This window comes from Ornithorhynchus anatinus, chromosome 8, assembly GCF_004115215.2.
Source record: "Ornithorhynchus anatinus isolate Pmale09 chromosome 8, mOrnAna1.pri.v4, whole genome shotgun sequence".
NCBI lineage: Eukaryota > Metazoa > Chordata > Mammalia > Monotremata > Ornithorhynchidae > Ornithorhynchus > Ornithorhynchus anatinus.
Window position 1 is genome coordinate 68,424,669 of NC_041735.1, and position 69,222 is coordinate 68,493,890.

Below are 69,222 nucleotides of genomic sequence, written 5' to 3' on the forward strand. Positions count from 1 at the left end.
CAGATATTAAAATAAATTAGAGATAAGGGAAAAGGCAGGATATAAGGATTTGTATCCAAGGGCCGTGGGACTTAGGGGGCGGAGGCGCGTTATACCGTCCTCTCCCGAGGGCTCCGTACAGCGCTCCGCACAGAGTAAGCGCTCGATAAATACGATCGAATGGGTACATAACGAAGCGCATCGGCGGCCCAGGAGGTTTATTTTTTAAAAAAAAAAATACATGAAACGAAGCGTTCGGGTCTTGGGTACGGCCGTGTATTTATTTTGCCGCAGTTCTCCACCGCCAAAAGAAAACTGTTCAAAAGGCACTTCAAAGGCGTTCTCTTAAAATCCACAAATTCCCCGCCCCCGGGCTTTCGGTTCGCAGACCTTTCAAACCCCCAGCCTCAAACGTTCGTGGCGAGATCGAACGCGGGGGTCTCCGTCGAGGCGGAAGGCGGCCGAGGACGGGGCGGGACTTGAACGCGGGACCAGCTCGACGGGAGGGACGGGGCCGGGCTCGCGTCCGGCACGGCCCGCCGGTGGCGGGACCGGTTTCTCCGTCGGGAACGAGCCGACCGGCCGGACGGGCGTGGGTCGGGCGAGGCGAGCCTTCGGCGTGCGGGGGGCGGCCCGGGGCGACCGTCTCCGGAATCCGAGCGGACCCCGCCTTCCCCCGGTGGTCCCGAGCTGCGGGGTCTTTGTCGAATCTGCCCTGGGAAGCTAGGAGCAGCTTTGGGGGGCAGCTGGGACCCAGGCAGGAAGACCCCCGCCTCCCCAGTCCCCTTCCAGGAGAGGGCCGCCTGGAAAGGAGGAGGAGGAGGGAGGGGTCTGAAGACCCCTCATCCGGAGCGGAGGCCGCAGAGGCGGTCGGCCTCTCCGGGCCGCGACCCTCGGGTGACCCGGACCGAAGGCCCGCGACGAGCGGGCCCCTTGAGGGCCGGATTCCAGCTGCCCCCCGTTTCCTCTCTGGGTCTCCACCGCGACCCGGGTGAGCGGGCCGCCCGCCGCCGCCTAGATTACTAACCAAGCAGCCCGCCCGGGGCCTCCTCGCCTGCCGAGGACGGTGGGACGCGGGGAGGCTGCCCCGGTGCGGCTGCGGCGGGCCGGACGGGGGGGCGAGGGGCCCGGCCCGAGCGGGAACGTCCCGGTGGATTCCCCCTCGGCCGGCTCCTCTGACAGACCCGAAGCTGACGGGGAATCTGGAAACCCTCAGCGGTCAATCGCTGCGGCCGAGGAGGAAGGGCGACGCAGACATCTCCCTCCGGATCTGACGTGCTCAAGCTGAGCTTCGAATCCCGTCTCAGCGGGCCGGGGGCTCGGTCCGCTCCGCTTACGCTGCCTCCACCCCGGCTCTGAGCACAGAGTCGGGCACGTGGTCAGCACCGAATACACCTCACCCGAGGAAGCGGGGCCGACCCCCTTCACGTCCGTCCGGCCAGGCTATTGCGCCGGAACGGTCGAAGGGCCCGAGCTCCCGAGGTCTGCTAGGGGAGGACCGGCCGACCACCTTCGACGACCGCCACCGGCGTCGCGCGCCTCCCCATCCGAAGCGGCGGGGCTCTGATCGGAGGGTCGGCGCGCCTCTCGCCGGCGGACTGGGCCTCGCGCTCTGTCTCTAAACCGCACGGAGATGGGTTCTCACTCCCGGAAATCACCCGCCCTGCCCAGCGGTTCTCGGACCGGCCGGCCGGTTCCGGTTCGGCCGCCGGCCTGCCGTTCTCCGAAACCCGGGGGGCGGGGGTGACGTCGCCCCACCTCTTCCGCGCGACCCCCGGTGGGTGCCCCGGCCTCGATCCCCACGGAACCCCTCATCAAGTCAACCGACGATCCCCGGCCCAACTCGGGTGGGTAACCACTAGTAAACTCGGGGACACGGATGGAGGAAAAGACCGCCCGCAGGGAGCAATAAAACCCTAACCGAAGACAGAGACCCGGAGCCATCTGGGGATAAGGGATAAAGTGCAGCCGGCTAAAGACGGGGAGAAACGTCTCCACCGCGTGAGGAGTGGTTTACCCCACCTTTAGAGGGAGTGTGCGTGTGTGTCTGAGGGACAGGAGGAGGGGCCTTCTTGTTGGAGCCAAAGGTCAACCCCCTCCTGGGTCGATCCCACGCCCCCTCCCAGTTTGGCAAAAGCAGCGTTGAGGAGAGACCCCCCTCCCCCCCCCCCGAGCCGGCGGCGTCGAGACCGACGGGGTTTCCGTTCCCGGCCGGGGAGAGCGGCAGACGGGAAGGATCGCCTTCCCTTCCCCGGGGCCGCATTCCAGATCCCAACCCAGAGCTGGAGGGGAGGAACGCCGGAGCGCCCTCCGGACGGCGGGTCCGTCTGTTTTGGGACTTCCGATCCTTCTAGAGGGGGCACCCCCTCCGCCCTCCCCCGCCCCCCCCCCCCGAGATCCCAGCCCGATCCCACCGCCCGCCTCGCGGAGCGGGGCTTCGTTCGGAGTCTCTCGGCCTCCGACCCACCCGCCCGCCGCCCCCCGGCTGAGTTTTTCAAATACAGATTCTTCATGTGCGTGTATATATACGTACGAGTATATCTACCTACATATCACCGTCACCTGCACGCACACGCACCCGACACGCACCCGGCACGCGTGCGCTTCACAGTTGAAATCCAAGCTTCCTTCACAGCCGCTCGCGGGAACGGTCGGTCGGGACCGCGTGGGCCGACCTGAGCTCGAGACCGGCCCCCTCCCCTCTCCCCTCTCCCCCGCCCTCCCCGGGGGTCGGTCCCCACGTCCTCGGCGCTGAAGGCACCTCCCCGTCCCTCCGGGGGCCGTCTCGGGGGGGTCGGGGGGCGGGGAGCGGGGGGTCAGGGGCTGCCGACGCTGGTCTTGGAGGCTTCGTTGCCGCCGGCTCGGCCGGTCTGCTTCTCGGGGGGCTCGGGGGGCTCGGGCTGGTATCTGTACCTGTAGCCGTAGGGTCGGAGGTGGTAGGTCAGATACTCCAGCTGGTACATCGTGGTGGGGTCGACGTAGTGGAACGAGATGGCCAGATCCGAACAGCACCCGGGACCCTAGAAGGGGGAAGAAAAAAAAAAAAAAAAAAAAGACCCCGCCCAAACCGGCTTAATCGTCTCTAATTCGGCACATCCCGCCGCGGACGAGGGTCACCGGTGCTTCTCCCTTGCAACCGGGAACCGTCTTTCTGGAAGGGAAAACGCAAAACCACCTACGTCGTCACGTGGTGAAGCGAGGATCTGCTCGTGAGAGATGTCGGGGCCAGGAACCCCATCCGGCGGATTTACCGAGCGCTCTTCGGTCTTAATCAGATTAAGACCGGGAGCCCCATGTGGGACACGGGCTGTGCCCGTCCCGATTACCTGTATCTACCCAGCGTTTAGTACAGCGCCTGGCACAGGATAAGCCCTTTAAATACCGTCACCAAAAAAAATCCCCTTTCGAGACCAATCAACCCTATTTATTGAGCACTTCCTGCGTGCAGAGCACTGGACCCAGAGCTTAATAATAATAATAATGTCGGTATTTGTTAAGCGCTTACTATGTGCCGAGCACTGTTCTAAGCGCTGGGGTGGATACGGGGTCATCGGGTTGTCCCAAGTGAGGCTCACAGTTAATCCCCATTTTACAGATGAGGGAACTGAGGCCCAGAGAAGTGAAGTGACTCGCCCGCAGTCACACAGCTGACAAGTGGCAGAGCTGGAATTCGAACTCATGACCTCTGACTCCCAAGCCCGGGCTCTTTCCACCGAGCCACGCTGCAGTACAATCCAAACAAGTAGGCAGGCAGGATAATAGTAATAATAATATTTCATTATTATTATTACCAATAATGGCATTTAAGCACTTACTACGTGCCAAGCACTGTAATAAGCGCTGGGGGTGAATACAAGCAAATCGGGTTGGACGCAGTCCCTGACCCACGTGGGACTCACGGGCCTGATCCCCATTTTCCAGATGAGGTCACTGAGGCCCAGAGAAGTGAAGTGACTCGTCCGAGGTCACACAGCAGACGAGTGGCAGAGCCGGAATTAGAACCCATGACCTGGTGAATCCCAGGCCCGGGGTCTATCCATTACTTATTTGTAATGCTGCTGCTTATCCGTTTAGCTCTATGTGCCAGGCACTGTTCTAAACACTGGGGTGGACCCCGGCTCTGCCGCTTGTCTGCTGTGTGACCTCGGGCGAGTCACTTCACTTCTCTGGGCCTCGGTTCCCTCATCGGGAAAATGGGGATTGAGACTGTTAGCCCCACCTGGTCCAGGGACTGGGTCCAACCTGATTAGCTTGTTTGCATCTGTATCTATTTTTATTGCCCTATTTATTTTGTTAATGAGAAGTCCATCCCCTCGATTCTATTTATTGCTATTGTTCTTGTCCCTCTGCCTCCCCCATCAAAGCCCATCAAAGGGCAGGGATGGTCTCTATCAGTTGCCCAATTGTCCGTTCTAAGCGCTCAGCACAGTGCTCTGCACATAGTGAGCGCTCAGTAAATACTACTGAATGAATGAATTAGCTTGTGGTGGCTCTGCCACTCGTCTGCTTTGTGACCTCGGGTAGGTCACTTCACTTCTCTCTGCCTCCGTTCCCTCATCTTTAAAAAAAAAAATGGGGATTAAAAAAACGTGAGCCCCACGTGGGACAATCTGATAACCCTGCATCTACCCCAGCGCTTAGAACAGTGCTCTGCACGTAGTAAGCGCTTAAAAGATACCATAATTATTATTACGCACCCCAGTGCTTGGAATAGTGCAAGGCACACAGTAAGCACTCGATACAATTATTGTTATTAATTAAAGGGAACCTGGGGGAGCAGGGTTACCCTTCGCCCCCCTCTCCCGTAGGCTACGACCAGAAGCGGGGGATCCCACACTCCTCTCTGTCCTCTAGACTGTCATTCATTCATTCAGTCGTATCTACTGAGCGCTCGCCACGTGCGGAGCACCGGACTAAGCGATCGGAATGGACAATTCGGTAACAGACAGAGACCGTCCCTGCCCGACGACGGGCTCACAGTCTAAAGGGGGGAGGCAGACAACGGAACGAAACACGACAGCTCACCGCCAGCGGCGAACGGGTCGGTCTATTGTCGAACTGTCCTCTCCCAGGCGCTCGGTACAGTGCTCCCTTACGGTCCATTAGACCGTAAGCCCGTCAATGGGCAGGGGCCGTCTCTATCCGTTGCCGAATCGTCCATTCCAAGCGCTACGTACAGCGGTCCGCACATAGTGAGCGCTCGACGAGTACCACTGAATGAATGCTCCGCACACAGTGAGCGCTCGATAGATACGACCGACCGAGCGAATCCCGGTGCCGCCGTGGCCTCACGCTGCGCTGACGCGTGGCTCTCTGGGCGGTGGCGGGTGGACAGGCCTCCTGGGGGAGGTGGCGGGGAAAGAGGAGGAGGAGGAGGAGGAGGAGGAGGAGGAGGAAGAAGAAGAGAGGGTGTGTTTGCCCGGAGGCCACTGGTTTATCTGAGCGGAACAGGTGACGCAGCTCCTCCCAGGTGGCGGTTAATCTGGGGCCTGGGCCGGGGCCGGCTGGGCCAGTGGCCATTTTAACCGTGTCATCCTCGGGCTCCGGCCTCCGCCTCTCCCTCTCCGGCTTCCGCCTCTTCCCCCTCAGCCTCCACTCCCCCTCCCTCAGCCTCCGCCTCCCCCTCCCTCAATCTCCCCCTCCCCCTCTCCCGCCTCAGTCTTCCCCTCTCCCTTTTCCGTCTCGGCCTCCCCCTCTCCCTCCTCATAATAATAACAACGTCGGTATTTGTTAGGCGCTTACTACGTGCAGAGCGCCGTTCTAAGCGCTGGGGGGGACACGGGGGAATCAGGATGCCCCCCGTGGGGCTCGCAGTCTTAATCGCCATTTTACAGATGCGGTAACTGAGGCACCGAGAAGTGGAGTGACTCGCCCCAAGTCACACGGCCGACAAGTGGCCGGGCCGGGATTCGGACCCATGCCCTCCGACTCCAAAGCCCGTGCTCTTTCCACTGAGCCACGCTGCCTCTCCACTTGCCCCTCCTCGGCCTCCACCTCTCCTTCCTCAGCCTCCGCCTCCCCCTTCCTCGGTCTCCCCCTCTCCCTTTTCCGTCTCGGCCTCCGCCTTCCCCTTCCTCGGCCTCCCCCCTCCCTTTTCCGTCAGCCTCTGCCTCTCCCTCGGCCTCCGTCTCTCCTTCCTCAGTCTCCCCCTCTCCCTTTTCCGTCTCGTCCCCCGCCTCTCCCTCCACATCCTTTGCCTCTCTCTCCTCAGCCTCGGCCTGTCCCGCTTGAGCCTCGCCCTCCGGAACTCTACCCGGGCCTCCGCCCCTGCCCGCCGGCGGCGGGGCCAGGTGGGCCGAGCCCGGGCCCGGGGGTCGGGGCGCCTGGCTTCTAGTCCGGGCTCCTGCTGGGTGACCTCGGGCAAGCCGCTCCACCTCTCTGGGCCTCAGTTCCCACGTCTGTAGAATGGGGAGCAGCGTGGCTCAGTGGAAAGAGCCCGGGCTTTGGAGTCAGAGGTCATGGGTTCGAATCCCGGCTCGGCCACTTGTCGGCTGTGTGACTTTGGGCAAGTCACTTAACTTCTCGGTGCCTCAGTTACCTCATCTGTAAAATGGGAATTAAGACTGTGAGCCCCACGTGGGACAACCTGACTCCCCTGTGTCTACCCCAGCGCTTAGAACAGTGCTCGGCACATAGTAAGCGCTTAACAAATACCAACATTATTATTAAATCCCATTCCCCCCTACTCAGACCGCGGGACAGGGACCGGGTCCTCGACGAGCGAAGTGACTCGTCCGAGGTCACCCGGCAGGCTCGCGGCGGAGCTGGGATGGGAACCCGGGCGCCCTGACTCCCGGGCCCGGGCCTTTTTCCAAGAGACCACGCCGCTTCCCCATGACGATGGCCGACGACTGTTGCCCATCATCATGCCCCGGACCCGCTGAGGGCGGGGAGTCTAAGTTCTTGAACCCGCCGGAGGGAATAGGGTCGGTGGGCTCTCGAACCCAGGGCACGCAGGAGGGGAAGAGGCCCGTCTCCCCTTCTAGGCTCGTTGCGGGCAGGGAACGTGTCCGCTTACGGTTCTACGGTCTTCTCCCGAGCGCTTAGTCCAGTGCTCCGCACACAGTGAGCGCTCAACAGATACGACTGAGCGCGCCAACGAATGAATATTGTTATTATCATCATCATCGTCTACTACCCCAGCGCCGTACGGTGCCTGGCACAGAGTCAGCGCTTAACAGAAACCACAGTGATGAGGAAGCGCCCAACCAATACGACCGAACGAACCGGACGACGACGACGAGGGTGCCGGAACTACCATCATCATCTGCCCCGGCGCTCCGTACGGTGCCCGGCCCGGGGTGGGCGCTTAATAAATACCACCGTGAGGAGCGGCGCTCGACCGACGGGGCCGGACGGAGAAGCGGCGCGGCGTAGCGGACGGGGCCCGGGCCCGGGCGTCGGAAGGCGGTAGGTTAATAATAATAATAATAATAATAATGTTGGTATTTGTTAAGCGCTTACTATGTGCCGAGCACCGTTCTAAGCGCTGGGGTAGACACAGGGGAATGAGGTGGTCCCACGTGGGGCTCACGGTCTTCATCCCCATTTTACAGATGAGGTCACTGAGGCACCGAGAAGTGAAGTGACTTGCCCGAAGTCGCCCAGCCGACAAGTGGCCGAGTCGGGATTCAAACCCATGACCTCTGGCTCCAAAGCCCGTGCTCTTTCCGCTCGGAGCCACACTGCTTCTCTAGGTTCTAATCCCGGCTCCGCCCCCGCCACCCCGTCCGCCGTGGGACCCCGGGCGGGTGGCTTCACTTCTCCGGGCCTCGGTCCCCTCACCCGGAAGACGGGGACGGAGACCGCCAGCCCCCCCGTGGGTGGAGGACCGCGGCCCACCCCGTTCGCTCGCATCCGCCCCGGCGCTGAGCACGCCGCCCGGCGCGCGCGGCTCGGGGGAGGGAGCCCCGGGCTCGGGAGTCGGAGGTCGTGGGTCCGAGGCCCGGCCCCGCCGCCCGTCGGCCGCGTGACGGCCGCCCGACTTGTCTGGGCCCCGGCGACCTCCTCCCGGCGAAGGGGGACGAAGGCGGCGCGCCCCGGGCGGGACCGCCCCGTCGCCCCGTGTCTCCCCCAGCGCCTCCGACGGGGCTCGGCCCCGGGGAAGCGCCCGGCGGTCCTCGCCGTGATCAGAGCTCACCTCGACGGCCGGGTAATAGTTGTAGTTCCAGTACCAGAAGGTCTTGGGCAGGTAGCCTCTGATGAGGTGGTGCTCGGGCACGAAGGGGTGGAAGGTCTCCCTGCCGCTGCCGTCCCGCGAGTCGCCGGCCCGCACGTCCAGGGCCTCCAGGCACTTGCCCAGCGCCAGGTCTTCGATGGAGGAGCTGTGGGTGCACTTGTTGGTGCGGAAGGCGTCCACGAAACGCCTCAGGGCCTCGCGGCTCAGCACGTAGCCGGCGCCCCCGCTCATGTAGCCCTGCTTCACGTAGGGCTTGAAGCGGCGGCCGAAGTAGAGGGGCCGCTCGGGGTCGTGCCGGGCCAGCAGCCGCCGCAGGTTGTCCAGCACCACGTAGGTGTCGTCGTCCGCCTTGAGGAACCAGTCCGCCTGGGCCAGGTGGCGGTCGTGGACGTACTGGAAGGCCCGGATGGTCTTCCAGTACAGCTGGTCGCGGCCCTCTTTGGTCTCCAGGCCCACGGCCGGGAAGTCCGCGTCCGCCTCCGAGCTCATGAACAGCACCCGGTTGCAGCGCCGGGCCCAGGTGGCCTTGACGTGCTTGGCCTTCTTCTCCAGGTTCTGCGGGCCGGTCATCACCCAGCAGAGGACCTTCACCTTCTCGTACAGGTCGGCGGCCACCGCCGTGTCCTCGTCTCGGGGCGGGACGGGGGAGAGACGGGGAGGAGGGGGGAGACGACAGACTCGCCGGTTAGAAGACCCTCTTGCGCCCGCCCCTTCCCCTCGATCCTACTTACGGAGCGCTCACTGCGTGCGGGGCGCCGGAGCCGCGGGCCGCCACGCTCCCCGCCCGCCGCCCTCTCAACGCGGCATCCCCCGGGCGCTCCCTGCCTGCCGGGGAGGCGGGGAGCCGACGGCGTCGGATACGGTCCCCGTCCCCCCGCCGGGGCTCACGGCTTTAATCCCCGTTCCGCGGGTGAGGGAAGCGAGGCCCGGAGAAGTGGTGACGGTTACGGGTCACGGCACCTGCTAAGCTCCTGCTACGCGTCGGGCGCCGCTCTGAGCGCCGGGGTGGGTGCGAGGCGATCGGGTCGGACGCGCGGAGCCCACACGGGGCCCCCAGCTCCTCTGGACTGGGAGCCGGTGGCGGGCAGGGAAGGTCACTCTTTACTCTTGAACTCTACTGTCCCCAGCGCCTAGCACGACGCTCCGCACACGGGAAGTGCTCAATAAATACCATCGAGGAGCTCGCCTCCTCCAGGAGGCCTTCCCAGACTGAGCCCTCCCTTTCCCTCCCCACAGCACTTGGGCATATTTGTATGTATTATTTATTATTCTACTTACTTGATTAACGATGCGACTGTATCTACGATTCTTCCCCTCCCCACAGCACTTGGGCATATTTGTGTGTATTATTTATTATTCTACTTATTTGATTAATGATGTGACTAGATCTACGATTCTATTTATTTTGGTGGAACTGATGCCTGACTACTCGTTTCGTTGTCTGCCTCCCCCTTTTCAGACCGTGGGCCCGTCGTCGGGCAGGGACGGTCTCCGTCTGTTGCCGGACTGTCCATTCCAAGCGCTTAGTCCGGCGCTCCGCACACGGTAAGCGCTCAATAAACGTGACCGACCGACTGAATGAATAATTCCCATTTTCCGGGAGGGAACCGAGGCCCAGAGAAGTAGCGACGATAAAAGTGCGGGTATCTGTTGAGCGCCGACTGGGTGGGAAGCACTGTTCTAAGCCCTGGGTTAGCTGCACGATAATCAGGCTGGACAGGGTCCCTGTCCCACCAGGGGCTCACAGCCTTCACCCCCGTCTTCCAGACAAGGGACCTGAGGCCCAGGGAAGTGAAGCGGCTCGCCCGAGGTCACACGGCAGACAGGGGGCGGAGCCGGGATTAGAACCCACGACCTCCGACTCCCAGAGCGCGTCCTACGTGCCAGGCTCCGCACCGAGCGCCGGGGCAGATACGAGCCGATCGGGTTGGACGCGGTCCCCGTCCCACTGGGGGCTCACGGCCGTCGTCCCCATTTTCCAGATGAGGGAAGCGGGGCCGGCTCTGCCACTTGCTTAATCCCCATTTTACAGCTGAGGGAACTGAAGCACAGAGAAGTTAAGTGACTCGCCCACAGTCACACAGCTGACAAGTGGCAGAGACGGGATTCGAACCCATGACCTCTGACTCCAAAGCCCGTGCTCTCTCCACTGAGCCACGCTGCTTCTCCATGTCTGCTTGCCGTGTGACCTCGGGCAAGTCACTTCACTTCTCTGAGCCTCGGTTCCCTCACCTGTAAAACGGGGATTGAGACGGGAGCCCCGCGTGGGACGGGGACCGCGTCCGACCGGATCATTTCCCTCGAGACTCTACGGTCGCCGTGGGCAGGGGAGGCGTCCGTTTTACCGTCGTGTCGTCCTCTCCCAGGAACCTAGTACGGTGCCCTGCGGACGGTAAGCGCTCGATAAATGCGACTGATTGATGCTTCCTGCTCTATCTGGTCTCTCCAGAAGCCCGTTCGCATTCCAAGAGCCATCCGGAGCACACGCCCCAGCGGCTGAAAACCGGCTCCGACAGGAGCCCGTCTGCTCCCGGGCCGGGCCCGGATCTCGGCCCTCGACCGGCTCCTCGGACGGACCCGGGTCCGGACCCCGACCCGCTCCCGGCCTGGACCGCGACGACGGGGAGGGTCGGACGGGGAGGCCGGGGCCGGGCCGTCGGCGCGGCTCGCCGGGAGGCGCCGGGGGCGCCGCGCTCTGGAGGCGAGGAGGGAAACGGCCCCCGCAGAGCCCCGCCGTGCCGACCGCCAGTGGCCGTCGGCCCCGGGCCTCTGCCTGGCGCTTGGAGGAGAGGGATGGGAGGGGACGGAGAGGGAGACAGAGACGGGAGAGACGGGGGAAGGGGTGGGGGGGGGCAGAGGATGGAGGGAGGGGAGGGACGGGGGAGAAAAAGAGAGACGGGAACGGAGGACGGAGAAAGAGAGACAGGAGAGAGGGGAGAGAAGAGAGAGATGGTGGGGGAGAGGGGAGAGAAAGCGGGAAAGGGGTTCGGTTAGAGAGTCCAGGGTGGGAGCCCCCCTCTAGACTACCGGCTCGCTGTGGGCAGGGAATGTGTCCGTTATCCTGCTGTATTTTACCTTCCCCGGAGCCTAGTCCAGTGTTCTGCACACGGTAAGCGCTCACTCGACAGGACTGACCTGAATATCCGTAACATTCATTTCTATTCCCGTCCGCCTCCCCCTCTAGACCCAGAGCTCCTCGGGGGCAGGGGACGCGTCGGTTCTACTGGTGTATTTTACTTTCCCGCGCGCTTAGCGCAGTGCTCTGCGCGCAGTAAGCGCTCAATCGATACGACGGGGCTGAGTGAACGAATATCTGTAACTTTTTGATTTCTATCAATGTCCGTCTCCCCCCTGTAGACTGTACGTTCGTCGGGGGCAGGGAACGGGTCTGTTACATCGAGACGCTGTCTTCTCCCGGGCGCCCGATCGATACGACTGAACTGAATGATTACCTGTCATTTATCGATTTCCCTCCACGTCTGTCTCCCCCTTTAGACCGTAAACCCGTTGCGGGCAAGGAACGCGTCTGTTAGATTGTGACGCCGTCCTCTCCGAGGCGCCGAGCACGCGGTAAGCGCTCAATCAGCAGGATCGAATCGAACGAATTTCTGTCACTCTCTGATTTCTGGTCACGTCCGTCCCCCCCTCTAGACTGTCCGCTCGTCGTCGGGGGGGACCGCGTCCGTTACCCGTCCTCTCCCGGGCGCCGATCCCGGCGCTCCGCACGCGGCGAGCGCTCCGTCGGGACGACGGAGCGATGGACCGGCCGGGCGAACCGTTGAGGCGGAGGGGCCTACCTTGGTGCTGCGCGGCGTCGGCGTTGAAGTCCATCTGGGCGAGGACGGGGCCGGGGCCGGGCTGGTGGTCGTCGGCGTGGCGGCCGTGGGGGTCGTTGTGCAGGACGTGGGGCCGGCCGTGGAGACGCTCCTCCAGCACGACGCTCAGCAGCAGGGAGCACAGGACGAAGCCCACCGCCGACCCGCACGTGAAGGTCACCAGGCTCAGCACCGACTTGGCGGCCATCGGTCCCTACGGCGGGCGCCGGGCTGCGGAGGGGGAGAGGCCGCCTTAGACTTGAACGTGTCCAAAACACAACTCCTCATCTTCCGGCGCTTAGTACGGAGCCCGGCACGCGGCGAGCGCTTAACCAATACCATAATTACTATCATCGTGCCCACCCAGACCCCGTCCACCCATCCTTCCTGCCTCCCGAGCCCGCGACCTCGGCCTTATCCTCGACTCCTCGCTCCCCGTCAACCCCCGTCGTCTAAATCCCGCCGGTTCCCGCTTCACCACGTGGCTGAAATCCGCCCTCTCCTCTCCCACCCAGATCGCTGCCACGTTAGTCCGGGCACTTATCCGATCCTGCCTTGAGGACCGTGTCGGCCTCCTTGCCGTCCTCCAACCTTCCTTCCTCTCCCCGGTTCACGCTCTACTCTGCTGCCCGGTTCATTTTTCTACAGAAACATTCCGGCCGTGTCTCCCCCCCGCCTCAAGAATCTCCAGTGGCTGCCCGTCCACCTCCACGTCAAACAGAAACTCCTCACCATTGGCTTTACCTTAACCCCCTCCTACCTCACCTCGCCGCTCTCCTACTCCAACCCGGCCCGCGCGCCCCGCTCCTCTAAAGCCGACCTATTCCCTGGACCTCGATCTCGTCCATCTCGCTGCCGACCTCTCGCCCACATCCTCCCTCTGGCCTGAAACGCCCTCCCTCCTCACACCCGACAATCGCTCTCTCCGCGAACCCCAAGGCCTTACCGAAGGCACATCTCCGTAATAATAATAACTGTGGTATTTGTTAAGAGCTTACCACGCGCCAGGCACTGTACCGACAGCCGGGACGGATAGAAGCAAATCGGATCGGACACAGTCCCCGTCCCACGTGGGGCTCACGGTCTTAACCCTCGTTTTACAGGTGAGGGAACTGAGGCGCCGAGAAGTGACTTGCCCGAGGCCGAACGGCAGACGCGTGGCGGAGCCGGGATTAGAACCCAGGGCCTTCTGACTCCCAGGCAGGGAACGAGGAGCAGCCCCAGCTCGGGCTCCCCCAACCGGCCTCGGGGCCGACACGGAGCGAGGGACCGGGGTTTGGGGTGAAGTCTAGCTTTCCCAGCCCCTCCTAACCCCCACCCCCCTTGTACGCAGCCGACCCCTCGCCCCCAGGGGAGGTGACGGGGAGGGGACGGTCAGCCCGCACCTAACCGGCTAATATCTGAGGGCGGACTAGCGGAAAAGACCCGGTGACCTCGCCGCGCCGCGCTCGGCCGAGCGCTCAGACCGTTCCTCTCGGAAGCAGCGGACACACTCCCTGCCCACGTCGGAAAGGTATCGGTCGTCGTCGTCGTCGGATGCCGCCGAGTGGCTACCGATCCACGGCGACTTGACGGACGTCTTCTCCACAGAGTTCTCGCGGCAAAAAATTCGGCTCGTTTTATTCATTCAGTCGTATTTCCCGAGCGCTTACTGCGTCCGGGGCACCGTCCTGAGCGCCTGGAAAGTACGACCCGGCCACAGATAGAGACGATCCCTCCCCAACGACGGGCTCGCTTAAGTCTCTACCTCCGTCTCTGCCGGACGTTTCGATCGCTCGATCACCCGCCTTTCCCGTGCCGCTGCTGCCCGGCACGGGCGAATCGACCTGGCTTCGGCTCAGACCCGTCCCTGCCGGGTAACCCTGACGAGAGGGCGTCTCTCGGGGGCCGAGCTCTAAGCTCCATCGGCGGCGGACGCAAACTCCCCTGCCAGGAGGGACCGTGAGCTCGTTGTGGGCAGGAATGTGCCGGTTTATTGTCCAGTCGGACTCCCCCAAGCGCTTGGCACGCAGTACGTGCTAAAAGACACGACCGAGTGAACGATCGAGCGAACGAAAAGGCGTCGCCTCGCAGGACAGAAAGATGTCGGGGTACACGCGTCCATCAGAGCAGGAAAGGGGCATACGGCGGGCACGCCCCGGGCATCACCGGCCACCTGCAAGCAAGCGCGGGCACCATGCTAGGCGCTGGGGTAGATCCGAACTATTCGGGTTGGGCACGGTCCCGATCCCCCGTGGGGCTCACTCCCCTTTCACGGATGCGGTAACCGAGGCCCAGAGAGGCCAAGCGACTCGCCCAAGGTCACCCGGCGGACCGGCGGAGGAGCTGGGATTAGAACCCAGGTTCTTCTGACCCCCCCCCCCCCCCGGCCCGGGCTCTTCCCACTACAAGAGTGTCTGGAACATAGGTAAGCGCTTAATAATTACTGTAATTATAATGATTAGGCGGTGCTGCCCTCCTTCGGAGGCTCGGCTCGTCCCCTCCCCGCCCCGGGCTCTCCTCCGGGTCACGGACGGGGAGAGGCGGCCCCAGCTCCCTTCCCGCCTCGAGCACCCCCAGGCCACCGCTGCCGGGGCCCCGGGGACCCTACGGAGCCGCGATGCCGTAACGGTGATAACAGTAATACTCCTGATAGAATAATAATAATTACAATGAATGAGGGTGGTATTTGTTAAGCGCCTACTAAGTGCGGAGCACCGATCTAAGCGCCGGGGTAGATACAGGGGCATCGGGGGGTCCCACGTGGGGCTCCCAGTCTTCATCCCCATTCTCCAGATGAGGTGACGGAGGCACAGGGAAGCCGAGTGACTCGCCCAAAGTCACACAGCCGACAAGAACGACTGGAATCTCCTCCTGCCTTCGGGGCTCCTCTACTCGGCCGTCCCTCCGACGGCCTCAAAGTTAACACGTCCACGACGCGATCCCCCGTATTCCCATCCGAACCCGGTCGTCCCCGTGGCTCAGTGGAAAGAGCCCGGGCTTGGGGAGTCCGAGGTCACGGGTTCGAATCCCGGCTCCGCCGCTGGTCCGCTGCGTGACCGTGGGCAAGTCACTTCACTGGGCCTCAGTGAGCTCATCTGCAACACGGGGAGGGAGACCGGGAGCCTCGCGTGGGACGACCTGATGACCCCGGATCTCCGCCAGCGCTTGGAACGGTGCTCGGCCCCCAGTAAGGGCTTAACAGATACCGACGTTATTATCGTTATTTCCCATGACTCTACGCAAGCCGCCGCCGCCACCCTCCGCCTCACGAGCCCGGAACCTCGGCCCTCTCCTCGTCTCTCCCGTTCGATTCCCGGACTCGACCCGTCACCGGGTCGCGTCGGTTCCCCCTTCGCCCCGTCGCTCAGACCCCCCCCCCTTCCGAACCGCGGCCGCGTGAATCGACGCGCCGGCCCCCCCCCCCGCCTCGACGACCGCGCCGGCCTCCTCGCGGGCCTCCCGGCCTCCCGCCTCCCCCTTCCGTACCTCGCCCTGCCGCCCGGATCGTCTCTCTAAAGAACCATTCGGTCGAGGTCTCCCCGCTCCCCAGGAAGCGCCGGAGGTGGCCCGTCCGCCTCCGCGTCGAAGAGAGACTCGATCCCCTCGCCCCCGGCCTCCCGCCCCGCCGCCCGGCCCGCACGCTCCGCCCCTCTGCTGGCCACCTCCTCCCCGCGCCTCCATCTCGTCCGTCTGGCCGCCGACCTCTCCGCCGTGACTCGCCTCTGGCCCGGAACGCCCTCCCTCTTCGAATCCGGCAGGCGTTTACTCTCTCCACCTTTAAAGCCTTATTAAAATCCCATCTCCTCCGAAAGGCTTTCCCTAAGCCCTCGTTTCATCTTCCCCCACTCCCTTCTGCTTCGCCCTACCCCCTTTATCTCGCCCCTCCCTCGGCCCCGCGCCACTTACGTCCACGTCCTTGATCGATTCACTCAACGGTATCTACCGAGCGCTTACCGTGTGCGGAGCGCCGTACCGAGCGCCCGGAAGGCCCGACGCAGCGACCAAGAGAGACGATCCCTGCCCACGGTGGGCTTACGGTCTCGAGGGGGGGGGACGGACGGACATCGACACGAGCTATTTATATTAACGTCTCTCCCCCCTACGCTATAAGCTCTCTTTTCTACTGTACTCTCCCAAGCGCCCTGCACCCAGAAAGGGCTCGATAACTACGCCTGACGTAAAGCTGGAGATGGGAAACGAATCGGGGAAGGCCTCCCGGAGGAGACGGGATTTCGGAAGAGCCGTGAAGACGGGGGAGAGCCGCGGTCCGCAGGTGCGGCGAGAGAGGAGGACTGTACTAGACGCTCGGGAGAATAAAGTCCGGTGGGACGACATAATCCCTGCCCTCGGGCAACTTTCAATCTAGCGAGGAGACAGTCCTGATTTGTAGTAGGAGGACAGAGAGAGCGGATGATTGCGATCTTTGCTCCGGGAGAAGCAGGGTGGCTCAGTGGCAAGGGCCCGGGCTGGGGAGTCAGAGGTCATGGGTTCGAATCCCCGCTCCACCGCCTGTCAGCCGGGTGACTTCGGGCAAATCACTTCTCTGGGCCTCGGTTCCCTCGCCTGTCAAATGGATGAAGACCGTGAGCCCCACGCGGGACAACCCGATCACCTTGCGGCCTCCCCCCCCGCACTCTGCACATAGTGAGCGCTTAACAGATACCGCATTACCTCCGCCAAACTAACTCTCCCCCCCTCTTCAAAGCCGTACTGAGAGCTCACCTCCTCCAGGAGGCCTTCCCACGCCGAGCTTCCCCTTTTCCCTCCGCACCCTCCCCCTCCCGCCCTTCACCTCCCCTCAGCTAAGCCCCCTTTCCCCCCTTTCCCTCTGCTCCTCCCCTCGGAACTCTGTTCGTTTGTATATATTATTTATTACCCTATTTATTTTGTTAACGAGGCGTCCGGCCCCTCGATTCTATTCATCCCGACTGCGCTGTCCCGTTTCCGTCCGTCCGCCTCCCCCGACCAGACCGTGAGCCCGTCACCGGGCAGGGATGGTCTCTCTCCGTTGCCCAGTTGCCCATTCCAAGCGCTTAGTCCGGGGCTCCGCACCTAGTAAGCGCTCGAGAAATGCGGTCGAATGAACGAATTCTTATCGTTACCTCTCTCTGACCCTGGAAGGGGCGGGAGGAACCCGAGGAGGAGGCCGACGGCAAAAGGGGACCGGGCCGGGAGGCGGATTAACCTCTCTCTTCCGTGCGTCTTCCCCTCCCGGAGCCGTGAGGACGGTTGTCTTTTCCGTCCCCTCCTCGGAGCCGGGAGGATTAGCGGGGATGACGGGAACGGGTCTGGGGATCCACGGCGGGCAGGCCTCGGAGACGCCCGGGTCGCCGGTGCCCCCGGCGCCGCCGGCCCCATTCCTTTCGGGGTGTGCTCCGCTCGGCCGTCCGCCCCGCCTCCGCGAAGGACGGGCTCCCGCTCCGTCCTGATAATAACGACGGCATTTGTTAAGCCGGGCGCCGTTCGGAGCGCCGGGGGAGATCCGAGGTCACCCGTGGGGCTCCCGGTCTCCGTCCCCATTTGGCAGATGAGGGAAGCGAGGCCCGGAGGAGCCAGGTGACTCGCCCGAACGGTCACCCGGCTGACAGGTGGCGGGGCCGGGATTCGAACCCCCGACCTCTGACTCCCAAGCGCGGGCTCTTGCCGCTGAGCCCCGGCCCCGCTTCTCTAGAGGTCGGTGGGGTGAGCGCGTCGCCCTCTGTCACCGTGAAGTCATGCGGTAACTGCAGAAAGGCAGGCTTGCCTGCAAAACTGCCAAAGGGATGTTCGGGGCTCCGCGCACAGTGAGCACTCGCGGGCAGGGACCGCGCCCGTTTACCGTTCTATCGCCCTCTCCCCAGCGCTCAGCACAGCGCCCCGCGCACAGTGAGCACTCGCGGGCAGGGAACGCGCCCGTTTACGGTTCTATCGCCCTCTCCCCAGCGCTTAATACGGTGCTCTGCGCACAGCAAGCGCTCAACAAATATGACCGACAGAACGAAGCGCTCGACGAATACGACCGATCGGTCGACTGCTTCTCGTACGGCCCGTTTCTGAAAACGGCCCCGGGAGTCGGGCCGGGGTTCATTCGTTCATTCGATCGTATTTATCGAGCGCTTACTGCGTGCGGAGCGCCGGACTGAGCGCTGGGCGCGGACAGTTCGGCAACAGATGAGGAGACCATCCCCGCCCGACGCCGGGCTCCCGTTAGCATCGCGTCGCTTCACCGTGCCTCGGCTCCCTCCGCTCTAAAACGGGGCCTCCGACGCCGAGCCCCAGGCGGGCCGCGGACCGAGCGCCGAGGCGGTCGGTCAGTCGACCGGTCCTATTTGGCGGCTCGGCGGAAAGAGCCCGGGCTTGGAGGTCGCGGGTTCGAATCCCGGCTCTGCCGCCCGTCGGCCGGGTGACCGTGGGCCCGTCGCTTCTCTTCTCGGTGCCTCGGTTCCCTCATCTGGAAGACGGGGATGAAGACGGCGAGCCTCACGCGGGACAACCTGATGACCCTGTGTCCGCCCCAGTGCTCCGCACACAGTAGGCGCTCAACAAACACCGACGTCGTTATCGTCGGTGAGCGCGTGCTGCGGCGGGGCACCGGGGGAGCACTTGGGAGCCGCCGCTCTAAGAGACGCGGCGTCCGCCCGCGGCGAGCTGACGGTCTAGAGGGGGAGGCGGACGTCGAGAGAGGGAAATAAATGAAGGACGCGGACGCGTGCAGGACGCCAGCGGTGCGGGGCCGGGAAGGGGGAGGGAGGAAGGGAGCGAGACGGGGCGAGGCGGAAGGGAGCGGGAGGAGGAGAAGAAGAAAAGCGGGCGGAGTCGGGGAAGGCCACCTGCAGAATGGGATTTAAGATTGTGACCGTCTAACCTGATTAGCTTGTATCTACCCCGTCTTGGCACGTAGTAAGCGCTGAACCAACACCATTTACCAAAGGAATCCAAAAGTACGGGAGCAGCGGCCTGACTCGGTGGAAAGGGCCCGGGGCCCGGGAGTCAGAGGTCGTGCGTTCGGATCCCGGCTCCGCCCCGCGCCGGCTGTGTTCGTCCATTCGTTCAACGCTATTTACGGACCGCTGACGGTTCAATAGTATTCACTGAGCGCTTACTGTGGGCAGAGCGCTGGACTAAGCGCTTGGAACGGACGGTTAGGCAACAGGTAGAGACAAGCCCTGCCCGCTGACGGGCTTCCAGCCGACGATGGGCGGCGCGCTGCACCGAGGGCTCGGAATGCGACTCGGGGCAAGTCGCTCCACTCGGGGCAAGTCGCTCCGCTCCGCTGGGCCTCGGTTTCCTCATCTGGAACATGGGGATGAAGACGGTGAGCCCCGGGTGGGCCGGGGCCCGGAGCCAACCTGATGACCGCGTGTCTACGCCGGTGCTTCGAACGGCGTTTGGCGCATGGTGAACGCCTATCAAATACCTCGACTCTATCTGTCGCCATCGTTCTCGTCCGTCCGTCTCCCCCGATCGGACCGTAAGCCCGTCAGACGGCAGGGACCGTCTCTATCTGTTGCCGACTTGTTCGTCCCAAGCGCTCAGTACGGTGCTCTGCACATAGTAAGCGCTCAGTAAATACTACTGAAATACCACCGTTATTTATTAATAATAATGTTGGTATCTGTTAAGCGCTTACTATACGCAGAGCACCGTTCTAAGCGCTGGGGGAGATACGGGGTCATCGGGTCGTCCCACGTGAGGCTCACGGTTAATCCCCGTTTGACGGATGAGGTCACCGAGGCACAGAGAAGCGAAGTGACTCGCCCACGGTCACACAGCTGACGAGTGGCAGAGCCGGGAGTCGAACCCACGACCTCCGACTCCCAAGCCCGGGCTCTTTCCACTGAGCCACGCTGCTTCTCTACTATTCCTAGAATGGGGGGAGACAAAAAAATCTAGCTTCTCCTCAAATCTTTTACCCCATCGCATCCTGCTGGGATATTCCAACCGTAAGTATAACTTTTAATGGTATTTTTTAAACGCTTACTACGTGCCCAGCGCTGTACTAAGTGCTGGGGTAGACAGGAGATGATCAGGTCGGACGCGGTCCCTGTCATTCCATCATTTATTCGGTCAATCACGTGTACTATGTGCTCACCAGGTGCAGAGCACTGTGTCAAGCACTTGGGAGAGTACAATAAAACAATAAACAGCGTGGTATAGTGGTTAGGGCACGGGCTTGGGAGTCAGAGGTCATGGGTTCTCATCCCGGCTCCGGTGCTTGTCAGCTGTGTGACTTGGGGCAGGTCACTTCGCTTCGCTGGGCCTCAGTGACCTCATCTGGAAAAATGGGGATGAAGACGGTGAGCCCCACGTGGGACAACCTGACGACCCTGGATCTACTCAGAACGGCGCCGCCTGGCACACAGTGAGCGCTTAACAGACACCATCATCGTGATTATTACGTCTGCTCTGATGATTCTGTCACTCTAAGGGCCGGGACCGTGTCTGCTAATTCTGTCGCAGGTCCTCTCCCGAGGGCTTGACGCCGTGCTCTGCACACAGAAATAGTGGCTAATAAATACCAATCATTCATTCATTCATTCATTCGATCGTATTTATCGAGCGCTTACTGCGTGCGGAACACCGTACTAAGCGCTTGGAATGGACAGGTCGGCAACAGATAGAGACGATCCCCGCCCAACGACGGGCTCACGGTCTAGAAGGGGGAGGCGGACAGCAAAATAAAACAGGTAGTCGGGGATCGATACCATCAAGAGAAATAGAGTCATAGATCTCTCGACATCATTAATAAAATAAACAGAGTAATAAATAATATATACAAATAAGCACAAGTGCTGAGGGGAAGAGCAGAGGGCGGGAGAAGGGGGAAAGGGATCGAGCGATCCATTCATTCGATAGTATTTATTGAGCGCTTCCTAGATGCAGAGCACCGTACTAAGCGCTTGGAATGGACCATTCGGCAACAGATAGAGACCGTCCCTGCCCACCGACGGGCTCACGGTCTAATCGGGCAAGGAGATCTGGCCCAGTGGCCTGGTTTAGCGAAGGCACAATCCCATAATTATCATTACGGCTCCGACGTGAAACGAAGCCAGGGGGATTTGACTGGGGAAAAGGAATGTACCTATCGACGCCTCGCCTTCTGCGCAGGTTGGGTTTCTTTTGCACGCCAGCAGGTCACAAATCTGTCACTGGGGCGTTGTCGTCCTCGACCTCCCGCCTCCTCTCCCTGCTCCCGGGAGCCCCACCGGACGGACGCCCCTAAAAGGCGACGGGGGGGTCCACGGGATGGTCCGTGTGCGTGGGTCTTTCGGGGGGCGACAGCGGGAGAGAAACGGGGGCGAGAGATCAGTACCGGGAACGACGACGATGACGATGCCATTTGCGAAGCGCTTACTACGTGCCCGGCACTGTTCTCGGCGCTGGGGGGGGATGCAAGGCGATCAAGGCGTCCCACGTGGGGCTCACGGTCTTCATCCCCATTTTACAGTCGAGGTGACCGAGAAGTGGGGTGACTTGCCCAAAATCACACGGCTGACAAGCGGCGGAGCCGGGACTGGCACCCACGACCTCTGACTCCCCTGCCCGGGCTCTCGCCACTGGGCCACGCCGCTTCTCTATTCATGTCCGTCCCCCCGTGTGGAGTGTCGGCTCGCTGTTGGCGGGGACCGTGTCTGTTCAGTGTTCTCTGTACTCCCCCAAATGCTTAGACCAGCGTTCCGCACGCGGTTTGGCGCCTGGTACGTACGCTCCAACGCACGAACCTGGAAGTTCCGCTTTGACAGGAGAATTAGAGAGGCAGAAGAGAATCGGAGCCATCGGCCGAGGCTTCAGACCGAAAAGGGAAAGGGAAACCGAGACCGCTCGGCCCCGAATCAGGGTCCCCCCCACCCAGCCCCTTCCCCGCCCCTGTAGCCCCCCTAAACCGGGCTAGCTGGGTTCCCCACTTCTAACGGTTGGGGCTCCGAGTTTGGGGCAGGTGATCGGGTCCCCCAGCGCCCACCTTTGTCCTCGACCTAATAATAATAATAATAATAATGATGGTATTTGTTAAGCGCTTACTATGTGTCCAGCACTGTTCTAAGCGCTGGGGGGAGATACAGGCTAATCAGGTCGTACCACATGGGGCTCACAGTCTTCACCCCCATCTTCCAGATGAGGGCACTGAGGCCCAGGGAAGGGAAGTGACTTGCTCAAAGTCACCCAGCGGACAAGCGGCGGAGCCGGAATTCGAACCCATGACCTCTGACTCCCAAGCCTGGGCTCTTGCCACTGAGCCACGACCTCTGGGCACGTGGCAGGCAATTCCGCAATGTATTATTATATCCGTAATATATTACAGCCGTAACATATTGGTAACATTTTATCTGTCACTTACATTTGTAACTCCTTGTATCTGTAACTTCTTCATAACAATAATGTCGGTATCTGTTAAGCGTGTACCGTGTGCCGAGCACCGTTCTAAGCACTGGGGGAGATACAGGGTCCTCGGGTCGTCCCACGTGGGGCTCACAGTCTTCCTCCCCACTTTCCAGATGAGGTCACCGAGGCACCGAGAAGTGAAGCGACTTGCCCAGAGTCACCCGGCTGACAGGTGGCGGAGCCGGGATTAGAACCCACGACCTCCGACTCCTAAGCCCGGCCCCTTGCTGCTGAGCCAGGCGGCTTCTCTACTGCATCTGTAACTTCTTGTATCTGTATCTTCTTTCGTATCTGTAACGTCTTTGGTATCTTTAACTTCTTTCGTATCTTTAACTTTTGTATCTGTGACATCTTGTATCTGTAGCTTCTTTCGTATCTGTAACTTTTCTATCTGTGACTTCTTGTATCTGTACCTTCTTTTGCATCTCTAACTTTTGTATCTGTGACTCCTTGTATCTGTACCTTCTTCTGTATCTCTAACTTTTGTATCTGTGACTTCTTGTATCTGTAACTTCTTCTGTATCTCTAACTTTTGTACCTGTATCTGTAACTTTTGTATATCTTCTTTTGTATCTGCAACTTCTTGTATCTGTAACTTCTTTTGTATCTGTAATTTTTGTATCTGTAATTTTTGTATCTGTAACTTTTGTACCTAAATCTTCTTTTGTATCTGTAATTTCTTGTATTAGTAATTTCTTATATCTGTAACCTCTTTGGTATCTGAAACTTCTTGTATTTGTAAATTCTTCTGTAGGTAACTTCTTGTATCTGTAACTTCTGTGGTATCTGTAACTTCTTTGGTATCTGTAACTTTTGTACCTCTATCTTCTTTTGTATCTGTAACTTCTTTTGTATCCGTAATTTCTTGTATCTGTAACTTCTTTGGTATCTGTACCTTCTTTTGGTATCTGTAACTTTTGTACCTCGATCGTCTTTTGTATCTGTAACTTCTCGTATCTGTAACTTCTTGTATCTGTGACGTCTTTGGTATCTGGATCTCCTTTTGTATCTGGATCTCCTTCTGTACCTGTAACTTTTGTATCTGTATCTTGTATCTGTAACTTCTTTTGTATCTGTAACTTCTGTATCGGGATCTCCTTTTGTATCTGTAACTTCTTATATCTGTCACTTCTTTTGTATCTGTAATTGCTTTTGAATCTGTCACTTCCATCTGTCCCTTCTATCTGGGATATTTATTTCTTTATATTGTCCCGTCTCTCCTTCTAGACTGTAAGCTCATTGCGGGCAGGGTTGTCCCGCTGTCCTCTCCCAAGCACTTGATACAGTGCTCTGCACACAGCAAGTGCCCGATAAATACAAATGACTGACTGATTTTCACTATTTCTGAAATCATGTGCTTTGAAAAATGAGTGTCATGTTTGAATGGGGGGTGGGAGGGGAAAGGGGTTCCAAAGGCGACCCGATTTGGAAGCCGCTCTGGGGCCCGGAGAAGAAAAAGAAAAAGGAGGAGGAGGAGGAGGAGAAGGAGAAGAAAAAGAAGGAGGAAGAGGAGAAGGAGGAGGAGAAGGAGGAGGAGGTAGAGAAGGTCGAGAAATAGGAGGAGGAGGAGGAGGAGAAGGAGAAGGAGGAGGAGAAGGAGGAGGAGGTAGAGAAGGAGGAGGAGGAGGAGAAGAAAAGAAGAAGGAGGAGGAGGTGAAGGAGGAGGAGAGAAAAAAGAAGAAGAAGGAGGTGGAGGAGGAGGAGGTGAAGAAGGAGAAGGAGGAGGAGAAGGAGGAGAAGGAGGAGGAGGAGGTGGAGAAGAAGGAGAAGGAGGAGGAGAAGGAGGAGGTGGAGAAAAAGGAGAAGGAGGAGGAGGAGGAGGAGGAGGAGGAGGAGAAGAAGAAAAGGAGGAGGAGGAGGTGGAGAAGAAGGAGAAGGAGAAGAAGAAAAGGAGGAGGAGGAGGTGGAGAAGAAGGAGAAGGAGAAGAAGAAAAGGAGGAGGAGGAGGTGGAGAAGAAGGAGAAGGAGAAGAAGGAGGTGGAGAAGGAGGAGGAGGAGGAGGAGGAGGGGGAAGGGAGGAGGAGGAAGAGAAAGCCGAGGGTGGGCGAGGCAGCTGGCATCTGCCCGGCGGCGACCTCGCCCGCCCGCGGAAGCGGGCCGGCCCATCGGGCAGGAGGCCGGGGACTCGGGGCCCCCTCCCCCCACCCCGGATCCGGCCCCGCCGACACCCCAACGGCCACCGGCCCTCGGGCGCGAACCGCAGCCAAGCAGATGGCGGCTGTGGGCGGCGAGCCAAGCTCCCCGGGCCGGGCCGGACGCCTCACGCTCCCAAACCCGCGCGGGCACACGCTGGCACACACGGGCACACACCTACGCGAGTGCCAGGGATCGCTCAAGCCCAGAGGGCCGGCAGGCAGGCAGGCAGGCGGGCAGGCAGGCCGAGCCCACACCTGGATTAAGCCTCCTCCCTCACTCCCTGTCGAGACCTACTAGCCGACGGCACGACCGTGGCGCACCAGAGACGAGCTGCCGGGTTGGAAGCGGGGAGGCGGTACGGCCCGGTGGGCAGAACCCGGGCCCGGCCGGCGGAAGGGCCCGGGTTCCAATGCCGACTCCGCCACGCGTCCGCGGCGCGACCGTGGGCGAGTCGCTTCACTGGGCCTCGGTCCCCTCATCCGGCAAATGCGGGTTAAGACCGCGAGCCCCCCGCGGGACGACCTCATCACCTCGTACCCGCCCCGGCGCTCGGGACGGTGCCCGGCACGTAGCGGGCGCTTCACAGGTACCGTCGTCATCATCCTCCTCCGGGCCTCGGGGACCTCATCTGGAAAATGGGGATGAAGACTGGGAGCCCCACGTGGGACAACCTCATTGCCTTGCACTCATTCATTCGATCGCATTAACCGGGCGCTTACTAGACGCAGAGCCCCGTACCGAGCGCTCGGAACGGACAACGCGCCGACGGAGAGAGACCGTCCCTTCCCGACGACGGGCTCCCGGTCTAAACGGGGGAGACAGACGACAGAACAAGCAGCCTGGCGCCAACGTCATCAGCTGAGGCACCGAGAGGCGAAGCGACCTGGCCCCAGTCGCCCAGCTGCCAAGCGGCGGGGCCTGAATTCGAACCCGTGACCTCCGCCTCCCAGGCCCGGGCTCTTCCCACTGAGCCCCGCGGCTCCTCTCGAGGTTCGGACGGAGACGGGGGCCAAGACGCGGAGACGTGATGACCGTCGTCGTAAGGGCGGGACCTGTCGAGCGCCCACTACGCGCCCGGCGCCGCTCTGAGCGCCGGGGTAGAGGCGAGGTCGGCGGGTGGCCCCGCGTGGGGCTCACGCCCTTCATCCCCACTTGACAGGTGAGGGGACCGAGGCGCGGAGAAGTGAGGCGGCTTGCCCGAGATCGGAACTCAGAACCTTCCGAGTTCGAGGGCCGGGCTCCGGCCACCTAGGCGTGCGGCAGCCCTGTACTAACGAGGACGGTATTTAAGCGCTTACTACGTGCCCGGCGCCGTTCTAAGCGCTCCATCCACCGGGCCGGACGCGTCCGCCGAGAGCTCCCCGCCGACGGGCTGCGACCTCTCTCCTGGGAATTCCCAAAATGCCGACGCGCGACAGGAAGAAGGCTCCGAAGCCAAACCCGGCCCAGACCGAAGGAATCGCCGCCCGTCCCTGAAACGGGGTGATCTGGGGCTCAGCGGGAATCACCTTTACGGAGCTCGCCGGGGCGGGAGGTGGGGAGATTTCTATTACCCTATTTATTTCATTACCACCTTTTTAATTTTATTACCCTATTTATTTTGTTATTACCTTATTTATTTTGTTAACGAGATGTCCATCCCCTCGATTCTCTTCATTTCTATTGTTTTAATGAGATGTCCATCCCCCCGGTTCTCTTTATTGCTCTCGTCCTCGTCCGTCCGTCTCCCCCGATTAGACTTTAAGCCCGTCGGAGGGCAGGGACCGTCTCTCCCCGTCGCCGATTTGTCCATTCCGAGCGCTCAGTCCGGTGCTCGGCACCTAGGGAGCGCTCGATAAATACTATCGAACGAACGAATGATTTCGCGCTGGGCTTAACTCGACGGACGCCCTCTTCCCAAAAACCCGTCCCGTAAGCGGGATTCTGTAGGCGCCCCTCCCTGCAGAAATGAGGTTAGCCGCTCTAATTATATTACCGAGGCACCGACGCCACCCTCCTCCGCCTTCCTCCGCGCGCGGTAAGCGCCGAATAAACACGTCCGGAGGGACGGATCGGGGTCGGTCGATCGATCGGGGGTTTGGGGGCTGAGGCCTGACGGTGTGCCGAGCACCTCGGAGAATAAGCCCGGGGCCGTGGGCTCGTTTCGGGCAGGGGAGGTGTCCGGTCATTGTTCTGCTGGACTCGCCCACGCGCTTAGTCCAGTGCCCTGCACACGGTAAGTGCTCAATAAACAGAACTGAATGAGTAGGCTCGCCGTGGGCAGGGAACGTGCCTGGTCATTGTTCAGCTGGACTCGCCCCAGCGTTCGGTACGCTGCTCTGAGCACGGTAAGCGCTCAGTAAATACAGCTGAATGAATGAACACGCTCACTGTGAGCAGGGAATGCGTCTGGTTACTGAGGGCCCGGGCTTGGGAGTCAGAGGTCGTGGGTTCGAATCCCGGCTCCGCCGCCCGTCGACTGCGTGACCGCGGGCCGGTCACTCCGCTTCTCTGGGCCTCAGTTCCCTCATCCGTAAAATGGGGATCAACTGTGAGCCTCAAACGGGGTCTCTATCTGTTGCCAGACCGTCTCTGGCTCTGCACATAGTAGGCGCTCAGTAAATACTACTGAATGAATGACAACCTGATGACCCCGTATCTCCCCCGGTGCTTAGAACAGCGCTCGGCACATAGTAAGCGCTTAATAATAGTAATGATGGTGGTGTCTGTTAAGCGCTTACTATGTGCCGAGCGCTGTTTCTAAGCGCTGGGGGGATACAAGGTGATCAGGTCGTCCCACGTGGGGCTCACAGTCTTCATCCCCATTTTCCAGATGAGGTCACTGAGGCCCAGAGAAGTGAAGTGACTCGCCCACGGTCACACGGCTGGCAAGCGGCGGGGCGGGGATTCGAGCCCACGACCATCATCATCGTCATAGAGAAGCAGCGTGGCTCAGTGGAAAGAGCGTGGGCTTTGGAGTCAGAGGTCATGAGTTCGAATCCCAGATCTGCCACCTGTCGGCTGTGTGACTGTGGGCGAGTCACTTCACTTCTCTGTGCCTCAGTTCCCTCATCTGTCAAATGGGGATGAAGACTGTGAGCCCCACGTGGGACGACCCGATTCCCCCGTGTCTCCCCCGGCGCTTAGAACAGTGCTCTGCACATAGTAAGCGCTTAACAGATACCAACATTATTTATTATTATCATCATCATCATCGTCATCAACAAATACCATTAACAAATACCATCGTCATCATCATTATTATTATTATAAAGGGGGCCAACGTCCATTCACTCATTCCATCGCATTTATGGAGCCCTCCCCGGGGGGGTCGGGGAACCGTACTAAGCGCTCGGGAGAGCGGGGGCCACTCTGGGCTCTCGGGCAGGTGGCCGTGACCCGCTCCGCTCTTTGTGGCCGGAGCTTCGTAACCGTCTTTCCGTTCTCTCCTTGCGCCCGCCTCCCCGGCTAGATGGTAGATCCTCGCGGTCGGGGATCGTGCCCGCTTCGCCCTATTCTTTACCCTATCCTTTAAGTGCGGTGCTTTAAGTATTAAGCGCTTTAGGTATAGGGCTTTAATAATAATAATAATAATAATAATTGGGGTATTTATTAAGGGCTTACTCTGTGCCAGGCCCTGTACTAAGCGCTCGGGAGAGGACAACAGACGCACACCCTCCTGCCCACAAGGAGCTCACAGTCTGGGGTGGGGGGAGACAGGGACGAACAGAAATAAACAAATACATAAATTGACAGATCTCTTCTCCAACCGGAGAAAAACCTTTTTAAATGGGTTTTTACACTGGAAGGTTGCACCGAAACGTACCAGCTTACTGAAGCTTCGTTGAACTGAAAGCTTAATTTAGGGGGTTCATTCTTTCGGTGCTACCTATTGAGCGTTTAGCGTGTGCAGAGCACTGGACTAAGCGCTTGGGGGAGGACGACACTATAATAAACAGACACCTTCCCCGCCACGCAACGAGCCGGTTCTCCTTGGCTGTCTCCATTCCTCTCCAGATAAAGGATCGGGAGTGTTTCCGGGGCGAAAATCGACCTCTGAATAATAATAACGATGGCTTACCGTGTGCCAGGCACCGTTCTGAGCGCCGGGGGGGGGATACGAGGGGATCGGGTTGTCCCACGTGGGGCTCACGGCCTTCATCCCCATTTGACAGACGGGGTCACTGAGGTCCAGAGGAGTGAAGTGACCTCGCCCACCGTCACCCGGCTGCCAAGTGGCGGAGACGGCATTCGAACCCATGACCCGTGACTCCCACGCCCGGCCTCTTTCCACTGAGCCACGCGCACGCTCTCCAGAAGCACTCCGTGCGCCCTGCTTTCTATGAGAAATAACCAGGAATGGCACGCACTCTCCGGGCCCGGATTTTTCTTTCCCGTCGGTTGTAATTCAGCTGTGTCGCAACGATGGAGTCGCGCTCCCTCCTGCTTCCAGCCATCTGACGCGCAAAATCAAAAAAACCAATCAGTCGAGCTATATCGACTCCAAGGGCTGGAATTCAATCACGCTAAAACCACGTCTCCGCTGCCGAAATAAAGGGGACCTCGGAAAGGAACGGCTCTGCCGCAGAAGGCGGCTCGTTCTGGCCTCCGAAACGCCCACTTTTAATAATAGCCAGAGGGTGCGGGTTCTAATCCCGGCTCCGCCACTCGGCGGGGGTGTGTGTGACCCCGGGCAATCGCTTCTCTGGGCCTCGGCGACCTCATCCGCAAAACGGGGACGACGCCCGTGAGCCCCACCTGGGACGACCTGAAGACCTCGTATCCCCGCCCGGCGCTTAGAACGGTGCTTGGCGCAGGGTAAGCGCTTCCCAAATCCCATCGTCGTCATTATTATTATTAGACGGAGAGCTCGTTCCGGGCAGGGAGCGTGTCGTCTGATCCTCCTGTGGTGGACTCTCCCAAGCGCTTAGCACGGCGTCCGGCACACAGCGAGCGCCTAACAGATGCCGCGATTATCCTGAGACACGCTCCCCGCCTCCCCGAGGACCCTGGGTCTCCCCCAGCGCCTAGAAGAGCGCTCGGCCCACAGTAAGCGCTTAACGGACGCCAACGTTATTATTATTGTACAAGCAAATCGGGCAGGACCCCGTCCCCGTCCCACGTGGGGCTCACGGGGAAGGCAGAGACCTCCGGCCGTCAGCAGCGGCAAAAATCAACCGTTGCATTACCGCGCGGCAATCCCTAATTAACCCCATTTTCGGCCGCAGAGGGTCGACGACTGAAACCCAGATCGGCGGACCGGAGGCAAGCCTGGAGAAGGCCGGTAATAATAATAATACTAATGGTAATAACGTTGGCATTTGTTGAGCGCTTCCTGTGCGCCGAGCAGCGTTCTAAGCGCTGGGGGAGATCCAGGGTCATCGGGTCGTCCCACGCGGGGCTCACGGTCTTCATCCCCATTTGACAGAGGAGGTCACGGAGGCTCAGCGAAGTGAAGTGACTTGCCCACGGTCACCCGGCTGACAGGTGGCGGGGCCGGGATTCGAACCCAGCCAGGTCCTCCGACTCCCAAGCCCGGGCTCTTTCCGCCGAGCCACGCCGCTTCCCGCTGAGCTCGGCCCACGGCACCTGACGGGGAGGCTCTGTTAGATCGTATCGCTTTGACGGGTTCCGATGCCGCCGATCGGTCCGTCGGTGGACTTTACCGAGCGCTTAAAGTTTTGAGCCTCCGGGAGAACGCAGCCCTGCCGACAGGGAGCTTATCGGCTACAGGGGGAGACAGGCGGGCACGTCAATTGTAGAAGAATTCTAGATAAAGGGAAGGAGTAGAGTATAACGACCTGAGTGCTGGCCGGGCGGGGGGGACGGGCTCATTCAATCGTATTCACCGAGCGCTCACTGTAATAATAATAAGAAGAATGTTGGTATTTGTTAAGCGCTCACTATGTGCCGAGCACTGTTCTGAGCGCTGGGGCAGACACAGGGGAATCGGGTCGTCCCACGTGGGGCTCGCGCTCTTCATCCCCATTTGACACACGAGGTCACTGAGGCACAGAGAGGTTAAGTGACTCGCCCACAGTCACACAGCTCACAGCCCTGTACTGAGCGCTTGGGAGGGGGCAGGGTAACAAGAGACGGGCACGTTCCTGCCCACGACGAGCTCACGGTCTAGAAGGGGAGGGACAGACAGAGATATAAATAAGTAGAGGGCTAAATGAATTAGTTGAATAGAATTTAATAATTTTAATTTTCATATAATTTAAATAATATAAAGTGCTGTGGGGAATGGGAGGGGGGATGAATGAAAGAGCAAGCCAGGGCGACGCCTGTTTACTTGTTTGGATGCCCGTCTCCCCCCCCCCCCCGCTCCCCGGCCCTTCTACACTGTGAGCCCGTTGTGGGCAGGGATCGTTCCGCAAGCGCTCAGTCCAGTGCTCCGCACACAGTAAGCGCTCAGTAAACACGACCGAACGAACGAATGGTCTCTCTTCGTTGCCCAGTTGTGCTTTCCCAGCGCTCAGTCCAGTGCTCCGCACACAGTAAGCGCTCAGTAAACACGACTGAACGAACGAAGGGTCTCTCTTCGTTGCCCAGTTGTGCTTTCCCAGCGCTCAGTCCAGTGCTCCGCACACAGTAAGCGCTCAGTAAATACGACTGAACGAATGGTCTCTCTCTGTTGCCGAATTGTACTTTCCAAGCGCTCAGTCCACTGCTCCGCACACAGTAAGCGCTCAATAAACACGACTGAACGGTCTCCCTTCGTAGCCGAATGGTGCTTTCCAAGCGCTCAGTCCAGTGCTCTGCACACAGTAAGTGCTCAATGAGTAGGACTGACTGACTGAATGCCGCGGGGGGGGGGGGGGGAGAAGAGGAGAGGTTAATCAGGGAAGGCTTCTCGGAGGAGACGGGCCTCCAAAAAGGCTTTGAAGCCGGGGGAGAGCGATGATCTGTCTGCCACGAGGAGGGAACGAGATTAGTCTAGAGCACTGCGTTGTATTCATTCAGTCCCTCATCATATTTGAGCGCTCACCGTGTGCGGAGCACTGGACCGAATCCTTGGGAGAGGACCGCGGGACACTCCCACGACGAGCTTGCAGTCCGTTCATTCAATCGTATTTCTTGAGCGCTTACTATGTGCAGCGCACTGGACTAAGCGCTTGGAATGGACAATTGGGCAACAGATAGAGACCGCCCCTGCCCGACGACGGGCTCGCGGTCTAATCGGGGGAGACAGACGGCAGAGCAAAAGAGGACGAAACAAAAACAAGACAACGTCGTCGAGAGAAACAGAATGGAGGGGACGGACACCTCATTAACCACATAAACAGGGTAGTAAATAATATATACAAATGAGCATTATTATTATGACACGGTCATAATAATAATAATAATAATGCTGGTATTTGTTAAGCACTGACTACGTGCCAAGCACCGTTCTAAGCGCTGGGATAAATCCAAGGCGATCGGGTTGTCCCACGTGGGGCTCCCAGTCTTCACCCCCATTTTCCAGATGAGGGAACCGAGGCCCAGAGAAGGGAAGCGACTCGCCCAGAGTCACCCAGCTGGCAAGCGGCGGAGCCGGGATTAGAACCCACGACCTCTGACTCCCAAGGCCGGGCTCTTTTCCGCCGAGCCACGGTCATCCAGGCGGGAGAGGAGAAGCGCCCTGGCCTAACGTGACGCCAGTGGACGGAGCGCGGAAGGACGGATTCCGGGGACGCCGTGAAGGAAGGAGGGACGGCGTTCCCGGGACGGGGGAAGGAGAGGGAGGGGAACGCCAGGCCTCCCGGCGCGTGAGGCAGGGAGGGCGGCGGTGCCGTCTACAGTGATGGGAAGGGCGGGGTTTGGCAGGGAAGACGAGGAATTCCGGGCGGGTTTCGTTTAGGTGTTGGCGGGACGTCCCGGGAAGGATGTCCCGAAGGCAAGAGGAAAGGTGAGCCCGCGGAGGAGGAGAGACATCAGGGCCGGAGAGGGAGACGGGAGGGGCCTTGCGATCGCCAAACCTCCCAGATCACTTTCGCCAACTTTCTCATCCCTGGCTCCCATCGGCATATTTTCAAATTCCGGAGTGGAATGGGGGGAATTTTCTTGTCTCTTAAATCCCACGCAGGCCAATCAAACCATCGGGAGTCGGGCCCACAAAATTAAGACACCCCCCCCCCCCCCCCGCCGGCGGGGCTTTTCCGTTTTTCCGTGACGAACCGCCGACGGGGACGGCAGGCGGAAGCGGGGGTGGGGGCGGGGAGGCAAGAAGTCACTCCGTCCGCAGGGGGGAAACGTTCGCTTCACGAGCCGGGAAGGTTTGCGTCCTTCACGCCGTGTCACGTCGGCCGACGGACCGAGCCGGGCGATCGATCAGTCGGACTGCTTGAGCGCTTACTACGTGCGGGGCACCGTACTAAGCACCGGAGGAGCGGCGTGGCTCGGCGGCGAGAGGCCGGGCTCGGGAGTCGGAGGTCGTGGGTTCTAATCCCCGCTCTGCCGCGTGTCAGCTGGGTGACCTCGGGCCAGTCACTTCACTTCTCTGGGCCTCAGTTCCCTCATCTGTCAAATGGGGATGAAGACCGGGAGGCCCGGGGGGGGACGCCCCGATTAGCTTGTATCTCCCCCAGCGCTCAGAACAGCGCTTGGCACGTAGTAAGCGCTTAACACACACCGACATTATTATTACTAAGACCTCGGGAGAATTAGCAGACACGTTCCCTGCCCGCGACGAACCTGCGGCCTAGAGGGGGTGACAGCCACTAAGATGAATAGATAACCGACCTATTTCAAAGCTATGTGCATAAGCGCCGTCGGGGCGTTTATCAAACGTCCAAAGGTCACGGATCCGAGCGCGCGGACGACGCGGAAGGGAGAGGGAGCCGGGGGGGGGGGGAGAGGGCTTCATCGGGGCAGGCCTCTTGGGGGAGGTGCCCGAGCAGCGTGGCCTGGTGGAAAGAATATGGGCCTGGGAGTCAGAAGGTCATGGGTTCTAGTCCCGGCTCCGCCGCTGGTCAGCGGGGTGACTCTGGGCGACGCACTTCCCTTCTCTGGGCCGCCGTGACCTCCTCTGGAAAATGGGGATGAAGACCGTGAGCCCCACGCGGGACAACGGGATCACCTTGTATCCCCCAGCGCTCAGAACGGTGCTCTGCACACTGTAAGCGCTTAACAGATACCACCATTTATCTACTGATCGATTTTAAGCTTCGACGGGGGAGGAAGGGCTTTCCTTCCGATTAAGGTCCAGGCCGCGGGAGCTGAAGCGGGGTCACGCCCCGTCCTAACACAGCACAGCCCTTCCCTCTTCGCCTCTCCCGGGGCTCGCCCCCGCGGGGGATCCCGACGGCCGGGACGGGATTGGTTTTTTTCCGGGCTCCCGCATCCCAGCCGCCACTCGCGACCCCCTTTAGGGGGACGGGCCCGGGGGAGCGGAGGCCTTCGGGACGTTCCTTCTGAGATTAATTCTCCACCAAGTGCCCGCTGTCCAGTCTGGGAAATCCGCAGCAGCGGGAGAGACCTCGGAAACTGGACCGTTAAAGGAAGCGGGACGACGAGGGAGAGATGAGGGAAGCGGCGAGGACTAGAAGAGGAAGGGGCCCGGGGGTCCCGGGACCCGGGTTCCGATTCCGGCTCCGCCACACGTCTGTCGTGCGACCTTGGCCAGGCTCCCTCTTTTGAAATTTTATTCTTATAGCATGTGTTAAGCGCTTACTACGTGTCAGGCACTGTCCTGTGCGCAAGGTGCAAGCTACCTGGAGAAGCGGCGTGGCCTAGGGGCTACAGCCCCGGCCCGGAGCCACGTCATCACGGGTTCCGATCCCGGCTCTGCCCTCTGTCCGCTGCGTGACCTCGGGCCAGTCGCTTCGCTTCTCTGGGCCTCGGGGACCCCATCTGGAAAATGGGGTTGGAGACCGTGAGCCCCACGTGGGAGGGGGACTGGATCCTACCCCATTTCATTCATTCAATCTTATTTATCGAGCGCTTACTATGTGCAGAGCACTGGGCTAAGCACTTGGAGTGTACAACTGGGCAACGGACAGAGACAATCCCTGGCCAACGCCGGGCTCACAGTCTAGAAGGGGGAGACAAGACAACAAAACAAGCAGTCAGGCATCCACACCATCGGGATAAATAGAATCATAGATAGATACACCCCACGCGCGTGAATCTACCCCAGCATTCAGTACGGTGCCCGGCACGCGGTAAGCGTTTAACAAACACCGTAATCACCATTATTATCATTAAATAGGGAGGGGAAATGCGGGTTCAGTCGGGGTGGTCTGATTTCCATAAGATGACCCCGAAACCTTGAGAAAATCGGATGCCCTTCCACCCCCCGAGGCGGACCTGAGACGCCGCCAAGATGGCTGCGTTGCGTTAGCCGCGGGGCGCTCACTCTGCGCCAAGCCCCGCACCGAGCCCTAGGGGAGACGCGACCCAGTCGGCTCGGGGACAGTCCCCGCCCTCCGCCACCGGCCAAAATCTTCCCCGTTTTACACGTGACGACCTCCTCTGCCATAAGCGGGGGGGGGAGAAGGGGCACATCCCGCTCGCTGCTCGTCAAGGGGGGTGACCGCAGACGAACAGCAAGACGGAGAAACCCGTGGGGCCGCTCCCCGGGTAGCCCTAGCGGCCCTCTGCCCCCGGAACCGCTAGGAAAATCCCAGCTCCCTCGCCCCGCAAGGAAACAGAATTCCCAGGAACTAACATTTTCCCTCCCCTGGGAGGGGAAATATCCAGCGCACCCCTTGAAGCCTCTCAGGCTTCCCCGGAAACCCCGCCGATTTAAAAGGATATTTTCTTGTTTCCCCCTCTTTACGGAGATCCTTTAAGTCGCCCCACCCTGGGCCCCGGCCGCCCTTTCGGCATCCGTCTCGATGGCTCCGGCCCCCTCCGGGCCGCGGCCTCGCTCTTCTTTACCACGGTGTCGGTTCGCCGCTCACTACGCGTCGGACGCCGCTCTGGACGCCGGAGGAGAGCCGAGTGGACGCGGTCGGACGCGGTCCCCGTCCCGCGTGGGGCTCAAGGTCCAAACAGGAGGGCGAACGGAAGAGCGGAGAGGCGGGAAGGGCCGCCCGGGCGGCGCCCGGGCCTGGGAGTCTCCCGCCCCGGCTCCGCCACCTGTCTGCTGGGTGACCTCGGAAGAGTCGCTTCACTTCTCCGAGCCTCAGGGACCTCATCTGGAAAACGGGGACCGGGACCGAGAGCCCCACGCGGGGCAGGGACTCCGTCCAACACCATCTGCTCGTATCCGCCCCGGCGCTCAGTACGGTGCCCGGCGCGTAGCAAGCACTTAAATACCACAGTCATAATCATAATCACTGATTTGCCTAAGGTCACCCAGAAAGCATTCGGCAGAGCCGGGATTAGAACCCAGGTCCTCTGACTCTCGGGCCCGGACTCTCTCCCCTTTTTTCCTCCGCTCCCTCTACCCACGCCCCCCTTCACCTCTCCGCAGCTAAACCCTCTTCTCCCCGCTTTCCCTCCGCTCCTCCCCCTCTCCCTTCCCCTCCCTTCGGCGCCGTACTCGTCCGCTCGACCCTACGTAACTTCATCACCCTCTTTATCTTGTTTAATGAGATGTCCATCGCCCTGATTCTATTTATTTGCCATCGGTTTTTACGAGACGTTCTTCCCCTCGACTCTATTTATCGCCATCGTTCTCGTCCGCCCGTCTCCCCCCGTCAGACCGGAAGCCCGTCACCGGTCAGGGACCGTCTCTATCTGTTGCCGACTTGTTCATTCCGAGCGCTCAGTCCAGTGCTCTGCACAGAGTAAGCGCTCAATAAATACTATCCGTCGAATGAATGGAGAAGCGGCGCGGCTCAGGGGAAAGAGCCCGGGCTGAGGACTCAGAGGTCATGGGTTCTAATCCCGGCTCCGCCACCGGTCAGGTGGGTGACTTCGGGCAGGTCACTTCACTTCCCGGTGCCTCGGTGACCTCATCTGTAAAATGGGGATTAAGACCGTGAACCTCAAGTGGGACAACCTGATGACCCTCTATCTACCCCGGCGCTTAGAACAGCGCTCGGCACATAGTGACGGATACCAACATTATCAGTATTATTATTATTAGGCTTCCCTCTCCCCCCGGACTGGAACCTCGTGGGCAGGGAATGCGTCTGTTCCCGTTGTCCTTTCCTCTCCCGAGCGCTTAGTACAGGACCCTACACACGGTAAGCGCTCCCTCAGTACGACGGTATGAACGAACGACTCGGCCGTGCCGCTTCTCCAGGCTCGCTGGGGTCCGGGACCGTGTCTACCAGCTCTGCGGCAGGGTAGCCGTCTCCGCAGCGCTTAGCGGAGTGCCCTGCACGCAGTAGGTGATCAACCACTGATGTTTTTAAACCACAAACCCCCTCGGGGCCTGAGCTCCGCAAAGTGGGGTGCTCTGCTGACTCTAGAAACCGCCCCCCAACCCCGGCCTGGGGTCCAGCTGCCTTGAATGAATGAAAGTGGGGTGCCCTCCCGTCCCTCCCCGACCCCCCGAGACCCCCTGCCCTCCCCCGGGGCTGCAATTCCCAGACCCGAGTGCAGCCCGGGGGTCTGGGGGTGCTGGAGGGCGAAGAGGGGGCACAGGAGGGTGGCTCTGGGTCCAACCCCTATCTGTGGGGGCCACCGATAATAATCACTGAGGTATTTGAGGTGCTTGCTGTGCTAAGCTCCCGGTGGATACCAGATAAGCAGGTTGAACCCAGGCCCCGTCCCCCGTGAGGCTCACAGTCTCCATCCCCATCTTCCAGATGAGGGAACCGAGGCCCAGAGAAGGGAAGCGACCTGCCCAGGGTCACCTGGGCGGAGGTGGGCCGGGCAGGCAGGTCCCTGGGGCCGGCAGGCCCGGCCTCTCTCAGGACGCTCTACTGAGGGCCAAGACGCGGCGGGCTCAAAGACCACCGACGTGGCGGCCCCCCGGGCCGCAGCCGACCACCACCGACCCCGGCCCACGGAGCGGGATCACCACGGCCACCGCAATCCCCGCACCACGAGCCGCGCACGGAGGGAGCCACAGACCGGTGGCCACGAACGGGGCGACCGTGGGCGCGGGGGAGGACCCCGGGCAACGGACCCCGGGCCACGGACGGGGAGGAGCACGCGTGGGGAGGACCACGGGCACGGCGGACCACGGGCAGGGCAGGCGTGGGCAGGGAGGATCGTGGGCGGGAAAAGCCACAGGCGGGGAAGACCAGGGGCAGGGCAGACCACGGGCAGGGCGGGTCACGGGCAGGGCGGACCACGGGCGGAAAATACCACAGGCAGGGCAGACGATGGGCAGGGCAGATCAGGGGCAGGAAGAACCATAGGCAGGGCAGACGGACCCTGGGCAGGACAGACAGGGCACGGGCAGGGAGGATGAGGACGGGAAGGCCCACGGGCAGAGAAGAGAGCGGGCAGGAAGGACCCCGGGCGAGGGATGGGGAGGAGCGCGGGCAGGGAGGACCACGGGTAGGGAGGACCCCGGGCAGTGGATGGGGAGGGGCACGGGCAGAGAGGAGAGTGGGCAGGGAGGACCAAGGGCAAGGGACGGGGAGGAGCGCGGGCAGGGAGGCCCATGGGCGGGTGGGACCACTGGGCGGGGAGGATCACGGGCGGGGAGGACGATGGACAGGGAGGACCACGACCAAGAAGGACCGAGGGTAGGGAGGATCAGGGAGGCCCCCAGGCGGGGAGGATGACGGGCAGGGAGGATCGCCGCCAGGGAGGACCACGGGTGGAGAGGATGACGTTTAGGGAGCACCACGGGTAGGGTGGACCATTGGCAGGGAGGCTGACGGGCAGGGTGGACCGAGGGCAGGGAGGCCCACGGGTGGAGAGGACGACGGGCAGGGAGGCCCACGCAAGGGGAGGCCCACGGTGGAGAGGATCACGGGGAGGGAGGACCACTGGCAGGGAGGCCCACGACTGGAGAGGACGATAGGTGGAGAGGATGATGGGCAGGGAGGCCCATTGGCAGGGAGAACCACAGGCAGAGAGGGCTCTGGGTAGGGAGGCCAACGGGCGGGGAGGACTCTGGGTAGGGAGGCCAACGGGCAGAGAGGACTCTGGGTAGGGGGGGGCCAACGGGCAGAGAGGACTCTGGGTAGGGAGGCCAACGGGCGGGGAGGACTCTGGGTAGGGAGGCCAACGGGCGGGGAGGACTGTGGGTAGGGAGGCCAACGGGCAGAGAGGACTCTGGGTAGGGAGACCAACGCTGAGGTCGGGGAGGGCCCGGGGCCCCTCCTCCTGGCCTACCTGTGCCCGGCTCCGTGGTGCTGTAGCAGGGGAGGCCTCCCCGGAGGCGGCGGAGCCCGGCGGAGCCCTCCGCACGGGAGCCGCGCCGGCCAGCGGGGGGCGGGGCCTCGGCCGGGGGGAGGGGCGGGCTCCCAGTCTGCCCCGCCCCCTCCCCCGGGCCTACTGCGCAGCCGCAGCCCAACGGCCGGGCCGCGCGCCCCCCCCTCCCTACCGCGCAGCCGCCGTCGGCGCCGGGGGAGGGGGCGGGGCCGCGCCCGGGGGCCGCCATCGCTGATTGGCCGCCGCCCCCGGCCGGGCCACGCCCCCCGGGGAGGGAGGAGGGGAGGAGGGCGCCCCCCGGCGGCGGGCGGAGGGGCCCCCGGGCCCTCCTTCGGGGCGAAATAATAACGATGTTGGTATCTGTTAAGCGCTTCCTAGGTGCCGAGCACCGTTCTAAGCGCTGGGGGAGAGACAGGGTCGTCAGGTGGTCCCACGTGAGGCTCCCCGTCTTCATCCCCCTTTTCCAGATGAGGCAACTGAGGCCCAGAGAAGTGAAGTGACCTGCCCACAGTCACAGAGCTGACAGGTGGCAGAGCCGGGATTCGAACCCATGACCTCCGACTCCCCAGCCCGGGCTCTTTCCCGGCTAAGCGCTTCCTAGAATAGTGCTGGTATTTGTTAAGCTCTTCCTAGGTGCCAGGCCCTGGTCGAAACGCTGGGGGACACGCAAGGGGATCGGGTTGTCCCGGGGAGGGCTCGCGGTCTTCATCCCCATTTGACAGATGAGGTCACTGAGGCACAGGGCAGTCAGGCGACTTGCCCAAGGTCACAGGCTGACAAGTGGCGGAGCAGGGTTTAGAACCCACGACCTCTGACTCCCCAGCCCGGGCTCTTGCCACCGAGCCACGCTGCTTCCCACAATAATAATAATAATAATAATAAAACTACAGAATTCATCAGGTGCTTACTAGGTGCCAGGCACCGTCCTAAGCGCTGAGCAAGCCAACTGGGTCAGACCCAGTGGGGCTCCCTGTCGCCCCAGCTCCGCCACCCGTCAGCTGGGTGACCGTGGGCGAGTCGCTTACCTTCTCTGTGCCTCAGTGACCTCATCTGTAAAATGGGGATGAAGACCGTGAGCCCCTCGTGGGACAACCTGATACCCCTGGGTCTACCCCAGCGCTTAGAACGGTGCTCGGCACGTAGTAAGCGCTTCACCAATACCAACATTGTTATTCCCTGGGCCTCAGTGACCTCATCTGTAAAACGGGGATGAAGACCGGGAGCCTCGCGTGGGACGACCTGATGACCCTGTATCTCCCCCCAGCGCTTAGAACAGCGCACGTAGCGAGCGCTTAACAAATGCCAACATTAGTATCATTCTTCCCAATTTTCAGCTGAGGCCCAGAGAAGTGAAGTGACTTGCGCAAGGTCACCCAGAAGAACGGATCTCCAGTGGTTGCCCATCCACCTCCCCATCAAACTAAAGACTGGGAGCCCCCGTGGGACAACCTGAGAGCCGTGGATCCACCCCAGCTCTTAGAACAGCGCTCAGCACGTAGTAAACGTTGAACAAATACCACCCAAAAAAACCCCAAACCTCATCACCGTCGGCTTTAAAGCCGTCCATCCCCTGCCCCCTTCCTACCTCGCCTCGCTTCTCTCCTTCTCCTGATTTATTTATATCGCTGTCCGTCTCCTCCCCCGCTAGACCGTGAGCCCGTCGTGGGCGGGGAATGTCACTGTTTGTTTCCCGAGCATTTAGTACGGTGTTCTGCACAGTAAACACTCAATAAATACGATTGAATGAATGAACGAATGAGTGATCGGATACTCCCTTTGCTCTTTCCCCCTCCCGGCCCCCCCCGCCCCCCCAGCCCTTCTGACCTGATCTGTCGTTTATCGATTTCTACTGTTGTCGGTTTGTCTGTGTTAATAAGGATGGCGTTTGTTCAGCACTTTCTAGGTGCCAGGCACTGTACTAAGCGCCGGGGTAGGCGCAAGCTAACCGGGTTGGACACGGTCCCCGTCCCACGTGAGGCTCCCGGTCTTCATCCCCGTTTTACAGATGAGGGAACCGAGGCCCAGAGAAGTGAAGTGACTCGTCCAAGGTCGCACAGCGGACAAGTGGCGGAGCCGGGATTAGAACCCGGGACCTTCCGACTCCCAGGCCCAGGCTCTAACCGCTAAGCCACGCTGGTGTCTGTCTCCTCCCCCCCCCCCCCCCCTAGACTATCGGTCGCCCAGTTGTCCACTCCAAGCGCTTAGTCCAGTGCTCTGCACCTAGTAAGCGCTGAATAGACGCCATCGGATGAATGAATGAATTGGCAGAGCCAGGACTAGAACCCAGGTCCTGCCTCCCAGGCTGGGGCTCTCCCCACTAACCCCTGCTGCTCTAAACTGTCAGCTCGTCGTGGGCAGGGGAACGTGTCTCTTTATTGTTCAGTTGTCCTCTCCCAGGCGCTTAGCCCAGTGCTCTGCACACGGTCAGCGCTCACTAGAGAAGCAGCGTGGCTCAGTGGCAAGAGCCCGGGCTTGGGAGTCGGAGGTCGTGGGTTCGAATCCCCGCTCCGCCGCTTATCGTTCATTCGATCGTATTTACTGAGCGCTTACTAGGTGCGCAGCACTGGACCAAGCGCTGGGAACGGACGGTCGGGCAACGGATAGACACCGGCCCGGCCCGGCCACGGGCTCGCGGCCTAAACGGTCGCGTGACTCCTCCGGGCCTCAGTGACCTCATCTGGAAAACGGGGATGAAGCCGGCGAGCCCCCACGTGGGACAACCCGATGACCTTGTATCTCCCCCAGCGCTCAGAGCGGCGCAGGGCACACAGTAAGCGCTCAACAGATATCGACATTATCGTGATCGTGAATAAATAAGATTGACAGAGTGTTGCTGAGCCCAGGTGGAATCCCTGCCCCGAGGGAGGCCCGGGTCTGAGCCGGGCGGAGAGCCGAGCCGGGTGCCGGCTCTCCGATCCCGCGGAGCCCGTCCGTCATCGCCCGACGGGCAGGCGTCGCCCCGGCCGCCCGACGGCCCTCCCGGGGACCAGGAAAGGAGTTGGCCCGGAGAGGCGGCCTGCCCTACATCCCGGCAGTCGGAGGGACCCGGGTTCTAATGGCGCCTCCGCCCCCCGTCCGCCGCGTAGGCTGGGGCAAGTCGCTTCACTTCCCTGGGCCTCGGTTTCCTCATCTGTACACCGAAGATTAAGAGCGCGAGCCCCGCGCGGGACGGGGACTGGGTCCGACCTGCTTAACTGGAATCCACCCCAGCGTCTTGGTACAGTGCTTGGGACACAGTAAGCGGTCGACAAGGGCAGGGATTGTCTCTAGCTGTTGCCGAGTTGTACGTTCCCAGCGCTTAGGACAGGGCTCTGCACGTAGTAAGCGCTCAGTAAATACGATCGAATGAATCATTATCAACTGGAGAAGCAGCGGGGACCAATGGATAGGGTCCCTGGGAGTCGAAGGACGCGGGTTCGAATCCCAGCCCCGCCACTTGTCCGCTGTGTGACCTCGGCTAAGTCCCTTGACTTCTCCGGGCCTCGGTGACCTCACCTGTGAAATGGGGATGGAGACCGTGAGCCCCACGGGGGACGGGGACCGTGTCCACCCCGATTGGCTTCTATCCACCCCGGCGCTTAGTAGAGTGCCTGACACGTAGTAAGCGCTTAACAACTGCCAGAATTATTATTATTCAGCCATTCGACCGTATTTATTGAGCGCTCACTGTGTGCAGAGCGCTGTACCAAGCGCTGGGGCGAGTACGATACGACAGTAAAGAGACACCCTCCCCGCCCACAGCGAGCTTACAGTCTAGAGAAGCAGCGTGGCTCAGTGGCGAGAGCCCGGGCTTGGGAGTCAGAGGTTGTAGGTTCTAATCCCGCCTCCGCCGCTTGTCCGCTGCGTGAGCCGGGGCAAGTCACCTAACTTCTCTGTGCCTCAGTGACCTCATCTGTAAAATGGGGATCGAGACTGTGAGCCTCACGTGGGACCACCTGGTCACCTTATATCTGCCCCAGCGCTTAGAACAGGGCCTGGCCCGTAGTAAACGCTTAACCGATACCATCGTTATTATTATATTAAGCGCTCAATAAGTGCCGTCGATCGGTCGATGGGTAATAATACAGTCTCTAGACTGCAAGCCCGTTGTGGGCAGGGGTGAGGTCGGCTAAGTCTGCCGTACTGTTGTCTCCCAAGCACTTAGGGCAGTGCTCCGCTCACAGTAAGCGCGCAATAAGTACCATCGGTTGGATGAACGCAGAGCACTGTATTAAGCGCTCCGAAGAGCCCGACCCATCAGAGGCGATAGACACACTCCAGAAGCAGCGAGGCTCAGCGGAAAGAGCCCGGGCTTCGGAGTCAGAGGTCGCGGGTTCGACTCCCGGCTCTGCCGCTCGTCAGCTGGGTGACCGTGGGCGAGTCACTTCACTTCTCTCTGCCTCGGTTCCCTCATCTGGAAAATGGGGATGAAGACCGTGAGCCTCACGTGGGACGACCCGATGACCCTGGATCTCCCCCAGCGCTTAGAACGGTGCTCTGCACATAGTAAGCGCTTAAACAGATACCAACATCATCATCATTATCATTATTAACCATCCCCTTGAATTCCTCGGTTGTTTAAGCGACAGCTCTGAGGGTGACTTTAGATGCAGAGAGTCAAATACCGCCTCGCGCTGAGCAAACACAACGTGTACCAGGATAAACCGCCGCACCCTGAAGGGAACAGGATGAGAATCCCCCACCGCCCCTTACATCCTGGGACACACCCGCTCCGGTACCCGCTCCGGATTCGGAGCCGGGCTCCGGCTCCGTTCGTTCACTCAGTGGTATTTATTGAGCGCTTATTACGGGCAGAGCACTGTACTGAGCGCTTGGAATGGACAACTGGGCCTCAGAGAGAGACCATCCCTGCCCCGCGACGGGCTCACGGTCTCTGAAGGAGCGTGTCGGGATCCAGAAAGGCCAAAGGGGGGGGAGGGGGGGGAGAGGATGGGGAGGGTGGGAATCGGGGGGGCAATGCAGTAATTCTCATCCCGGCTCCGCCGCTTGTCTGCTGTGTGACCTTGGGGAAGTCACTTCCCTTCCCTGGGCCTCAGTTCCCTCATCTGCAAAAAGAGGGAATCAATCCCTCTTCTCCCTCCTACGCAATTTTATTCATTCGCTCACTCACGTTTATTGAGTGGCTACTGGGTGAAAAGCACTGTACGAAGCACTCGGGGGAGCACAGTCTAAAACTCAATTCATTGGTTAATTCAAATCATATTTATTGAGGGCTTACTGTGTGCAGATCACGGTACTAAGAGCCTGGGACGGTAAGCAGACACATTAGAAGACACAAGAGAAGCAGCGGGGCTAAAGAGAAGCAGCGGGGCTCAGTGGAAAGAGCCCGGGCCCTGGAGTCAGGGGTCATGAGTTCGAATCCCGGCTCTGCCCCTTGTCAGCTGGGTGACCGTGGGCGAGTCACTTCACTTCTCGGTGCCTCAGTGACCTCATCCGGAAAATGGGGATGAAGACTGTGAGCCCCACGTGGGACGACCCGATTCCCCTGTGTCTACCCCGGCGCTTAGAACAGTGCTCGGCACATAGTGAGCGCTTAACAGATACCAACATTATTATTATTGTTATTATTCCCTGCCCGCGACGAGCTCACGGTCTAGGGACCGCGAGCCCCCTGTGGGACCTGTTCATCTTCTTCTTCTTATTATACTATTATAATGATAATGCAATAATAATAGTACCTGTTAAGTGCTTACTCTGGGCCAAGCACTGTTCTAAGCACTGGAGGAGATGCAAGCTAATCAGGCTGGACACAATCCACGTCCCACGTGGGGCTCACCTTCTAAATCCCCATTTTACAGATGGGGGAACCGAGACCCACAGAAGTGAAGTGACTTGCCCGAGGTCACCCAGCAGACATGTGGCGGAGCCGGGATTAGAACCCAGGTCCTACTGACTCCCAGACCCAGGGCCTGTCCACTAAGCCACGCTTGTAACTAACCCAGCGCTTAGCACAGTGCTCGGTAGAGAAAAACACTTAACAAATACCACGAGTACTGTGATTATTATTATTATTCATTCAATCGGATTTATTGAGCGCTTACTATGTGCAGAGCACTGGACTAAGCACTTGGAATGCACAATTGGGCAACAGATAGAGAAAATCCCTACCCATTAAGGGGCTCCCAGTCTAAACGGGGGAGACAGACAAAAACAATAGCAATAAATAGAATCGAGCGGATTCATTCGGTAGTATTTCTTGAGCGCCTACTAGGTGCAGAGCACTGGACTAAGCGCTTGGAACGGGCAAGTCGGTAGACAGAGACGGTCCCCGCCCTTCGACGGGCTCACGGTCTCATCGGGGGAGACGGACGGACGAGGACGATGGCGACGGATAGAATCGAGGGGATGAACGTCTCATTAAAACGATAGCAGATGAATAGAATCGAGGCGACGTTCATCTCATTAACAAAATAAATAGGGTAATGAAAATATATACAGTTGAGGGGACGAGTACAGGGCTGAGGGAAGGGGAAGGGATTAGTAATGATAATACTAAAAATGGTATTTGTTAAGCACTTACTACGCGCGAGCACTGGAGGAGATACAAGGTGATCAAGTTGTCCCACGTGGGGCTCCCAGTCTTCATCCCCATTTTACAGACGAGGGAACTGAGGCACAGAGAAGATAAGTGACCTGCCCAAAGTCACACAGCTGACAAGCCCCGAAGCCGGGATTAGAACCCACGACCTCTGACTTCCGGACCCGGGCTCTTGCCACTGAGCCACACCGCTGCCCTAGTCCAGGAGGTGTAAATTTTAGTTTATTCGGCTCGGGGAAATTTATGAGCGCTTAACGGAAATGCATAATTGCGACTGGCTGTGCTTTCTTTTCGTGAATTAATTTGTACTTGGCAGGTGAATCCCTGCCCCTCTCCTCCGCAATCCTGGCGGTTATAGTCACTTAGTAATAGACATTAATTAAACCCATCATCTGGGGCTAAAAGTAACGGTATGTTCCAGAGCAAAACTTTCTTCATCAGTAGGGGGAAGAAAAGGCTCAAAAGAACCTTTTTTTCCACGGGAGTAGCATGGTCTAGTGGAAAGAGCCTGGGCTCGGGAGTCAGAGGTCGTGGGTTCTAATCCCGCTCTGCCACTTGTCTGCTGCGTGACCCTGGGCAAGTCGCTTCGCTTCTCTGGGCCTCAGTTACCTCATCTGTCAGATGGGGATGGAGACGGCGAGCCGCACGTGGGACGGGGACCGTGGCCAACCTGATTAACTCGTATCTACCCCAGCGCTTCGTACAGTGCCTGGCACGTAGTGAGCACTTAACGGATAGCAGAATTGTCATTCATTCAGTAAGCGCTTAACAAGCAGCATCATTATCATCCACTCAGCTCACTCATTCGATGGTATTTATCGAGCGCTTACGGGGTGCAAAACGCTGTACTAAGGGCTTGGAATGTACAGTGTGGCACTCACGTCCCTCTCCACGACTTATTTATTTTTATTAATGTCTCCATCCCCCTCTACGCTGCAAGCTCATCAATCGGTCAGTCAGTAATCGTGTTTATTGAGCGCTTAATAATAATAATAATAATAATAATAATAATGTTGGTATTTGTTAAGCGCTTCCTATGTGCAGAGCACCGTTCTAAGCGCTGGGGGAGATACAGGGTCATCGGGTGGTCCCACGTGAGGCTCACAGTCTTAATCCCCATTTTCCAGATGAGGTCACTGAGGCACAGAGAAATGAAGTGACTTGCCCACAGTCACACAGCTGACTGGGGTGCAGAACACTGTACTAAGTGCTTGGGAGAGGACAATAAACAGACGCATTCCCTGCCCACAGTGAGCTGATGAGAAGCAGCGTGGTGCAGTGGAAAGAGCTCGGGCCTGGGAGTCAGAGGTCATGGGTTCGAATCCCGGGCCCGCCACTTGTCAGCTGCGTGACCGTGGGCAAGTCCCTTCGCCTCTCTGGGCCTCAGTTCCCTCATCTGGAAAATGGGGATGAAGACCGGGAGCCTCACGTGGGACGACCCGATGACCCTTTATCTCTCCCGGCGCTGAGAACGGTGCTCGGCACATAGTAAGCGCTTAACAAACACCAACACTAGTCTAGAGGGGGGAGATGGAAATGAGGAGAAATAAATAAATGACAGATATGGACTTGAGGGCTGCGGGAGGGGGGATGAAGAAAGGGAGCAAGGCAGGGCGACGCAGAAGGGAGTGGGAAAAGAGGCAAAGAGAGCTTAGTCAATCATGTTTATTGAGAGCTTATTGTGTGCAGAGCACTGCACTAAGCGCTTGGGAGAGGACAGCACAACAGTGTAGCGGACTTATTCCCTGCCCACAGTGAGCTTACAGTCTAGAGGGGTCAGGGAAGGTCTCTTGCGGGAAGAGGAATTGTCTGTCGGATATGGGGAGGGAGGGCGTTCCGGGCCAGGGGCGGGACTTGGGTGAGAGGTCGGCAGTGAGATAGACTAGACAATTATAATAACGATGACGGTATCTGTTAAGCGCTTCCCAGGTGCCAAGCACCTGGATGCTAAGTGCTGGATGGAGGCCCAGTGACTCAGTGGGCGTTGGAGGAGTCATGTAGTGAAGGTAAGCATCTGAAGAGAAGGCGATTACCGACTCTGTTATATTAATAATGCTAATACTAATGATGGCATTTGTTAAGCGCTTACTATAGGCGAAGCACTCTTCTAAGCGCTGGGGGGGGCGGGGGGATGCAAGGTGATCAGGTCGTCCCACGTGGGGCTCACGGTCTTCATCCCCATTTGACAGACGAGGGAACGGAGGCACCGAGAAGCGAAGTGACTCGCCCACAGTCACGCGGCTGACAGGCGGCGGAGCGGGGATTAGAACCCATGACCCCTGACTCCCAGGTCCGGGCTCTTTCCACTGAGAGACGTTGTCCTCTCCCAAGCGTTTAGGGCCGAAGCGCAGTGAGTGCTCAATAAATACCATCGAATGGCCGCTAGCCAAACTCTGGGGTAATAATGCTGGTATTTGTTAAGCGCTTACTATGTGCAGAGCACTGTTCTAAGCGCTGGGGGAGATACAGGGTCATCGGGTTGTCCCCTGTGAGGCTCACAGTCTTCATCTCCATTTTACAGATGAAGTAACTGAGGCCCGGAGAAGTGAAGTGACTTGCCCGCGGTCACACAGCTGCCAAGTGGCAGAGCCGGGATTCGAACCCCTGACCTTCGACTCCCAAGCCCGGCTCTTTCCACTGAGCCACGCTGCTTCCCACAGAAGAGACGGAAACAGGAACAGATCGTCAGGTCGGACCCAATCCCCGTCCCGCGGGGGCTCACGGTCCGAAGAGGAGAGAGACCGGGCGGCTTTAGAGAAGCGGCGCCGACTTGCAGATCGGACCCGGGCCCGGAAGGCAGGAGGATCTGGGTTCTAAGCCCAACGCTGTCCCCGCTCTACTGGGTCACCCTGGACAAGACATTTCACTTCTCCGGGCCTCAGTGACCACATCTGTAAAACGGGGATTCATTCGGTCGTTTTTACTGGGTACCAAGAGCTGGGAAAAATACAGTATAACAACAAACGGACACATTCCCTGCCCACAGTGAGCTCGCATTCTGGAGGGGGAGACTGACACGAATAGGCAATGATTATAATAATTCATTCTAATCCCCCCGGATGAAGACTCTGAGCCCCACGCGGGTCCAACCCGATTATCCCGTATCTACCCCAGTGCTTAGAAACGGTCTCTGGCACAGAGTGAGCGCTTAATAGGTACCATTACCAAAAAAAGATGATTTTTTTTCCCCACCGGTTCACCCCCTTTCCGCCCCTCCCTCCTTTGGAGACGGGAGGTGGAGGGTCAAAGACGCATCTGTCACTTTAGTGGGGTTCCTTGGGGAAAGAAAAAAATGGCCTCTCGATCCAGAGGCCGGGCCCTGAGAAAGCTGATCGTCCCGATCGTCCTCCTCCGTATCCATCGGGGAGGAGATTTCTGTCACCGATTCCAAGTTCCTGGTCGGGACGGGCAGGCCGCCCTTCCGGCCGGCCGGATCCCTCCGACTCGGTCCAGGAGGTGAATTTCCACAGTCAGAGGCAGAAAGAGAAAGAGACACTGAGGGACGCGGAGAGAGACGGGGATAGGCAGAAGACAGAGAGAGGGAGACAGAGAGACAGAGATGAAGGGGGACACAGAGACAGATGGACAGAGACAGAGGGATGGAGACAGGCAGAGACAGAGAGACAGAAACACAGGGAAGCGGAAAGAGAGACGTAAGTAGAGACAGGAAACACAGATAACGATGACGCGGCAGGCACCGTTCTAAGCGCCGGGACGGATACCAGTTATTCGGGTTGGGCACGGTCCCTGTCCCACGTGGGGCTCACCGTCTTCACCCCCATTTTACAGGTGAGGGAACTGAGGCCCGGAGAAGCGAAGTGACCTGCCCAAGGTCACCCGGCAGACAGGCGGCGGAGCTGGGGTTGGAACCCACCACCCTCTGACTTCCAGGCCCAAGGTCTGTTTATTTTTTTAATGGTACTTGTTAAGCGCTTACTAGGTACCAAGCACTGTTCTTGATATCAGGATATCAGGTTGTCCCACGTGGGTCTCGGTCTTCATCCCCTTTCTTTACAGATGAGGGAACCGAGGCCCAGGGAAGTGAAGTGACTTACCCGAGGTCGCACAGCAGACAAGAGGCGGAGCCGGGATCGGAACCCACCACCTTCTGACTTCCAGGCCCGGGCTCCATTTATTTTTTAAATGGCATTTGTTAAATGCTTACTGTGTGCCAGGCACTGTTCTTGATACAAGGTCATCGGGTTGTCCCACGTGGGGCTCACAGTCTTCATTCCCCATTTTACAGACGAGGTCACCGAGGTGAAGTGACTCACCCAAGGTCACACAGCAGACACGCGGCGGAGCAGGGATTGGAACCCACCACCTTCTGACTTTCATTCATTCATTCATTCATTCAATAGTATTTATTGAGCGCTTACTATGTGCAGAGCACTGTACTAAGCGCTTGGAATGTACAATTCCGGGCCCGTGCTCTATTGTTTTTAATGGTATTTGTTAAGCGCTTACTGTGTGCCTTCTTGATACAAGGTCATCAGGTTGTCCCCCGTGGGGCTCACAGTCCTCGTCCCCATTTCACCGATGAGGTCCCTGAGGCCCAGAGAAGTCAAGTGACTTCCCCAAGGTCACCCAGCAGACGAGCGACGGAGCCGGGATTAGAACCCACGTCCTCTGACTCCCAAGCCTGGGCTCTTGCCACTGGGCCACGCTGCTTCTGTGTGCACTACGCCACGCTGATTCTACACACCTGTGGACTTGCATATAGAGAAAGGGACAGAGAAACAGAGAGAGACAGAGGGAGGGACAGAGACAGGCAGAGAGACAGAAACAGAGAAGCAGAAACACAGGGAGACATAAATAGACGGGAAACAGAGAAAGACGCACCTCCGTAGACTCCTGTTTATGGAAAGAAACCGAGACAACAAGATAATATGCAGAAGGAAATCAATCGGTCGCATTTATCCTCAGTCCTCAGCACTGCGCTCGTCTGCTACTTGTATCTTTTTTTATTACCCTATTTATTTTGTCGATGCGGTGTCCATCCCCTTGATTCTATTTATTGCTGTCGTTTTTGTCCGTCCGTCTCCCCCGACTAATAATAATAATAATAATAATGTTGGTATCTGTTAAGCGCTCACTACGTGCCGAGCACCGTTCTAAGCGCTGGGGGAGATACGGGGTCATCGGGTTGTCCCACGTGAGGCTCACAGTTAATCCCCATTTTACAGATGAGGGAACTGAGGCCCAGAGAAGTGAAGTGACTTGCCCACAGTCACACAGCTGACAGGTGGCGGAGCCGGGATTCGAACTCGTGATCTCTGACTCCCAAGCCTGTGCTCTTTCCGCTGAGCCACGCTGCTTCTCCTGTGATTAGACTGTGAGCCCGTCAGTGGGCAGGGATTGTCTCTATCTGTTGCCCGATTGTACCTTCCAAGCGCTTAGTACAGTGCCCAGCACATAGTAAGCGCTCAATAAATACTATTGAATGAATTTATTGTGAGCTCACTGTGGGCAGCAGTTTGTCTGTTGCTACATTATTCTCTCCCAAGGGCTTAGTAGAGTGTAAGCGCTGAATAAAGTGTCAGTAAATGCGCTTGAATGAATGAATTGAGCACTTACTGCCTGCAGAGCACTGTGCTGAGTGCTTTGAGAGAAACAGAATAGCAAAGGTGGCGGACATGTCTGTTCCCCGCCCACAAAGAGCTTACAGTCCAGAGGGGGGTTCATTCATTCCGTCGTATTTATTGAGCGCTTACCGTGCGCAGGGGAGTTTACAGGAGAAATGTCCAGAGGGACATGGTGAAAGCCGGGGTGTCACATATACGAGAAGCGGCGTGGCTCAGTGGAAAGAGCCTGGACTGGGGAGTCAGAGGTCGTGGGTTCGAATCCCAGCTCCGCCACCTGCCAGCTCTGTGACTGTGGGCAAGTCACTTCACTTCCCTGGGCCTCAGTTCCCTCATCTGGAAAATGGGGATGAAAACTGCGAGCCTCACGTGGGACGACCCGATGACCCTGTATCTCCCCCAGCGCTTAGAACGGTGCTCTGCACGTAGTAAGCGCTTAACAGATACCAGCATTATTACGGTTATTAGATATAGCCTCTAGATTAAAAGCTCGTTTTGGGCCGGGAAGGTGGTTTTTGCTTTTTTTTTGAACGGTATTTGTTAAGCGATTACTCTGTGCCAAGCACTGTATTCATTCATCCATCCATTTGTATTTATTGAGTGCTTACTCTGTGCAGAATACTGTAGTAAGCGCTTGGGAGAGGACAGTAGAACAATAAACAGTCTCATTCCCTGCCCACAAGAAGCTTCCTGTTAAGCTCGGGGAGACAGACGGTAATAGAAATATATGAATAAGTAAGTAAATAAATTGCACGGTACCAAGCACTGGGGAAGGTCTAAGCTAATCAGACTGGACGGGGTCCCTGTCCCCCGCGGGGCTCACAGTCCTATTCCCATTTTCCAGATGAGGGAACTGAGGCCCAGAGAAGTGAAGCGACTTGCCCAAGGTCACCCAGCGGACAATAATAATGGACCTTCTCTCAGTTCCCGCATCTGTGAAATGGGGATTAAGACCGTGAGCCCCACGCGGGACAACCCGATGACCCTGTATCTACCCCAGTGCTTAGAACGGTGCTCGGCACGTAGTAAACGCTCAACAGATACCGTCATCATCATTACGATGATAACAACGATTGTGATATTTGTTAAGGCTTGCCATGTGGTAGGCACCGTACTAAGCGCAGGGGTAGATACAAGATGATCAGGTCCCACACGGGGCTCACGGTCTAAGCGGGAGAGAGGACAGGGATTGAATCCCCATTTTTCCGATGAGGAAACTGAGGCACAGAGAAGTGACTCGCAGAGAAGTCACACAGCAGAGAGGTGAAGGAGCGGGAATTAAAACACCCCTGACCTCCTGACTCTCAGGCCCGGGCTCTATCCGCTACAGATGACTTGCCCAAGGTCCCACGGCAGACAAGTGGCGGGGCCGGGATTAGAACCCGTGACCTTCCGACTCCCGGGCCCGGGCTCGGCCCACTGGGCCGTGCCGCTTCTCGGGACCTCAGTTCCCTCATCCGGAAAGCGGGGACGAAAGCCGGGAGCCCCACGTGGGACACGGGCTGCCTCCAACCTGCTTAGCCTCTATCCACCCCAGCGGATGCCTGGCGCATAATAAGAACTTAATAGATACCGGGTTTTTTTCTAAAAAAGTTGGGTGGCTTGGGCCCGTCCCCAGCCCGCGTCTGGGCCAGGTGATGCTGCCGGATGGGGAAGCGAAATTCCCAGCCCGGGCTTGTGCCAGCCTCATCCGAATGCCCGAGCAGGAATGCCCGGGGAAGAAGATGCCAGGCGAGAGCCGTAATAATGAAATGACAGCAGTTTGCCTGAACAGGTAACGTTTGCACTCAAACACGCAGACACACACTCCTCTTCCTCCCCCAAGGACCCTCAAGACCCCCGGGCTTTCCCTCCCTCTTTGTCCTCATCGGTTCGTCCCTCCCCCGCCCTCCCCAAAAGTTGGTATTTGTTGAGCGTTTACTATGTGCAGAGCACTGTACTAAGCGCTGGGGGAGATACAGGGTCATCGGGTCGTCCCAGGTGAGGCTCACAGTCTTCATCCCCATGTTCCAGAGGAGGTCACTGAGGCACAGAGAAGTTAGGAGATTTGCCCACAGTCCCCCAGCTGACAGGTGGCAGAGCCGGCATTCGAACCCATGCCCTCTGACTCCCAAGCCCGGGCTCTTTCCGCTGAGCCACGCTGCTCCTCCGCAGGTAATCACCATCCCCACTGTTCAAGGGGGAAACTGAGGCACCCAGTGTCAATAACCCCGGGCGGAATTGGAAACAGAGTGGCTTAGTGGCTCGAGCCCGGGCCTGGGAGGCGGGAGGTCCCGGGTCCTAATCCCGGTTCCGCCGCTTGTCTGCCTCTTGGCCTTGGGCGACTCACTTCTGGGCCTCGGTTGCCTCATCTGGAAAAAGGGGATGAAGAATAAATAAAATAAATAAATGTTGGTATTTGTTGAGCGCTCACTATGTGCCGAGCACTGTTCTAAGCGCCGGGGTAGACGCAGGGGAATCGGGTCGTCCCACGTGGGGCTCGCCGTCTTCATCCCCGTTTTCCGGGTGAGGTCACCGAGGCCCAGAGAAGTGAAGTGCCTCGCCCCCGGTCACACAGCCGACAAGCGGCCGAGCCGGGATTCGAAGAGTGTGAGCCCCTTGTGGGACAGGGACTGTGTTCCCCCCTCTTTGCCTGTAGCCAGCCCGGCGCTTCGTACAAAGTAAGCGCTCAGCAAATACAATTATTATCATCATCGCCTCTGGCGTCTCCCCCCCAGTTGCGGGTGTTTGAACATTTCCTGAGAAACAGCTGGGGCCCTGAAAGGGCTTTCTGGGAACTGATTTGCAACCGGCAGCTGAGCCCAAGGCCTTTCGGTCCCACTTCCGGAGAGCATGATAAGCGTGACAAGAATATCGAGGCTACGGACCCGCGCTTACTCCCTTTCTTTAATGCCAGTCCTTAAGTGCTCGCTATGCGCCGGGCACTAGACGAAGCGCCGGGGACCGAGCGCTTTAAAGCCAGGGCTAGGAGTTTGCGTTTGAAGCGGAGGCGGAGGTTCTAGAGGAGTGGGGGAAATCTGTCCTCAACGTTGTTGTGGAAAAACGATCCGGGCAGCGGAGTGAAGTGTGGACTGGAGTGGGGAGAGGCGGGAGGTCGGCGAGGGGGCCGACGATAATAATGTCGGTATTTGTCAAGCGCTCACTGTGTGCGGAGCGCCCTTCTAAGCGCCGGGGGAGACGCAGGGGAATCGGGTCGTCCCACGTGGGGCTCGCCGTCTTCATCCCCGTTTTCCAGGTGAGGTCACCGAGGCCCAGAGAAGTGAAGTGCCTCGCCCACGGTCACACAGCTGAGAAGCGGCAGAGCCGGGATTCGAACTCACGACCTCGGACTCCAAAGCCCGTGCTCTTTCCACTGAGCCACGCCGCTTCTCACATAGAGGCCGACGCGGTCATCCGGGTGGGGTGGGGACACTGTGAGGTGGGGGGCTCCTCTACGACAGCTTCGCCCTCCGCGGAGCCCCCGGCGTCTTCGCCCTGGGCTCCCCTTCCTCTTCTCCCGACCCCGCCGCCGACCCCCCGGCCCGCGTCCCCCCCCTGGCCCGGGACGCCCTCCCTCCTCAGGTCCCACAGACGATGACTCTCCCCCCCTTCAAAGCCTTCCCGAGAGCCCATCTCCTCCAGGAGGCCTCCCCCGACTGCGCCCTCCTTTCCTCTTCTCCCGCCCCCTTCCGCGTCGCCCTGCCTCGCTCCCTTCCTTCAGCCCCCTCCCAGCCCCACGCCGCTCATGTCCACATCCGTCCTCTGATTTATTTATATTGATGTCTGCCTCCCCCTCTTCTGGACCGTGAGCTGGTCACGGGCAGGGATCGTCACCGTTTATCGTTGGATGGTACTTTCCCAAGCGCTTAGTACACCGCTCTGCACACGGTAAAACGCTCAATGAATACGACCGAACGAACGAACGAAACGAATTCTCCCGCTCCCTTCTGCGTCGCCCTGACTCGCTCCCTGCCTTCATCCCCCTTCCCAACCCCACACCGCTTACTTCCATATCTTTCACTTATTGATTTCTATTCACGTCTGTCTCCCCCTCTCGACTGGGAGCTCCCTGTGGGCCGGGACTGTGTCCGCCTACCGTCGTCGTGCCCTCGCCCAAGCGTTCAGTCCGGGGCTCTGCACACAGCAGGCGCTGGATAAATACGCCCGGGCGAGCGAATGAATCCTGATGTGAAATCGACGGCCGGGGGGCTGGAGGGGCGCCGGGAGATCCCGGCCCCCCACCACTGCACACCGGGACCACGACAGCCGTTTCCAGGGTCTTTATTGGGGAGGGCGGGCCGGGGTCGCGGGGTGCGGGGATGGGGATCCGGGGGGCTCAGGCCTTGAAGTGGGGCCAGTGGCGGATGACGTCGTAGAGGGCCTGACCCGGACAGGAGGTGGCCACGACGTCGCGGTGCCCCTTGAGCACGTAGTCGCTCCCGAGCGAGCCCCGCTGCACGGCGCAGGACAGGAGGCTCTTCAGGGCGGCCTGGGCCTTGGCGTTGGGGACCCGGGCTGAGGGGAAAGGGGGCGGGGTGGGTGCCGGACGGGGCCCACCGGGGCCCGGCGTCGAGGGGAGGGGAGTCCGCGCCGCCCTGCCATCCCTCAGCCCACTGGGCCCCCCGTAACTCCTTTGGGTCTTAGGGATCGGACGCCCCTCGTCTCGCCGGGGGAGGGACGGGATGGGAAGTTGGGGGGGGATGGGATGGAGCGGCACGCCGAGGGAGGGGGGCAGACGGGGAGGGGGTTGGGACCCCGAGGCTGGACGCTGGGGCATGGACGGGTCGGGGTTGGGGGGGTCGGGCCGGACGCCGGGGGATGGAAAGCCGGGCTAACCGGGATGACTGGGTGGACGCCGGGTGGAGATGGGCAGGGGGAGGGGGGCCGGGCCGGAGCCGGACACCGTCGGGTGGACAGGGAGGGGGGACGGGGCTCTCAGCCGGAGCGCCGTGGGGTGGCCGGGGCCGGGGAGGGAGTCCTGAGGCCGGACGCTGGAGGGCGGACAGGTAGGAGACGGGGATGGACGGGCGGGTGACGGGGCCCTTTGGCCGGACGCCGCGCGGGGCTGGAAGGGGAGGGGATTGGGACACTGGGGCTGGACACCGGGGGGGAGCTGGGCTGGAGCCGGACACCGGGGGATGGACGGGCCGGACACCTGAGGTGTGGAAGAGGGAGGGGAGCCGGGCCGGGGCGTCGGGGCTCGGAGCGGGGTGCGGGGAGCCGTCACTCACACTTGAAGGATCCCAGGAAGGCGATGCCGAGGGAGCGCCCGTTCCATCCGGGTCCCGCGTGGGCTCCTACGGTCCTCCAGCCGCGGCCCTCGTACACCTGTCCGTCTTCTCCGATCAGGAAGCTTCCCGCCGGACGGAGAGAGACAACGGAGACAGAGACGGAGAGAGAGCCACGTCGAGGCACCCGAGGGCCAGGCCCAGGCCCCGAGAAATAATAACGACGATAACAATCATAAACGGTAATGGTGGCATCTGTTGAGCGCTGACTATCTGCCGGGCGCCGGACTGATCGCCGGGGTGGATACGGGCGTTCATTCGTCCGTATTTATCGAGCGCTTACCGTGCGCGAAGCAAATCCAGTCGAACTCGGTCCCTGCCCCACGTGGGGCTCACAGTCTCGACCCCCCATTTTACAGCTGAGGGGACCGGGGCCCAGAGAGGCCGAAATGACCTGCCCGGGGCCACACAGCCGACAGGCGGCAGAGCCGGGATTAGCAGGGCGAGTGGCGGAGCTGGGATCAGAACCCACGACCCGCGACTCCCGGGCCGGGGCCCTAACCTTTAAGCCGCGCCACCTGCACCTGTCCCCTCTCCCCGCCCCCGCGCTCCTCACTTGTAGCCGATGTCACACCACTTCTTACTGGGGCCCTGGTGGAAGTCCTGGATGACCTTCACCTGGCGCCGGCAGCTGACGGAGGAGGTACAGGCGGCGCTCTCCGTGTGGTGGACGACGGCCGTGTCCACCGGCTTCCGTAACGTCTTCAGGCACCCCGATCTGGACGCCTTCCATTGGACGCGGGAGACGATTTGGGGACACCCTGGGCGGAAGGGGAGCTCTCCGTCCTCTGGAGCTCCGGGCCCCTCTCCGGGTGCCCACCCTTTCCTCTTCTTCTCCCCCTAATCTCATCCTTCCCCTTTCTTCTCCCCCGGTGCCCACTCTTTGCCCCTTTTCCTCCCCCAGTGCCCATCCTCTCCCCCTCTTCTCCTCCCCGGCGCCCACCCTTTCTCCCTCTCCTCCCTCGCCGCCCCCCTCTCCCCTTCCCCCTCCCCGGCTGCGTGGCCGGCCCCGACCTCCTGCCCCCGACCCCGTGCCCCGCGAGGTCCCCTTGGGTTGGTTCCCGCCTCACCGAGGCTCCCGACGCAGAGCGCACCCAGCAGGGTAACCCAGTGCCACAGCATGCTGCCGGTCGAGCGAGAGGAACCCCAGCCGGTCCACCCTCCGACCACGGGGTGACGGGCCGAGCCGGAGGCCGGCGCTTTATGTGAGAGGAGAGGGGTGGGAGGGGCGTGAAGCAAAATGGAGGGGGAGGGAGGAGGCCGGGAGCGGGACTCGGTTGGGCCCGCGAGGCCCGCCGCCCTGAGAGGGAGCCCGAGGGGAACCCCGGGGTAGGGGCGAATCCCCGAGCGGGAACCAGGGTGAGGATGGGTGGGTGAGGCGGGTAAGCGGGGATGGGGAGCGGGTGGGCGCGCGGCAGGGGCTGAGACGGGTGGCGCATCGTGGGCGGGGAACGCGTCCGTTTACTGTGGCAGGGGCCTCTCCCAAGTGGTCTCCGCACACAGTGAGCGCTCAGTAAACACGATTGTCTTCCAGCTGGGGGAGCCGGGGCCGGGTTGAGGGACCGACGACCCCTTCCCCGGGCTCGGCGGAGGGCCGGGCGGCCCCGTCGTCGGGCCGGGCCGAGAGACGGGCGGCCCCTCCTCGGGACGGGCCGGGGGACGAGTGGGCCCCTTCCCCAGGCTCGGCCGAGAGAGGGGCACGTCCTCCTCCCCCGGGGTCGGCTGAGGTACCGGCGGCCTCTCCTCGGGCTTGGCCGAGGCTCAGTAGGCCCCGAGGGCCCGGCTGAGGGATCGGGTCCGACCCGTCCGGCGGGTTCCCGGACCACCCCGACTGTTTGCCCCGCGGCCCTAAGGCGGGAGGACGGACGGACGGAACGGGGCCGGGCGGAGCGGGAGAGAGCCACGTTTCCCCCCCCCCCCCCCCCCGGCCTGTCCGTCCCTACCTAGTTTTTTGCCTCTGTTGCTGTTACCGTCATCATATCATTATCGTGGTTTACGTTAAACGCTTAATCCGGTTGGACGCGGTCCCCGTCCCACGTGCGGCTCACGGTCTTGACCTCCGTTTTCCAGATGAGGGAACTGAGGCCCAGAGAAGTGGAGTGACTTGCCCAGAGTCACAGGGCAGGCAAATGGCGGAGCCAGGATTCGAACCCTGGTCATCCATTCATTCGATTCTATTGGTTAAGCGCTTACAGGGTGCAGAGCACTCCGCTAAACTCTTGGGAAACTCCGACACGGCAATAGAGGGTGGCAATCCCTGCCCAGAGGTAACCGAGGCGAAGAGAAGTGAAATCACTCGGCCGAGGTCCCAGACCAGACGAGAGATTCAGGATCGGAACCCAGGTCCTTCTGACTCTCAGTCCCAGGCTCTTTCCGCTGGGCCACGCCGCTCCTCTAAGAGAACAGTGAAATCAATAAACGAGGCAACAACCCAGCGGGAGCCATACGTCCGCTCCGGCTCGTCGGACCACCGAAGGGATGGTGCGAGCAGGGAGGAGATCTGGAAGGCTCCCTGGCGGAGGTGCCCCCGTGACAAGGGCCAGGTGGATCGGGAGGGAGCCCCTTCCGCTCAATGAGCAGCAGTGCGGCCCAGTGGACAGAGCCCGGGCCCGGGAGTCGGAAGGACCTGGCTTTAAAGCCGTCCGTCCCCTCGCCCCCTCCGGCCTCGCCTCGCCGCTCTCCCGCTCCAAGCCGGCGCGCACGCTCCGCTCCTCTCACGCCCACCTTCTCCCTCGGCCTCCATCTCGCCCGTCTCGTGGCTCAGTGGCAAGAGCCCGGGCTTCGGAGGCAGAGGTCATGGGTTCGACTCCCGGCTCTGCCGCTCGTCAGCCGGGTGACCGTGGGCGAGTCGCTTCGCTTCTCTGGGCCTCGGTTCCCTCATCCGGAAAATGGGGATTAACCGTGAGCCTCACGTGGGACGACCCGATGACCCTGTCTCTCCCCCAGGGCCTAGAACAGTGCTCCGCACGTAGTGAGCGCTTAACAAATACCAACATTATTATTATCTCGCCGCCGACCCCGGCCCGCGTCCCGCCTCTGTCCCGGACGCCCTCCCTCCTCAGATCCCTCAGGCCATGACTCTCCCTCGCTTGAGAGCCTTCCCGACGGCCCACCTCCTCCTCCAAGAAGCCTTCCCCGACCGCGCCCTCCTTTCCTCTTCTCCCGCTCCCTTCTGCGTCGCCCGGACTCGGTCCCTTTCTTCCTTCCCCCTCCCGGCCGCGCACCGCTCGTGTCCACATCCCTCATTTCTTGATTTATATATTCATTCAGTCATATTTATCGAACGCATCCTGTGTGCAGAGCACCGTCCTAAGCGCTTGTCTCTGCCCCCTCTAGACTGTCTGTTTATTGTTGTATTGTCCTCTCCCAAGCGCTTAGGACAGTGCTCTGCACACAGTGAGTGCTCAAGAAATAGGATTGAATGAATTTATTCACCCCCCCCCCACCCCCCCAGCACTTACATCCACGTCTGCAATTTATTTATTTCTCTATATTAATCGAGAATCTGATTAATTAGAACCCACGACCTCTGACTCCCAAGCCCGGGCTCTTTCCACTGAGCCACGCTGCCTCTCTATAGCTTGGCACATAGTAAGTGCTTAACAAGTACGAGAATTATTAATCGAGAAGCAGCGTGGCTCAGTGGAAAGAGCCCGGGCTTGGGAGTCAGAGGTCGTGGGTTCTAATTCCGGCCCTGCCGCTTGTCAGCTGTGTGACCTCGGGCAAGTCACTTTACTTCTCTTTGCCTCAGTGATCTCATCTGCAAAACGGGGACGAAGACTGTGAGCCCCGCGTGGGACAACCCGACGACCTCGTATCCCCCCCCCCAGCGCTCAGAACAGTGCTTGGCACATAGTAAGCGCTTAACGAATATCAGCATCATCATCATTATTAGTCCGAGGGCTCTGCACCCAGTAAGCGCTCAATAAAGAGAAGCGACAGACCGACTCTCCCCAGCTGGGCGGGACCCACGGACGCCAAGACCTCCTGCCCTCTTTGTCCTCAACGTTTCTCCCCGGGCCGGGAGGGGCCGGGAATCACCGATCCCCACTTTACGAGGCCGGGAAACCGAGGCGCGGTGAGGTGAAGCGAGTCATCCAAGGGCAGCGTTGAAAGGCCCGGGCGGAACTGGAACCCAAGTCCCCGCCCTCTGGCTCGGCCCGGCTCTGAATTCCATCCTTTGCCCCCGGGGTAGCGAGACCAAGGGCTTCCTCGTCTCCGTGGATTTCGCTTCCTTCTCACCAAGTTTATTTCTCTTCTGGCTCCATCCTCCGGGACTAATGATAATAATTATGGCACTCATTAAACATCTACTATGTGCCCAGCACTCTTCTAATCGCCGGGGTAGATACGAGGTCATCCAGTTGGACCCAGTCCCCGTCCCACGTGGGGCTCACGGTCTCCATCCCCATTTTACAGACGAGGTCACTGAGCTACGGAGAAGTGAAGTGACTTATCCGAGGTCACACGGCAGGCGTGTGGCGGAGCCGCGATTAGAACCCGAGTCCTTCCGATTCGCAGGCCCGGACTCTTGAGAGTGTGAGCCGGTACCGTGTCCAACCTGATTATCTGGTATCTCCCCCAGTGCTTAGAACAGTGCTTGGCACATAGTGAGCGCTTAACAATTAGAAGCAGCGTGGCTCAGTGGAAAGAGCCCGGGCTTGGGAGTCAGAGGTCATGAGTCCGAATCCCGGCTCTGCCGCTTGTCAGCTGTGTGACCGTGGGCGAGTCACTTCGCTTCTCTGGGCCTCAGTTACCCCATCTGTAAAATGGGGATTAAGACCGTGAGCCCCACGTGGGACGACCCGATTCCCCCGCGTCTCCCCCAGCGCTTAGAACAGTGCTCTGCACATAGTAAGCGCTGAACAAATACCAACATTATTATTATTATTATTAAATACCATCATCATCATCATTCTTCTTCTTCTTCTTATTGCCTGACTACTTTTGTTTGGCTGTCGGTCTCTCCCTTTTAGACTACGAGCCCGTCGTCGGGCAGGGACGGTCTCTATCTGTTGCCGAATTGTCCATTCCGAGCGCTTAGTACAGTGCTCTGCACACCATAAGCGCTCAATAAATACGACTGAATGATTTTTATCATTACCCGCGCCACCCACGCCACGTCCGCCGAGCAGGAGCACAGCCTAGGGGATAGAGCCCTGGCCCGGGCGTCAGTCAGTCGGTCACTCGGATTTATTGAGTATTTATTTATTTAGCGTATTTATTGAGGTCCGACTGTGTACAAGGCACCGTACTAAGCGCTTAGAAGAGTAAGTGCTGAGAAGCAGCGTGGCTCCGCGGAAAGAGCCCGGGTTTGGGAGTCAGAGGTCACGGGTTCTAATCCCGGCTCTGCCACTCGTCAGCTGTTTGACCGTGGGCCAGTCACTGAGAAGCAGCGTGGCCCAGTGGAAAGAACCCGGGCTTGGGAGTCAGAAGTCACGGGTTCTAATCCCACCTCTGCCACCTGTGTGCTGTGTGACCTTGGGCAAATCGCCTCACTTCTCTGAGCCTCAGTTGCTTCATCTGTAAAATGGGGATTAACTGTGAGCCCCCCCGTGGGACAACCTAATTACCTTGTATCTACCCCAGCGCTTAGAATAGTGTTCGGCACATAGTAAGTGCTTAACAGATACCAAGGTTATTATTATTATTATTGTTCTCTGGGCCCCAGTCGTCTCATCTGTAAAATGGGGATGAAGACCGTGAGCCCCACGTGGGAACACACCTGATGTCCTTGGCTCTCCCCAGCACTCAGAACAGTGCTTGGCACATAGTAAGAGAAGCAGCGTGGCTCAGTGGAAAAAGCCCGGGCTTGGGAGTCAGAAGTCATGGGTTCAAATCCCAACTCTGCCACTTGTCTGCTGTGTGACTGTGGGCGAGTCACTTCACTTCTCTGGGCCTCAGTTCCCTCATCTGTAAAATGGGGACGAAGACCGTGAGCCTCACGTGGGACGACCCGATTCCCCTGTATCTACCCCAGCGCTTAGAACGGTGCTCGGCACATAGTAAGCGCTTAACAGATACCAAAATTATTATTAAGTGCTTAACAGATACCATCATCATCATTATTATTAGTATTAAGAATGAAACACAATAGTAAACAGACACATTCCCTGCCCACACTGAGTTTACAGCTAGAGGGGGAGATTAAGCACTTATTCCGTACCAAGAACCACGCAAAACCTCCCGGTTCTCAGCCCGGCTCCGCCACTTGTCTGCTGTGTGACCTCGGATAGGTCACTTCACTTCTCTGGGCCTCAGTTCCCTCATCTGCAAAATGGGGATTTCAGACGGTGAGCCCCGTGCGGGACGGGGACCGGGTCCAACCTGGTTATCTTGCATCTACCCCGCTGCTTAGTACAGTGCCCGGCACCTAGAAAGTGCTGAACAAATGCCTCAATACAAATAAACAGACAACGATAGAAATAAATAAATGACAGATCTGGTCAGACGTGCCGGGGGGTCGGGACGGGGGGAAGAGAAAAGGGAGTACCTGATCATTCGTTCAATCGTAGTTCATTCATTCCGTACATTCCCAAGTGTCTAGTACAGTGCTCTGCACCTGGTAAGCGCTCAATAAATACTACCGAATGAATGAATCATGGTTCATTCGTTCAATCATAGTTCATTCAGTCAGTCATAGTTCATTCATTCAATCATAGCAGCCGCCTGGCTTAGCGGAAAGTGAACTGACTTGGGACTCAGAGGCCGTGGGTTCTAAACCCGGCTCCGCCACGTCTGCTGTGTGACCTTGGGCGAGTCGCTTCGCTTCTCTGGGCCTCAGTGACCTCATCTGGAAAAGGGGGATTAATAATAATAATGTTGGTATCTGTTAAGCGCTCACTATGTGCCGAGCACCGTTCTAAGCGCTGGGGGAGACACAGGGGAATCGGGTCGTCCCACGTGGGGCTCACGGTCTTCATCCCCATTTTACAGATGAGGGAACTGAGGCCCAGAGAAGTGAAGCGACTCGCCCACGGTCACCCAGCTGACAAGTGGCGGAGCCGGGATTCGAACTCATGACCTCTGACCCCAAAGCCCGTGCTCTTTCCACTGAGCCACGCTTAAGATTGGGAGCCCCACAGGGGACAACCTAACTGCCTGTATCTACCCTCGTATCTAGGGAGCACTTAATACAATTATTAGTAGTAGTAGTAGTACTACAGTGCCTGGGACATAGTAAGCGCTTCACAGATGTCATAACTATTATTATGGGACAAAGTGAGCGCTTGTTCAGCCGTGTGACTGTGGGCAAGTCACTTCACTCCTCTGTGCCTCAGTGACCTCATCTGGAAAATGGGGATGAAGCCCGTGAGCCTCACGTAGGACAACCTGATGACCCTGTATCTCCCCCGGCGCTTAGAACAGTGCTCTGCCCATAGTAAGCGCTTAACAGATACCAACATTAATCATTAACAAATACCATAATGATTATTACTGAGTGCAGAACACTGTACTAAACGCTTGGGAGAGGACAAGAGAACTATGAAAAGACACATTCCTGCCCACGACTATAATAACGGCATTTGAACAAGCGGCTTACTTTGTGCCAGGCACTGGTTCTAAGCGCTGGGGGAGATAGAGGCAAATGGGGTCGGACCCAATCCCCGTCCCAGGCGAGGCTCCCGGTCTCCATCCCCATTTTCCAGATGAGGGAACTGAGGCCCGCAGAGGTAGAGTGACTTTCCCGCCACGACCTTACAGTCTAGAGGGACAGATATTGAATAGAAATAAATGAAACGAGAGATGCGGACATAGGGGAGTAAGCCCGTCAAACGGCAGGGATCGTCTCTGTTGCCGACTCGTTCGTTCCAAGCGCTTAGTCCAGGGCTCTGCACATAGTAAGCGCTCAATCGATACGATTGAACGAACGAAAGGGGAGTGGGGCCGGGAGGGGGGATGAAGAAAGGGAGCGAGCCGGGGGCGACGCGGAAGGGAGCGGGAGAAGAGGAAAGGAGGGCGCGGTCGGGGGAGGCCTCTGGGAGGAGACGGGCCTTCGGGAAGGCTTTGAAGAAGGGGGAGAATCACTATAATAATGTTGGTGTTTGCTAAGCGCTTACTCCGTGCCGAGCACCGTTCTAAGCGCTGGGGGTGATACGGGGTCATCGGGTCGTCCACGGGGGGGGGGGGCTCACAGTCTTCATCCCCATTTTCCAGAGGAGGGAACCGAGGCCCAGAGACGGGAAGTGACTCGCCCACAGTCACACAGCTAAGTGGCAGATCGGGATTCGAACCCATGACCTCGGACTCCCAAGGCCGGGCTCTTTCCACTGAGCCTTATTATTATCACTGTTATTATTATCGTCACTGCCTCCGGGCTGTCTGGCCGGTTTCCCCCCCCGGTTTCTGCCCTTTTTAGCATTTCCTGAGAAACAGCTGAGGTTCCGAAAGGGCTTTCTGGAGAGCGATCTTTCAGATGAGGACAGCTGAGCCCCTGACCTTTCCGTCCCACTTCCGGGGAGAAGAAGAAGGAGGCGATTGTCTCTGCCCTCATTCCCTTTTTTAAATATTTCTCAAGCGGCCACTCGATGCCAGTCACCGTTATTAAGCGCCGGAGTAGATTCAAGCTAACGGGTTGGACCGAGTCCCTCCGTCCCTCGGGGCTCTCGGCCTTAATCCTCGTTGCTCGGCTGAGGTCGCCGAGGCCCGGAGAAGGGAAGTGGCTCGCCCGGGGTCAGCCGGCAGACGGGTGGCGGAGCCGGGATTAGAACCCAGGTCCTTCCCGACTCCCCGGCCTGCGCTCTGCCCGCTGGGCCGCACGGGTTCTCATCCCCCGTGCCCCGCCGAGTGAGGTCCGTCTCCCCGCTCCTAGGCCGCCAGCCCGTCGTCGGGCAGGGATCGTCTCCCTCCGTTGCCGACTCGTACTTTCCAAGCGCTTGGTACGGTGCTCTGCACGTAGTGAGCGCTCGATCGATACCACCGAATGAAGAATATAGGATGATCAGAGACTCCGTCTGCCCCACCGACTGAGAGGGACCGAGAGCAGGTATCGCATCCCCATTTTCCAGTTGGGGAAACTGAGGCCCAGCGAGGTTCGGTGACTTGTCCAGGGTCACAAATTAATTGCAGAGGTCTCCGGACTCCCCATCCCCTGCTCCTTCCACCAGGCCATGCTGTTTGTCCAGTGCAGAAGCGGCGTGGCCTAGTGGGTAGAGCCCGGGGCCTGGGAGGCAAAAGGTCATGGGTTTCTAATCCCCGTTCCGCCGCTTATCTGCCGTGTGACCCGGGGCAAGTCACTTCAATTCTCTGGGCCTCAGTCATCTCATCTGTCCAGTGGAGACGGAGACCGGGAGCCCCACGTGGGACGGGGGACCGTGTCCAACCCGATTGGCTTGTACCCGCCCCAGCGCTTAGTACGGCGCCCGGCACGTACCAGGCATCTAACGAATACCCTCGAAAAAAGAAAGAAAAACAAAACAAAAACGAGCTCGCCGAGGAGAGGGTATCCTGGCTGTACTCCGGGCCCGACTGAATCGCCAAAAACTAAACTAAAAAACAAAACTAAAAGCTGACGGTCGGACAGATCAACGTGGCCCAGTGGCAAGAGCCCGGGCTTGGGAGTCGGAGGTCACGGGTTCTAATCCCGGCTCCGCCGCTTGTCAACTGGGTGACTCTGGGCAAGTCACGTCGCTTCTCTGTGCCTCAGTGACCTCATCTGGAAAATGGGGTTGAAAGACCGCGAGCCCCACGAGGGCGCAACCCGATCACTCTCGTATCCCCCCCAGCGGCTTAGAACAGTGCTTTGGCACCTAGTAAGCGCTTAACAGATACCGTAATCATTATTATTATCATCAACGTGATTTAAGAAGAAGTCGGTAGACAGAAATCATTCATATCTATAAATTACCAATCAATCGATCCATGGTTTTAATTGAACACAGAGCCCTGTCATAAGTGCTTTGGAGAGTACAATATAATAGGGTGGGTCGACATGCTCCCTGCCTAAAACTAGCTTATAGTTTATTATAGTTTTAGTTTAGTTGATTATTTATTATTATAAATAATTCCTTTATATCAACGCCTGTCTCTCCCTCTAGATGGAAAGCTTGATTCTTTGGTTCTGGTATTTTTGGGGGGCTTAAAAAGTGTTCTAAGCGCTCGAGGACGTACGAGTCGATTAGGTCAGCCCAGTCCCCGTCCCGCCTGGGGGCTCAAAAATCTAAGTAGGGAGAAGAGGGATTGAATTCTCCATTTTACAGCCGAGGAAACGGAGGCCCAGAGAAGCGAATCGATTTGCCCGACGTCACACAGCAGAGCCGGGATTAGAATCCGGGTCCTCTGACTCCCGGCCCCGCTCCGAGAAGCGGCACGGTGTCGGGGCTAGGGCCGGGGCTGGGAATTGTCCATTCCGAGCGCTTAGTACAGTGCTCTGCATAGAGGCAGCGCGGCTCAGTGGAAAGAGCCCGGGCTTTGGAGTCGGAGGTCATGGGTTCGAACCTCCGCTCTGCCACTCGTCAGCCGGGTGACCGTGGGCGAGTCACTTCGCCTCTCGGGGCCTCGGTGACCTCATCTGGAAAATGGGGATGAAGACCGGGAGCCCCACGTGGGACAACCGGATTCCCCCGTGTCTACCCCAGCGCTCGGAACGGTGCTCGGCACCTAGTAAGCGCTTAACAAATACCAACATTATTATTATTATATAGTAAGCGCTCAATCAATACTATTGCATGAATGAGTCAGAAGGTCATGGGTTCTAATCCCTCATAATAACATTATTATCATTAAGCACTTAACAAATACCATGATTATAATTATTATTGTTATTTCCTCTAGGCCCCACTGCTTCTCGGTGCGGGCAAGGAACGGATTCTATTCATTCATTCAATAGTACTTATTGAGCGCTTACTATTTGCAGAGCACTGGACCGACGCGCTTGGAAATGAACAAGTCGGCAACAGATAGAAGACGGTCCCCGCCGTTTTGACGGGGCTCCCCGGTCCTGATCGGGGACTGTACCGACTACCGACTACCGACTCTTGTCGCGTCGGCGCTCTGCTGAGTGTTTAGTACAGTGCCCTGCACACGGCAAGCGCTCGATAAAAACTGTTGACTGACCGATTTTGTCAGTTAAGTCATTTCTCAATTACTCTTAATTATTGTCACTCTCCCCTGCCCCGGCCTGACCGGGCCGGCGGCTTCTAATAATGGCACCAGCCAACCATCGATTCCCCACGGAAGTGGAACAGATTTGAACGGAACCTACTCGATGATGATTGATAATGATGATAATAATGACGATGATGTTCGTGAAACGCTTACTAAGTGCCAGGCGCTGTACTAAGCGCCGCCGGGGTGGATAGGGAAGCAGCGTGGCTCAGTGGAAAGAGCTTGAGCTTCGGAGTCAGAGGTCACGGGCTCGACTCCCGGCTCTGCCGCTCGGCAGCCGTGTGACCGTGGGCGAGTCACTTCGCTTGCCTGGGCCTCAGTTCCCTCATCCGGAAAATGGGGATGAAGACCGTGAGCCTCGCGTGGGACGACCCGATGACCCTGGATCTCCCCCGGCGTTTCGAACGGTGCTCTGCACGTAGTAAGCGCTTAACAGATACCAGCCTTATTATTGTTACAAGCAAGTGGAGTTGGACCCACTCCCTAGTCCCACGTGGGGCCCAGAGTCTTAATCCCCATTTGGCAGATGAGGTCACTGAGGGCCGGAGAGGTGAAACGCAATGTCCCAGGTTCACACGGCAGACGAGTGGAGGCGGGATTAGAACCCATGGCCTCCTGACTCCCAGGCCCGATTTTTATCCACTACTGATCAGGGCTCCCGTCTCCTCCAAGAAGCCTTCCCTGACTGCGCCCTCCTTTCCGCTTCTCCCGCTCCCTTTATCCCCGCCCCCGTCCCAGCCCCACGCCCCTTATGTTCACTTTGGTCATTTATTGATTTCTATTCGTGTCCGTCTCCCCCTCTAATTAACGTTGGTCTCTGTTAAGCGCTTACTAGGTGCCGCGCACTGTTCTGAGCGCTGGGGGGGATACAAGGCGATCGGGTCGTCCCCCGTAGGGCTCTCGGTCTTCATCCCCATTTTGCAGATGAGGCAACCGAAGCCCAGAGAAGCGAGGTGACTTGCCCACGGTCACAGGGTGGCGGAGCCGGGATTCGAACCCATGACCTCGGACTCCCAAGCCCGGGCTCTTTCCACCGAGCCACGCCGCTTCTACTGTAACCTCGCCGTGGGCAGGGAAGGTGCCTGTTTATCGCTCTCTCGCCCTCTCCCAAGCGCTTAGTACAGCGCTCCGCGCGCGGTAAGCGCTCAATGAATACGAACGAATCCCTTTCCGCTGAAGGCCCGAACGGCCTGGCGGGTCCTTTTCCGCGACCTTGGGCGAAGCCCACACCCTCTCCGGGCTCGGTCGTCCTCAGTTTCCTCACTGCGCGGGGCCGACGGCCAGCGTGCCCCAGTGGAAAGAGCCCGGGCTTGGGAGTCAGAGGTCACGGGTTCGGATCCCGGCTCGGCCACTTGTCAGCTGGGTGACCGTGGGCGAGTCACTTCACTTCTCCGGGCCTCGGTTCCCTCATCTGTCAAATGGGGACGAAGACCGGGAGCCCCACGTGGGACGACCCGATTCCCCCGTGTCTCCCCCAGCGCTCGGAACGGTGCTCGGCACATAGTGAGCGCTTAACAAATACCGACACGATTCTTCTTCTTCTTCTTCTTCTCTGGGCCTCAGTTCCCCCATCTGTCAAATGGGGATGAAGACCGGGAGCCCCACACCCGCTGACCCGGCGTCCTCCCCAGCGCTCAGAACGGTGTTCGGCACACAGTAAGCGCTTAACAAATGCCATCCTTATTAACTTGTACTGGACCCCAGTCTTTAGTTCAGTACTCGGCACATTGTTAGCGCTTAATAAATACCCTTAAAACCAAACCAAAAAGGTGGCGGTGGGAGTGTGTCCCCAGTGGGGAGGGTCCCCTGCCCTCTAATAATAATAATAATCATCATCATCATCGGGTTTTCCTCAAGTGTTTATTAGGTACTGAGCACTTGAGATAAGACATAATCAGATTCATTCATTCATTCAACGGCGCTGACTGAGCGCTTACTGTGCGCAGAGCATTCATTCATTCATTCATTCATTCATTCAGTCGTATTTATCGAGCGCTCACCGTGTGCACAGCACCGGGCTAAGCGCTTGGAAAGGCCAACCTGGCACAGCGAGAGAGACCATCCTACCCAACAGCGGGCTCACGGG

At 59.2% G+C, this 69,222-nt stretch overlaps 2 protein-coding genes across 3 annotated transcripts; both read right to left on the bottom strand.

The window, feature by feature from the left end:
• Positions 1 to 233: 233 nt before the first annotated feature.
• Positions 234 to 38,708, bottom strand: C1GALT1 (core 1 synthase, glycoprotein-N-acetylgalactosamine 3-beta-galactosyltransferase 1). 2 transcript variants are annotated; one of them, XM_029070711.2, is made up of 5 exons: positions 38,605 to 38,708; positions 11,956 to 12,204; positions 8,120 to 8,787; positions 2,893 to 2,999; positions 234 to 782 (listed from the first exon to the last, which is right to left on the bottom strand). In XM_029070711.2, the coding sequence occupies exons 2-5, from the start codon at positions 12,179 to 12,181 to the stop codon at positions 311 to 313; spliced, it is 1,473 nt and encodes a 490-aa protein (XP_028926544.1). In that variant the 5' UTR covers positions 12,182 to 12,204; positions 38,605 to 38,708; the 3' UTR covers positions 234 to 310. The 2 variants fall into 2 exon arrangements, with proteins under 2 accessions (XP_028926544.1, XP_028926545.1); XM_029070712.2 differs by lacking the exon at positions 234 to 782 and having other exon boundaries at positions 2,494 to 2,999; positions 38,605 to 38,707.
• Positions 38,709 to 55,007: 16,299 nt separating this feature from the next.
• Positions 55,008 to 57,203, bottom strand: LOC114813811 (peptidoglycan recognition protein 1-like). Its single transcript, XM_029070959.2, has 4 exons — positions 57,101 to 57,203; positions 56,587 to 56,791; positions 55,974 to 56,095; positions 55,008 to 55,257 (listed from the first exon to the last, which is right to left on the bottom strand). Exons 1-4 carry the CDS (start codon positions 57,150 to 57,152, stop codon positions 55,079 to 55,081), a joined length of 558 nt encoding a protein of 185 aa, XP_028926792.1. The 5' UTR covers positions 57,153 to 57,203; the 3' UTR covers positions 55,008 to 55,078.
• Positions 57,204 to 69,222: the final 12,019 nt, after the last annotated feature.

What these genes read in the sequence shown, in the direction of transcription:
- C1GALT1 (XM_029070711.2), bottom strand. Translation starts at nt 12,181, where the DNA reads ATGGCCGCCAAGTCGGTGCTGAGCCTGGTGACCTTCACGTGCGGGTCG. An exon ending in CGACGCCGCGCAGCACCAAG is followed by an intron (nt 8,788 to 11,955) that starts GTAGGCCCCTCC and finishes TCCCGCCCCGAG; the next exon opens with ACGAGGACACGGCGGTGGCC. An exon ending in ACTATTACCCGGCCGTCGAG is followed by an intron (nt 3,000 to 8,119) that starts GTGAGCTCTGAT and finishes TCCCCCTTCTAG; the next exon opens with GGTCCCGGGTGCTGTTCGGA.
- LOC114813811 (XM_029070959.2), bottom strand. Translation starts at nt 57,152, where the DNA reads ATGCTGTGGCACTGGGTTACCCTGCTGGGTGCGCTCTGCGTCGGGAGC. An exon ending in TGGTGTGACATCGGCTACAA is followed by an intron (nt 56,096 to 56,586) that starts GTGAGGAGCGCG and finishes TCCGGCGGGAAG; the next exon opens with CTTCCTGATCGGAGAAGACG. An exon ending in CTTCCTGGGATCCTTCAAGT is followed by an intron (nt 55,258 to 55,973) that starts GTGAGTGACGGC and finishes CTTTCCCCTCAG; the next exon opens with CCCGGGTCCCCAACGCCAAG.